Source organism: Pygocentrus nattereri, chromosome 13, assembly GCF_015220715.1.
Source record: "Pygocentrus nattereri isolate fPygNat1 chromosome 13, fPygNat1.pri, whole genome shotgun sequence".
Lineage (NCBI taxonomy): Eukaryota > Metazoa > Chordata > Actinopteri > Characiformes > Serrasalmidae > Pygocentrus > Pygocentrus nattereri.
The window spans coordinates 30961833-31033921 of NC_051223.1; the positions used below are offsets into that span (position 1 = coordinate 30961833).

The 72089-nt window shown below is 39.0% G+C and overlaps 2 protein-coding genes across 2 annotated transcripts; both read right to left on the reverse strand.

The window, feature by feature from the left end:
- Positions 1-28067: 28067 nt before the first annotated feature.
- kcnj2a (potassium inwardly rectifying channel subfamily J member 2a) lies at positions 28068-35284 on the reverse strand. Its single transcript, XM_017701831.2, has 2 exons — positions 35134-35284; positions 28068-31921 (listed from the first exon to the last, which is right to left on the reverse strand). The coding sequence occupies exon 2, from the start codon at positions 31662-31664 to the stop codon at positions 30381-30383; it is 1284 nt and encodes a 427-aa protein (XP_017557320.1). The 5' UTR covers positions 31665-31921; positions 35134-35284; the 3' UTR covers positions 28068-30380.
- A 5411-nt stretch (positions 35285-40695) lies between these two features.
- kcnj16 (potassium inwardly rectifying channel subfamily J member 16) lies at positions 40696-56406 on the reverse strand. The gene is made up of 2 exons (XM_017700815.2): positions 56333-56406; positions 40696-42868 (listed from the first exon to the last, which is right to left on the reverse strand). The coding sequence occupies exon 2, from the start codon at positions 42850-42852 to the stop codon at positions 41731-41733; it is 1122 nt and encodes a 373-aa protein (XP_017556304.1). The 5' UTR covers positions 42853-42868; positions 56333-56406; the 3' UTR covers positions 40696-41730.
- Between the last annotated feature and the right edge of the window lie 15683 nt (positions 56407-72089).

The window sequence follows — 72089 nt, forward strand, 5'->3', positions numbered from 1 at the left end:
TTATTTTAAAAACACAAGAGCTATTAAAGTCATACATTTGTTTATTTCAGGCAGTGCCCACACGTCCAGAAGCTCTGTATGAAGGCTTGCCCAATGTCTCTAATCTCTGCTATGTCCAGAAAGTGGGCAGCCAGAAGTTGTGAGATTGGTGCCGTCTGCCAGATTTCTGCCACTCACTTTTACTCTCCAAAACTTTCCCGTTCTCCTCACAGCTGTTGTTTTCTCCCTTCTCAATTTCCTCTTTCTCTTTTCATACCTAGCTTCTGTTTTTCTTTTCTTTTTTCTTTTTTCCAGTGAACCAACTTTACCATCGCCTGCCCCTCCCCCCACCCAAGACTTTATTGTGACATACCAATCCAGTGTGGCGTTGATATTCGGTGCATGCATGCGAAATATTCACACATATACACGTGTGTGTGTGCAGTGGCTCAGAAATAAACTGTTGCATGAGTGATAGCCATTGTAAAATTGGTTTAAATGATCACTTCTGCTTCTATAGTCATCTCATTTGGACAGAGAAACAATCAATGTTGTCCAATGTCTAATCTGAGCAACAATTTAAACACCCTTAAACATTAACTGACCTGAATATGGCTTTCAGTGTACATGTCATTCCCTATACAGAAAGAAAAAAAGCACATTTATAGCACTATATATTAAAGTATGGTAAGAACCTAGAACTTCAGTGACCAATCTGCAGTAATAACAGATAATGTCTGGTACATACTTATGGACTGATGGCCTAAGCGGCTTAGAAGATGGATGGATGGATGGTACATACTTTGCATGTACATACAGCCTGGTGATAAATTAACCCCCTTAAAATCCCAGGCTTATTATATACTAAGGCTTATTATTTAGCAACTACAGAAACTAAAAATTGAAACTGGCTGAGCTACTCTGAATAAACTGAGAAAAGCATAAGTGTTAATACTTCCAGTAACTAAAAATCGCTCAGTATTATCTTCTTATGTTAGTTACTATATAATTATATAGTGAACTCACACAGCATGTACCAAGTATTACTTGTAAATACCACAAAATAATATTCAATTCTAAGTAGTTTTTGCTTTATAAATGATCAGGCCTGGATTATCAAGTTATGGGCCCTTGCAGAAATGTTTGGTGGGCCCCCAACTAGGCTACCTTTTTTGATTGGTCAGTGATTTTTTATGATATCACAGCAAGTTAAAGATGTCTATGTAGCACCACCTCCATGGCAGCAAACTAATGCAGTGTTGGCACTAGGAACACAATTTTTTTTTTCCCAATTAAGATAAAATATTAGCAAGATTACACACACATTCATGAGAACACAGGTGAAAATAAACCCAGCAAACAAAAAACAAAGCATGCATCCGTTCTTATCTTGCCTAAACTTAAAGTATACTGCAGTGGCAGATGTGGAAATGTTTGGGCTTTAGTACATTTATATCTTATCTCTAATGATGAACTTCACTGCCGACAAGGACAAATCAACTTTTTAACTCAGGTGGTTGACATTTTATACTGGGCCTTGGAAACAGGCCAAAAAGAATCTTATATTTTGTAGAAATTTCAGGTCTTGCTTTTACAGATCCACAGGCACATCTTTATAATACCTGGAGCTTTATATTCAAAGTATATTCACAGAAGTGCTAACTCAAGCCTCGAAACCTGAAAGCTTAAGTGAGATCATGAAGGATAGTGTAATGGTTAGTAAGAAGTGATTGGAGGAGAAAACAAACTGATATTTGGAAAACATGTGGAGAGCATCAGGATTAATGTGCACTCTAATATAAAATTCCACCTTGTCTTGACAGCAAGTGAGTGCTCAGTTTATCACATTGCACCATGAAGCCTGCAGGATGTCTACATGGGAAAAGTAGGAAACAGCAAGTGTTGTTACAAGTCAATATGTAAACAAACCATAGACCTATCAAAAAATAAGTACTTTACTGACAGAGCTGAGCATCTGTGGTTTGGGACGTTTATTTAATAGAGTTTGTAACTGGTTTTATTGCCACATTAGTTTTCTCCCAAACATAGTAGTCTAAATATCACAGATCAAATAGCATTATATAGCCCTGGTATTGGGCAGCTGTGAGATACTAACTGTATCTATTTAGCAAACCTAACTAGCTAACTAACACAAAACCAGTGTTTTTCACCTTCAACTTCCGTCTCTCTTGTTGTTTCTCTCCAAATTGTTTACTGAAGGGGAAATCCCTCTCTTCTCCACTTCATGGAAGACATTCTTCTCATCCATTTTAAGGTGGAATTGCAGGGCAGGGCAGGGCAACAACAGAAACATCAAAAATGAGTGTTGCACCCCGTTGCATCACACTTTGCCACTCGCAACTTTTGTAAACATCCTCACTGATTATAATGGAAGTTGTTGTTGATGCTTATGTTGCTTGTGTTAGTTCAATTCTTCCCGCTGTGCCATTAGTAAACGTCCCACCATGAGTCAAAACAGCTGTTTATGTTTTATCATTACTGCTCGCATGGACCCCCTAGTGGCTCATGACCCTGGGCACGTGCCCATGAAAGTCCAGGCCTGTATATTATTCTATTGTAGTAGTTAATCGTTTTCACATATGCTGTTGTGTACTTTATTATCGTTGAAAATTACTTGGTAGATTTTGCTTGTAATTACTAAATATTTATCTGTATGAAATATTAAACCAAAAACAAGGTAATACAGAGAATGTGCTTGATTGAAATCTATGAATAATATCCATTTTAATAAAGCATGCACTAATACACAAAATGTTGTCTTTCAGTTTGCTTCCACTTGTTAATATGTATGTTATGATGCACATTTGAATGAAGTAAAATCAGCAAATCACTTTTAGACTGTAAGTATTTTCAGCGCTGTAAAATAAAGTGTTACTGGCAGGTGTAATGCAGAGACATGGCCCTTCATATGCAGTTTAATGCAAAAGTTTGGGCACCCTTGAGCAAATGACATTATTATTTATTTATGTTTAAATGAAAATAAGTTAACACTTCTACAGGGAGCACACAGTGAACAACTCAGCATAAATATAAATAGGCACTGTTGATTAACATGAGCAGAAAATACCATATTTTGGTGTGTTGCTTGTAGAAGATATGTTAACTTATTTTCACTTAGAAAATCAACATCAATTGGGCTCCCAACTGTTTGCTTATGAATGAACTCCACAAATGCTATTTACCACTATCACCTGCTTCAGCCACTAAAGCTTTTCAAACCTAACAAGTGCAGCCACCATATTCAATGCACATAATCTGCAGAAGCTGTTCATATATATCTTACATTTCTTTTATCTGTATTGACATTGTATAATGCTCAGCTGTGCACATATTTCCCTCTCGAAAGTAACACACACATTATCAGGGTTAATGGGCAGCAAAGGGGTTATTTTTATATCTGCATGCTCTTTCACACAGAACCACGACTGCTGTTGGGTCAAACAATGTACAGAAGGTGACAGAAAAATCTGCTTGTAATTTGACCCTGTTAAAATGTCTCTGATAATCAGCTCGATCAATCGAGTTGCACATTACGTGCAGGCGTTGGTTCCAGCACTGAGGCACAGCACCTGTTTCAATAATGAGCTCTAGTCCTTCACAGACAATGGAGGCCTAATTAGTGGAGTCAGGTGTTTGCAACATCACACTGAGACCATCAGGGGCTTCAGTAACTTTGTTTACAAACAGTAGATGTGATCTATAGCTTTAGACCTGGAATCAATTCTGTGGCCCTGGACTTTGTCAAATTACAGCCAAATGCAAATGTTTGGGCACTCCTGATGCTGTGTGAAATAAATATAAATATAAACAGAACACAATGATTTGCAAATCTCATAGACCCATATTTCATTTCTCAATCGAGCATAGAACACAGATCAGATGTTGAAAGTGAGACATTTTACCATTTCATGAAAAAAAGATTAACTCATTTACAATGAGGACATGCCGACATAGATAGGGCAAGATGGAGGCAGATGATCCGCTGTGGCGACCCCTAAAGGGAGCAGCCGAAAGAAGAAGAAGACGACATGCCGTCATAGTTCCGTCTGAACAACATGGAAGGAAAGTCAATAAGGGATGTTACTAGGTTCCCCATTCTTCATGATCCAAAACATAAACACAAAATTAAAAGAAGTACAGCATGCCAGAAAGTATTTGACACGGTCTGTGTTCCTAGTGAGTCAAAAGACTGCACTGAATCACAATCATGGGAGACTAATGCATACCTTTTTTGCTGGTTGCTGATGTAACCAACTAACATACAATGAGTTTTTTAAGTTTATAAGACTAGCCTACTTAAGAAGTGATATTATTCCAAATTTATTTAAAATCCACAACTGATTGACAGGTCCATTCGCATCCCGCGCACCCTTCAAGCAGCAAGGCACTGGCGAAGGAAGCCACGGCACGTACAGTGGATACATTCCATATGTAGCTAACAAGCAACGGAAACAAAATTGCTAAATTGTCACACTCTTACCTCATACTTGGATAAAGTTGTTTAGTAATCTCAAATAAACTTGCTTATGTGGGTTCTAATCCTGTGTGACACAAAAAATAAGTAAAATGATGGACTACATTGATAGTCCAAGATTAGTTTTAGCTACACAGCTGTTATGTAGTTGTAAGCTTCCATTTCTAACAGGCTGATGTGTACAGTATATACTACCATACCAAAATTTTGAAATCACAATTTTAGTATAAAACCTGGCTTATGACCGGGAAAGCTGAACTTTCAGAGATCATTTATATTTAATGTAACATCTACAATACAACATATATTTGAAAAGCAGCCATCAAATCTTGGGGTAGATAACCCTTACTGTAAAGTCAACATTGCAGTTTAGAATGTATAATATATGTCTCAATATTCCTAAAAAAATAAATATATTAGATGATAATCTACATTATATGTTTTACTGTAATAACTTTCTTTGTTTTTCCCATAGGAATGAAAGGGGTATAAACATTGGATGTCCATCTATTCGACTTTTGCTCGACCAAAATACTTTGTTTTGCAAACATTATCTCAGGGCAGGCCATGAGCATGAATTTATTGTCATTCTGTCCCACATTAATCTGTTACTCATTATTTTCTAACCACTTCACAGCTCCTTAGCACTGACCTGTGCTACCATAGCAACCATCTAGTAGCAATTTCACAACTGCCTGGGATATCACAACAACTGCTTAGCAACATCTCAGCGAAAACCTGGAATTTCACAGCAACTACCTAACAACACCCTAGCAACCTTATAAAATACCAAAGCAATTGTCTGGCAACACCTTAGCAACCGTTCTCAAATCACTTAACGTGTGCAATAACTCTGCATTTTCTTCAGGAAACACACTATTCTAGTTATATTCCATTCTAGTATTCTGTCGAGTATATTATCACTGTCAGAAAAAGCAAAGTATCTTCAGATGGTTGTACATCTTCATATCTTCAGATTTTCATAGTTATGCATCATTTGAACACAGCAGCTGAACTTTAAATATTCTGGAGATATGAGTTTTGTTCTGACAGTAATGATATTAATTAACACAACTTATTAACCCAAGAAGTCATTCCAAACTCTTGAACAGCAGGATAGTCTTGACAAGTAATCATCTAGACCTGGTATAACTCCATTATGGATCTGATGGAGTAGATGTAGCATTAAAGACCTTCATCACATCTGAATCACTAAAAGGATGGGGGCAGTCATGGGCTGGAGGTTAGGGAACCAGCCTTGTGACTGGAAGGTCGCCGGTTTGATCTCCACAGCCAACAGTACGTGACTGAAGTATCCTAACCCCTAACTGCTCCCCAGGCACTGCAGATAGGGCTGCTCGCCACTCAGTGCAAGTGTGCTCACCGCTCCTAGTGTGTGTGTGCTCACGAGTGTGTGGTGTTTCACTTCATGGATGGTTAAATGCGGAGGTGAAATTTCCCCATTGTGGGACTAATAAGGGTCTCTTAATCTTCATAAAATTCTCTTCCCCAATCATATCTATCCAGATGGTATGGTCACCTGGAAATCAAGATTGTATAACGTCCCCTCTTGAAGCTCAGTGTAGAGAGCGCACCATGAACAAAACTTGCCCACTGTTGTAGTGTTATCTACACTGGGCAGCACTGAAATATTACACCGGATGAGGGTTACCCCATGTCCATTGTTGACGAGGCACTCTTCCAGCAGCCTGATCATCAGACCTTTCCCTGTTGTCAGTGGAGAGGGTCATTCAGTCAGCTATTATCAGCTTTAGACTGCATTGGAAGGACAAGTGCATTTCCCGAAGTCCTTCCAGAACGGCGTCATTTACGTAGAGAGGAACCTGCACGTCCCTGACCTTATTTGAGCCACGCTTTTAGCCCAGATCCCACCTGTTGGGGCCTAAGTGACCGTTGTCACCAGACCCATGGATGTATCAGATGTAGTGAGGGTAATCCTGTTTTATATCAAAGCCATGCAGAGGTCTGTTATTAGAGAAAGTGCTGAAAGGTGCTCAGGGCTTTGTGAGTGTACGATAGACTTGATAAACACGCTCGTTGACTGATGCACACACACAAGCATGCGTGCATGCGCATACGCACATAAAACACACAGAGGTGTGTCATGTGGCAACGGGTCACCTGCATGAAGTCAGGGCACTTATGGCAATTTTGCAGAGTCATACTTACAGAACTTGTGGATTTTCTTTTAACAGGCAAATATAAGAGAGTCTCCATGCAGTTAGATAATGAACGGTTTTCTTTAAATAATGTATTGTAGTGTCCCACTACTGCCTGCCATGGGATGGTGAGAGGCACGGCCATGCAGAGGGGCCGTGCGTGAAGGCTGTTGGGAGGCGTGCCATTGCGATAGCTGAGATACTCCCTATAAATAAGGTGTTGTTAGCTTAATGATGTGCGCATGAGTTGTTTGTGCTATTCTAAGCTAGGTTATGGTTTAGTTGATGCAGATTCAGTGCTTACCTTAAAGTGTAAGAGTATAACTAGAAGTGTGACTCTTTATACCACTGTGCTTTAAGATTCATTACTGGTGACCCCGACAGTTCCCATCACTCTGATGAGGCTGGCTGGGCATCAGGAGACACACTATCTTACCAGCCATAGGCCATCATACATCACAAAAATGCTCAGTTTTTTTAGATAATGCATTTTATTAGACTCATTCCAGTGACGATGACCCGTCACATTCTGAGAGCTTTAACTAAACTAGAAAAATCTGGACTTTATTACAGGAGGCTCTAAAACTCTGCTGGTATTATATGAACATTTAAAAATTTTAGTCTCTAACCTCTACTCAACCTGGAACTGCGCTATTTGATTTTAGTCAACTTTTAAATTGATTGTCATATGTTTTGGTATGGTTTTATATTTATTATACATTCTTTTTTACCATTATCGACTTTTATGCTTTAGTTGCTGCTTTTACATTTTCTGTTCTTGTATTTATTTGATTAATTATGTCTTTTACTATTGTATGTATTGTATGACCTGTCATTTATGTTCAGGAGACTCGGGTGTAGAAGTGGTGCTACTCTCTTGGTGGAGCCAAGAAAGAGCGTCTGCCTTTGAGTTACGTGAACCGGGTCCATAGGTAATACTAAATTGGAAGTGTGAAAATAAAAGGGACCATCTGGCTTGTTGGGCATGAAGTCTCTTAGCAGTTCTAAGATATTCTAGGTTCTTGTGATCGGTAAGTACTGTGAACGGATGCTGAGCTCCTTCTAACCAGTGTCTCCAGTCTTCTAAAGCCAACTTGACAGATAGTAGTTCTCTATCACCTACTCCATAATTTCTTACCACAGGAGCTAACTTATGAGAATAGAATGCCACTGGGTACATTTTAGGCAGGGACCCTATTCTTTCTGAGATGACTGCCCCAATCCTGGGTAGTGAACTGTGAAATGTAGTGAACGCCACGTGCTATCCAGGGGTTGGCGCCTTGTACTGTTGTGGTCTGGCTTGACATGGGTGTACTTGATGTCCAGCCTTGGCACAATACAAACAGAGATGGTTCCTCAGATGACGCTGTCTCTCTTCGGAAGTCAGCCTTGAGGAATCACATTGCATGGTTTCAACAGTTTCAGGTGAATCAGTGGAGAGTCTTAACCGAGGAATAGGTCTTCTATTGCCTTTAGGTTTGTTTCAGTTATACGTAAGATGGTCTAACTTTATGGCTAAAGTAATCAACTGATCCAGTGTCAAGTCATCATTCTTACTAGCAAGTTCACTCATTATGACATGACAGATACTGGAAAAAGTAAATAACTTTTTAAAGTAATCTAAAATGGACATAATCTAACAGGGCAGCATATAATCTCTTCCATGACATGTTTATAGCACTGTTATATCAGTGTTTTATGGCAGGATTCAAGTAAAGTGTTATCAAAATACTTTTTACAGTGGCTCTGGATGTCTGCCAAACCCAACTGGCCTAGACAGTGATTCTGTTGTCTGGAAACTAGCATTTATTAAAAAAAAAAACAAAAAAAAAACAAAATAAGACAGGCATTTTTAGCACTAAATCCAAATGCTTTGTCTGCTAGACTGAAATCTGAAAGTGATGTTAGAAAACTGGGGCAGTAGAGTGTGAGAGGATGATTGATGCCAGTCCCTCATTGTTAATCAGTCTGTTTGCATTTTGATCATTTAGTCTGCGTGCAACGAGCCATGTGAAGCAAAGGAACAACACTTCTCACATGCAGCCGACTTCAATCGCTGCACTGCGTCTCTTGGAGATGAGGTCTGCCACGCGAATAAGCTGTTAAACATAGTAAAACAGATGATGCAGGTTTGCCGTCATTAGTGCTCTTTTCACGCGCCTGAAATACAAACTGAGTGGAGAAGAATTTACATGTTTATTTAGCTATTGCTGTCAACACAGGACTATCTCTCTTTTTCTTCTCTCTGTCTCTTTCTCACTTTCTCTTTTTTGAAAAAAGTTGATTATATAACCAGGGGATAATTGTAGGCAGGCCAAATAAGCTTTGGCAGCTACCAGTGCAACCAAACAACTGTTGCACTAAACACATCCTCATTTTATCTTTCAATCAAAAGCATGCTGAGCCGGAGCAGACAGAAAAAGCTCTTCCTATTGTTCCTAACATTCCTGACCTTCACAGCTCCTCTCACTGACGCGGCACACACGCCCACACTGCTGGACCGTGGCTTACAGCTGTCGAGGGCCTAGCCACTGGTTTACACACTGGAGATTGGGGAAAAAAAAAGATTGGGTGCCACTTTACTGCTCATCACTGGGGCACTGTAACAACTCTTTACAGATTATTAATAGACTGCTTTACTAGTTACTGTTTTAGTGGCTACTGCAATGTGGTCAGATCCAATTAGCTTTGTGTTTCAGTACCCCAAGCCACGAGATGGCTGATGGTTTTCACATTTACTTCTACAGCTTATTTGTTTCACCTTGTACCAAATTAATGCAAGCAGGAAATCAGTGCATGCATGTTTGTTTGGTTTAAGTTTAAGAGAATTGAAACTGTATTATAATATATTCTATTTACATTATCAGAGGTGGATGTTTGAGTGAAAGCATTGCTACTTTGATAACACTCGCTACATAATTGTACTTTACTGCAATTCACCATGCACATTTCTGTCTATATACCTGATACACTTGAATATCTGACTATGCACTAACTGTCTATACGTCCAATACACCTGCTATAAACTTGCCTATGCACATTTTGTCTATGTTCGACACTTGTACCTACTGACTATGCACATTTTGTCTTGTCTTTTACTGTCTTTTGTCTTTGCACTGTCTACTATGCACCTTATATTACTGCACTGGAAAAGTAGCCCGATAAGGTTTCGTTATACTGTACTACCCTGTATTGTATAATGACAAAGTTGAAATGAATTAAATTGAATAATTCTGTTACATAACCATGAGAAAACTGCATTTACTGCGAATGGGAACATGAGAATGTTCTGAACAAAATCAGTAATGACACCTGCCATGATGTTTAGTGCCTGGTTCATTCAATGTTAGGGTCAAAGTGAAGTGTTACTATATAAGAGTTATACTTTACTGAAGGGAAACATTCGTTAGATTTAACAATACCTGCACAGGCCTTTCATGACTTTTACAAGAATATCAATGTGTTATATAACTGAGTAACTACTTATTTGTTAAATAACTCTTCTGTGCAATATATAGACAACAAATTTCATCTTCATATGGTTAACAGTGGCTGTGAGAGTTGCTCTAGTCCAACTTAGTCAGTTACAATCAAAGTGAACATGTACTGAAACTTGGACTTTAATGCTTAATTTTTTTTTCCAGTGGAAAAAACAACGAGCTGTAGGCTGTGTGCAGCGGGATATATGTAATGATAAGACCTTCAAACCAATTCATATGGGAACCTCAGACTGATTGTCTTCGCTCGGATAAGACAGAGTGGAACAGGTTCATGGAAGGAATTTCTGTCATTGTCATTCTGATTGACAGAGTTACATTAACCTGTAATTGAGGAGCTACTCAAGCATTGCATAATGTTTTTACTATGTCCAAAGGTGTGTGGAGGGGTTCTGAGTTACGACTGTAGCTAGATTAGTGAAACAGTCATACAGAAGTTTGAAAATCCTCAGTCCAATTATGTTTTCTTGATTTTCTAAATGACAGGTTAAATACAAACTTAAAACTTAATGACAGGTTTAAACAAATTTAAATATGGAGTTTGTCTGCAAAATTGCCATAATTTTTACACAGGCCGCAAATGGCATTTATATGGTATGTTTTGTTCAGCAAATAAACAGTAATTATGTTTTACAACCATTATCTGTCATTAAAGGGCCTATAGGGCCATTTTTCTTTTCTTTTTTTGGCCCATCTACAATTTTAGTGTGTGTTTACTAAAGCAGCAATAGTTCAGTTGGAATTCATTTTCCAACCTGTTATTCCTTAGAATTACAACTGGTTTTGTTACTGTGCCTTAAGACTGATATGTGTAAATTAGCTCTGTTCTGACTGGCTGTCCTGTATTGTGCTTCATTCAAAAAACAGCCTAGGCTAAAACACTCCTTATAACTTCAGTGTGAATGTGCAGAGCTAAACTGCTATAGGCTGGTTTTGTGACATCATAAAAACCAAAACCATAAAAGATGGGTTGGTTTTGCAGTTTACTTTTTTCAAACTTTAATAACATTTACATATTGCATCTTTTAAAGTGAGCAAAATTAGTTTTCCATTATATAGGCCTGTTAATTTACAGGACAATAAGGATGAATTACAATAAATTCTGATTTTTTATTTCCTGAGGGAAATTTCAAAGCTACTTTGTTAGCTTGAGATATGTTCGCAGCACATTGTGTGTTGTAACACATGACATTTCCATTGTGCAATCCTCCTTAGTCACTGTGGCAGGTTTGCCAGGCATAGCAGTGCCCACCACATGCAAACACATTCCGAGCACTACACTAACCACATGTTATTGTTGTGGGAATATTGTTGTCATTGTTTTTGTTTGGTTTTATTTTATATAACCTACAAAAGGAACAAAAAAGGGAAAAATGGCTCACATACACATACACACACTTACATGAGTAAGATTCAGTTTGAAACAGTGCAGCAGTGGGCAGTGGGACGTGTTCTGGGCTAAAAAAAGGCCTGGAGGTGGCCAGATCAAATTAACACAATGATCTACTGCCATGATGATGATGGCGCTGCTACGGATGATGATGGCCTTTATTTAATGGCCCCTCAACATGTTGGGTGGTGTGCGTTAACGGAGGCTCGAAAAAACGTCGCTCCAGACCACTAGGCTAAAGCCCAAACCACAGGCTTGTCATGGCTTGGGTGAGTCAGTACCATGCTGTTGAAGGCTCAGGCTGCGGCAGCACAGAACAGCCATAATAATTTCCTTTTCCAGCACTAATTCTATCAATATTGGATCTAAATGAAGAAGAATGGCGGAAATGCTCATATAATTTGCTGTGCTTTTTTTGGAATTTTCCAGCCTACATTTGGCTTCACTGCACAGCGGGATATTTCATCTGGACATCAGCCTCAGACAGAATTGCATTTACTTTTAGCATGATTTGGCATTTCTGTAAACTTAATGACATTAGTTGCACTGCAAGAGTTTACCAACAGTTTACTTCACACACACACACACACACACACACACACACACACACACACACACACACACACACACACACACACACACACACACACACACACACACATACTGCAATTGATGTGAATGGAGGGATTTCTGTACAATTAAAAGGATTCAATAAATAAAATAAAACCATTCAGAATGTTTTAATGCAAAATGCTCCATTCTAAAGAAAGGGTTACCTCACAGAAAGCTATTACATCATGAGACCATAGCCAGATACCCAAGACGTTGTTCTTAGTTAGTTTTTAAAGGTACGATTTGGCCTAAAACCATTTTTAAAAACACATTCACAGCAGACAAACACACGTAGGGCACAATAAGACAATATTTTCTCTTTCTCTGTTTCTGGAAGCAGTATGTTAAAAATTTGACTTACTGTTTCAAAATACTACCTACTATGTAGAAAATAGTGATTTATTTTCCTAAAACATTGACTTCCTTTCACATAATAATGACCTTTCTCAAAATATTGATATAATATCTCAAAGTATTAAAATTTTATCTACATATTATTTTAATTTATTAACTTATTTTCTAAAAAAAATTGCTATTTGAAAATAATGTCGTACTTTCTGGAAATAGTGATTTATTTTCTTAAAACTTTGACTTGCTCAGTCAATATTTTGAAATACTACTGCTAAAAAACAGAGCATGTGCTTCAATACCTTACAGTTTCACTTTGCAGGCCACTCATCAAAACTCTGCCATTGGGAATGAGGCTGCAAAACACTATGGCCATTCACATCAATACTGGCAGCTACTTATATTGCCAGTGCCACACACTGTGCCTGAGCAGGTGGATCCATTCTATTGCTTTGCTTAAGCAGAAATGCTTTAGCATTTCTTAATTTAGCATCATCTCCTGTCTTTCCCTCTTTATCAGATAGCTCTAACATGTTGGATTAACTTATCACCTCTAATATCACAGCTGCTGCATGCAGACTATATTCTCTCTATAGCACGTGAGGCTATTTCAAACAGCAGTATTCCAGCAGGCCAGATGGATGGAAAAATACCTCTTTATCCCATATTTACTGTTGCCACCTCGTTGACCTTAGGAAGAGATGACTCGACGTCTAATTAAGAAACAGCATGCTGCCATTTGTTTCTCAAGGTTTGGCACTTTGTACATCAGGCATTGTTGCTTTTTACACACTATATGTCCAAAAGTTTGTGGACAGCTGCTCATCCAGCGTTTCCTCTGAAATAAAGTGTATTAATAGGAAGTTTTTCCTCCTTTGCTGCAGTCATAGTCTCTACTCTTCCAGGAAGCCTTTACACTAGATTTTATTAAATTAGATTTGATTGCCTTCAGCCACTAGATCAGTAGTGAGCTCGGGTTCTGATGTTGGATGATCAGTTCTGGATCACAAACTCCACTTTCCAAAAGTGGGGCTCCATCATTCCAGAGAACACAGTTCCACTGCTCCACTCACTTACTTTGTTTGTTTTATAATGACAGTAGACATTAGCTAACATCTTTTCATCATGTAAATGTGCCAGATATGGCATCATTATCTCTAGCTAATTCTTGAAATTAGGTGTGGTGACCTTAGACTCATGTGCAGCTGCTCCAGAGTGTCCCATTCTAATAGCAATCTATTTATATGGAGATTATTCAAGCTGTGCAAACTATATTTATGTGTATATATATATGTGTGAGCAATAGGTGCCCCTTCAAGGGGTGTTAACAAAAAACTACAGTGTTATGTGTCCTGTTATGAAACCTTCTGCTCTCCCACTATTTTACCCAGTATGCATCTTGCATATACATCAATCAACATTTGGGAATCATTGTGGTGTCAACCAATTCTGATATTAGCTGATCTGTAGACTAATCAAACAAACAGGCTTGCCCAAGTGCTTTTACATTAGTTGTCAAACAAAATCAGTGAACAGTGAGTCTTTACTAAAAATGTATGCTAGATACTGATAGCTGGAGAACAGAAGACACAGAGCAGCTACCTTGCTATTTTTGATCTTTATCTTGTTGTACTCCCCATCTGAATAAGCATTTCTGCAATAAGATTTTCAGTTTCCTTGCAGTGACATTAGGAATCTGGCTTCCTTCTGCAAAAAAAAATTAAATCATCACACCTCTAAAACTTTACCCAAAAGGCCTTGTAGCTATTCATTCCACACCTTCAAGGTACATCATCAGAAGAGGTTTAAACCATAAAATCTCACTCCAGAGACAATACAAATATATCATATACAGCAATTAGGAAACCCTTTGGTGTCAACCAGACTGGCTTAACCACTGATCAACAGGCCAAACAGCCAAACTAACATAAATGTAGCTTTTACATCACCACAACATTTCAATTCATCAGACAAAATCTCATAATCTCAGAGAAAAGAATGATTCTAACCTCATTATCAGCATAGGAGCTTATTGTTTACTATCTGGTGTTGACCAGAGAAGGATGGGTTCCCTTTTTGAGTCTTGGCTCCTCTCAAGGTTTCTTCCTCTTATGGAGTTTTTCCCTTGCCACTGTTGCCATTGGTGATGCTCATGGGGGCTCGGACTCTGATCAATGATGAATAAAGTTTGACTTGACTTGACTTTATTCAATGCAAAATGAATGCTAGAATACCAGAGAACCTCTCAGCAAAGTAAGGTATCTAGACAGCCAAGTAGCTACCTTGCTAACTTTAATCTTTAGCTTGTTGTCCTTCTCATCTTACAAGGCATTTCTGCACAGCTGCAGTGAGATATCCAGCTTCCTAGGAGTAACATTAGTCATCTGGTTTCCTTCTGCAAAAAAAAAACCCACCCCAAAAATAGTTGTAATTTTTCAAATGTTCCTCACGCCTTTAAAGTACATCTTCAAAAGGGGATTTTCCTGGTCTTTAAACTAGTAAATCTCCCACTACTGAGGCACCACTGTATATATTCTTTAAAGGTTCTTTAGTAAAGAAAATGTTTCAATATAGAACCATAAATACTCAAAGAACCTGTGGCATGATTAAAAGGTTATTTGCATCATGACAGGGTTCTTCAGAATGTGCTCTATATGGTTCCATATAAAGCCTTATTGAAAAAGGTTCTATATAGCACCCAAAAGGGTTCTTCTTGCTACAAATGGTAAGCTTGGTAGGTCAGCAAATTTATAACAGTGGTAGCAATGGTTGTATTTGCATCATTTTTACTGGAGTATCCCTTTGAAATGACTGAATTCACCAATTAGACAGAAATATATGGATGCATTAGGTTTATATATGAACTTTAGATTACCATTTTTATATTACCAGTGTTTTAATGCAAATTGAATTGCTTTTGATGTCAGAAGACTACAATAAAATGGTTTTACTTGTCCATGAAGTTCACAGGGCACTACTGTCTGCCTGAATTCTTCTACCAATTTTCTCTGGGCCAAGAAATGATAAATTATTGTCATATGAATGAATGTCACATACGGTTCCTCTTGCTCTCTTGCATGTGTCAGTGCAGAAGCCAAGCCCTTCTTCTCAAAGCTGCCTGTTATAAATGTGAATGGCTGGGGGGAACATTTGTCAGGGTTTTAACCCCTGTGCAGAGCTCAGGTTGCCTGCCAGAGAGAGACCAGCTGCCCAAGGCCTCCGATACACTCCTGTACACTCCTCTGCTTTCTGCCTGCTTGTCAGTATGGTCAGGTCAAGGTCATGTGCCAGGTCCAGCTCCTGTCAATCACAGCTAATTCTGGCCATTGGGTGCTTTGTTTGGAGGAATATCTAGACAAACAGGAAAAGCAAGACAGAATGCTTACAACACCCAGAAAGCTACAGTAATTGTAGTGGGTCATTAGGGAGCTCCTGTTGCAGATACTTTGGGATCTTCATTATTATCAGTTAGAACCGCATGATATGGACAAGACACACACCATATTGCGATATTATTGCTACATATTGTAATGTGCTGCATAATACACTAAAAAGACTTTGGTGAACCCTCGAAAGTATGCCAAGGTCATATTTAGCACTTAGCCAAGATCGGTCAGGATGATTTCCATGCTCCATGTTGCTTCATAGATTCCAACCAATTTCTGTTAAACATACAATATGGGGCCAAAAGTATGTGAACACCTGACCATCAACTTTACATGAGCTTGGTGGTCATCCCATTCCAAAACCTTGTGCATTAATATAGTGTCAACCGCTCCGCCTACACCCCCCTCCAGTTGTAACTAGAACAGCCTGCATTCTTCTGGGAAAGCTTTCCACAAGATTTTCAAGCGCATCTGTGGGAATTTGTGCCCATTCAGTCAAAAAGCATGTGTGGGGTCAGGCACTTCTGTTGGACAAGAAGACCTGGCTCAGCATCCTTTACACCCCTCCAGCTGGCGCTTGGCATTGTGCATAATGAATAGTGTACAGCGGCTCAGCCATGGAAACCCATTTCATGTGCAGTTCTTCAGTCATTCTACTCATTTTACTGCCAGTGTTTTTATATGGACATTGCATGGCTATGTGCTTGATTTTTTACACTTGATAGCAATCAAGTGTGGCTGAAACACCTCAACTTAGTAATTAGGGGTGTCCACATACTTTTGGCCTTATAATGCATGTCTGGGCTGTCCTTTATAGGTCCAAAGACTTCAATGACCTCCATGCTTCTTTATGAGCTTGTAATTCGGACTGTCAAGTGTAAAAATTGTCCAGGAACCATCTGGCTTCGTAAGTGATTTACTGGTTTATCATACTTCTGTGCTAGAGCTAAATATTTAGGTTAACCACTTTTAACAGGAAGCAGTGAAACTGTGCAGATAGGACACAGGGCTAAAAAGATGTTGGCGAGGTCATATTCTCTGCTTAGGAAGCTTTCAAAGTGAAAAAGGAGGATCTTTGCTTTTGCCAGAAATGACATTACATTTGCTAAGTAGCTCCTTTTCATTACTTATTTCCTCCTTGATATCAGATCAGTCTTCATGGCTTCCTGCCTTCCAAATTATTTTTTTTAACTCCTTTGCTGTGAAAACACAAACACTGAAACATTGTCTCCAAACATGCCTATACCTTTAACTAAAGTCGGACAAGTTGTACATTTTGGGACTGGTCATTAATAGTACTCTTCTAAAGACAGTTATGCTGCTGCCAAGAAGCCAAATCTTGTCACTACTGTATCATGATAGCAAATGTTTCCAAATCCTCATTACAATGGAGAGAATAGATCACTCAAATGAAAGAAATGAGACAAGAAATTTAGCAAGGTACCTGGCTGTCTAGTTCAGTTTGGCCTCTTTTTTCTGACTTAAAGGGTAAATGTATTCATTTGGTGCTGGATTAAGATGGAATTTCTGTTTTCTTTACAATGTTGCTCAACAACTGAGGTAAGAGTTACAGTAATGCTATCTGCATTGTTTTTAACCTGTATATCAATGGTTAGACTAGATATCGGGATTACTTGATGCCACAGGGATTTACAATGCTTGTATGATGTTTTTGCATAATGCTTATTGAGTTTTTTGAGTTGAGCTTATTGAGTTGTCTGCAGTGACATATTTGTTTCTAGCAGTATCTGAGCTCAGGACTGTCTCTTTCTCTAAGCTATTAGTAACTAGCAAAGATACTTTCGCTAGATAGACAAAGCACTTCTTGTAAGTCGCTCTGGATAAGAACGTCTGCTAAATGCTGTAAATGTTTTATTGTGAAAGATCACTGATGAATGAAAATGTAATATGACAAATGACATAAAAACTTGAGTTTGAGGCCAAACTGTGTCTGGTTTTTCTCTCTCTCTCTCTCTCTCTGTGTGATTGAGTGTTTTCAGGATGGTGGTCCTGCATGACTGACGTCATGTTTTTCCGGTATGTGATTGGCTGTTCCTGTTGGTGTCAGCTGTGAAAGGCCTGTGGTATTAGTCAACGTGGAGTGGTCTTTTTATTCAGCCTCGCACTACTTCGCTCCCCTGGCTGCCCGCCAGCTTAGAGACTAGTTTTTTTAGCCGTGATTTGCTAGCCTACAGGTGGGTCAAGTTTTATTATTTTATTTATTTTTTTTAAAAAAGGAAATATTGGGGTGACCTGCCCTTTTTGTTTGACCTGTTGGACTTGGTTTACGGTGGTGTAGTGCAGTGTTTTCTTTTTTTTGGTAGCTTAGCTAGTTAATGTTTTTTCAAGGATCATTTGTTTGTTATTTTGGGCCTCCCTGAAGTTTCCTTTTAGTTTTCTTCATTTTAGTCGCATGTTTAAATTAATTTGGATGGTTGGTTGAATGTGCAGAGCAACAGAATAAACTGTTAAATTTGACACTTGAAAACTCTTAAAGATTGACATGTTTATTATTATTAGTTCTTAAGCAGAAATTACTCTTTGTTCTGGTCTGGCATCTGAGAGGGCCTCTTTGTTGTGTCTTACCCCTAGGAGACTTAACAGTCAAATGAATGTGCAGATTATTTATAGTGTGTTTTTTTGCCACTATGTATTGTAGTATTTGTCACTAATTGTCATTTCATCATGCCAACAGATGCTGAAAATTGAAATTTTTGTAATGCGGAGCGAGGAGGCGGACGCATACGCTGAGATAAGCGAAATTTATTAAGGGCAAATCCAAGGTCATAGTCAAGACAGTCCAGGATCATAGAGCCAACACGGATAGATCGGGGGGCAGACATGACATAAACCAGAATAAACACAGCAAACAGAGAATCAAACAACAAACAGAGACCGAGACATCAAACAAAGACCGGCAAACACAAGAGCCAAACACAGGGCTTAAATGCACAGTGATAACGAGGGTCAGGTGAAAACAATCAGGGGCGGAGTTACAAAATGAGGGGCAGGGCTACAGATACCAAAACAAAGGAGCACATGGAGTAGTGGGAGGAGCCAACCGTGACAATTTAGATATTTTAGGTAGTCTGAAGTGCAAGATATGCCACTATGCCATGCCTAAGCATTTTGGGAATCATCTTTCATGAATATTGCTAAATTTTCATGTTGCATTGATGAATATAAAGCTGCCAGACTGGAATTTGCTATTTTGCCACAGACTGTATAATTTATGTTACTGCCCAGTTTCCAAGCTTTATGATTACCGAATGTACTCTTTTTCCCTGCTATTTTGAGGCTTGCCTTACATGCATGGTACCCTGTTCTGATGTAAATATGTACAGCATGTTACTTTTAATGCAATAAAGCCAAAGAGAGAAACATAAGGTACATTAAAAAATTAGAGGCAACCACCATTTCTAATGTAGGCCACCTTAAAGATCACAGAATCTTCGGGTAACTTGAACTGCTGCTTCAGTCTGATTAAAGCAAATGAAGCTCTGTTGTAATAGTAAGAGGATTTTGGATGACATTTTCCAATGGAACATTCTATGTTCTGCCCATTGTCAAATAATTTGACCAGTGCAAATGCCTGGTGGAACAGGCTTTAGTGAAATTATACAGTTGCCATCCAGAGTGGAGCGAAGGACTGAAACTACATCAGAGAAACGTGTGCTGCTTAGTGACAGACCTGCTCTCTTTTTTCTGTTCTGGTGACAGTATCTGACCAGACATCAAAGTAAAGTGGCCAGGGTTTGGCTGTGTTTCTGCTGTTTACCTCCAACTTTGAAGTCGTCTTGACAGAACATGTAAATGTTCAGCATCATCGTTCCTTACCCGGTTACTGTGTGTTCCTGCTGTAATAATGCTCCTTCTGCTTCTTGCAAAGTCATAAGCTGCAAAATTGTTTAGTATAAAAAAGAAACAGTTTTTCTTGAACTCGTAGTCTTGGATTGCACACTTCTCCCAGCTTTAATGCACCTTTTCACTGTGAAGAGATTATTCATTTCCTACTGAATGGAATTAAATGTGTCAGAACAAGATAAATGCTTGACTGCGCACATGCAGAGATGCTTCACGACCTGAACTGGGAAAAGCTGCTGTGAGGTATAATTTGAATGTGTCGGTAAAGAAATGCTCTATTTCTCTTTTGTCATGTCTTTTCCTTTCTTACTCAATTCAACTTTCATGATTGGGTAAAAAAAAACTCCCCTCTCTTGATCTTGTTTCTAAAACTGGAAGGTTCTTTACTACAACAGCAGGAGGATTTGTGCAGGGCAACCACTCGCAGTGCCCCTTACAACATACAATGAACAGATGTAGAGGAAGGAAGTTGCAATTGGAGTCTCTCCTCCAGTTTCTAGACACATTTCTTGAGAGGAGAGTTTTGCACAATAGTCTTGGACTGACTTGCACTGTTGGTGATTTTCCATTCAAACTGGGTCCAGGGTAAGACTTAGTCAGCATCTAAAAGAGTGTTCTCTTAAGCTCAATATCTGAATGATGCACATATCTTTCATCACGTTCTTTGTGGTATTATTGGTTATTGTTGAATCTTCTTTCACTTCAGCTCAAATGTCTCATATCCAGCAATTTACATGCATTTTAAATGACTGAGAATAAGAGAGTAATGCATTTTACAGCACATCCAGTTCTAACATCTAGTACAAAGCTTATCTAGAACAGTAGTGGCTGTTACAGCAACTCCTTAATACCCTTGATTATTCCAATACACCTGAAAGAGCAGGAGTCTACAAACTTTTGGACATACAGTCATATGCAAAAGTTTGGGCACCCCTGGTTATTTTGTTGGTCATGTTTAATGTATCCTGCCTTCCGCCCAATGACTGCTGGGATAGGCTCCAGCATCCCCTGCGACCCTGAGGGAGAAGCGGCTTCACAATTATTCACAATTCACAATTACTGTTTATTTACACCATATCCACCATATAGGAAAAAAAAAAACAACCACAAAATATGGTCTGTGCAAAAATTAAGTGCACATTTTATATTTTATGCATTATTATTTTCCAATATGTTAAAATCAGCTATGCGCTAAATTTGGCAGGAAAATGCCATATTTAAGTTTAATCATTTAGAGGTTATGTTAGCTTCATCATACTGTTTTCTATGAAATCAGACACTTGGTGGAACATAACCCTGCCCCCCTCAATTGCAAGGGGGAAACTGTGTAAATTAAATTTTGCAGAAGTATTCATATAAAGGGCCTTCATCTTACTTTTTTGACATTTGGATATGTTTATGTGCCAAAAACACTCACTCGTTTTTATCTATTACAATTAATCTGACTGTGTTTGTTACTGTGCCTTTAAGACTGATATATGTAAATGACCTCTATTCCAAATGGTTGGACTACATTCACAAAGCAGTCCAGACTCAAAAACTCCCTACAACTTCAGTGTGAGTAGGGCTCAACAGCTAAGCTGAAAATATGAGTATACATAAATGAATGAATTCAAACTCAAGACTTCTTTGCAGCCTAGTCTCCAAACATGGACTGTATGGAGTGGGTAATACATTTTGGAACTTTATCAGTGTTTATATACTACATCATACTCTTTAAGATTTTGGAAGTGTCATGTATGACACAGAGCTGGTGTAAAGTGGGGCTTCTTTGAGCAGGCCTGCCATGTGGAAGGGCCTGGCAGGGTCCGTGTGAAGCAGGAAACCGCCCGACACAGACAGACACAACAGTATGAAGATCACAGGTCTGCGGCAGGTTTCTGAGTGTGTGAGAGAGCTGTTCCCAGACATGGATTTCTTAGAAGGGTGTTCCGCTGATAGTTCGGAGGATGGATTGTTTCGTGCTTGTTTTTGCATAGGAGGCCCCCCTTAGGCCTGCATTGTTTACCCTCGCTTCTGATCACAGCTGGCCAGAGAAGTTTAAAGGTGCAGAGGGGGCATTTTTATGTTCTAAAACATTAAAAGGTCACAGAGGTCACATTAGTTACACTACTGTTCCTCCCTGTCACATTTCATCCTGGCACTTCTCAAAATGAACTTCCTCAAAAGCAGAATTTTGGTATGAATGATGAATAATTGAAAAGTCTAAAATCTAAACTCTTAAAAATAAAGGGCTCCTCATGCCATCTTTTGGAGGAACCACTTTTGGTTCAATGGATGGCTTTTGAGAGAACCGTTTTTGTGTGAGTGTTAAAAACTTTTTGAAACATTAAAGACTCTTCTAACAATGTAAAAGTTGTACAAAGAACCCATAAAAGGGCACAGGATCTTTAACATGTAGGTTCTTCAGGTTCTCACAAATCTCTTTAAAAACCCTTCTTTAGGGAACCAAAAGAGATTCTTCTGTAGCATCGCTCAAATGAACCACCTGAAGATCACACCACCTTTTCATATCCATTTATACACCTCTTTTATTTGATTCCAACTGAAGCAAACAAAAGCCTTTTTCGGAACTACGTTTGATTGTTATTCTTTTCTTTGGCACATTTACAGTTGGATGTAAAAGTCTGAACACCCCTGCTCAAATTTCACTGATTGCTTTTCTAAGTGAAAATCAGTTAACAACACAACAGGTAACAAAGGGAAACATGGCATTGTTGTGCTAATTTTAGTGCACAATTTCTGCTTATTTGCTGAGTTTAACATTTCTGGAACATACAATTGAATCCCCTAAGTTTAAGTTTCCAGACTTATTATACTCTAAGGCTCATTATTCAGTAATTACAGAGACTTCAATGCAAACTGTTTGTTTAGTAAAGACAATTATTTTATGTAAAACCATGAACTCTCATTAAAGGGTTTGTTGTAGTGTGAAAGAGTTCTTCAGCTTGATGGTGAATTTGTTGTATATGGTTCTATAAAGCACCAAAAGGGTTAATCTACTGTTATGATATCAAGCTTGTAACAATAGCAGAACCCTGTTTGGTGCCATTTAGAACCCTTTTCAAAAAGTTAACAAGAACCCTTTCATCATATTGAAGAACTTTTTAAAGAGTGTATTTTTAGGTTATAGAGGTGTGTAGGTAAAGTTTGGGCCCGCCAGTGGGCCGTGACTATTTAAGGGGTTACATGTTCCTTAACTTTTGCACAGGCCACATTTTAAGCCCCCCATTTCCCCCGATATTTTAAATTCATCAGATTAACAATAATTGTGCATTAACATGTACCAATAGAACCAAAAGTGTTTTTTCCCATGACATCATCTCAAAAAGATCCCTCTTCTGCACTGTTACTTTTGTATTTCCATTACAGGCTACATAGTGAAGTCACTTAGAAAATCTATTAAAGTGAATCTGAATCTTTGAACCACTGGTCCGTTTCCTGTGTGAACCCTCTTTCCCAAATGAGCGGAAAAAAAGTGGGAAATGTTAGCAGCATTGCTGTCTTCATTACAAAGCTGCTCCATGCTTGTAAGTTTGGCTCACATAAAACAGTATTAAATCCATGGGTGGGGTAATTTTAGCACAGTAGCACATAAACTCACCTACTAATCTCTGCACGGCGCTTAACAATGTGAACTGCTCTTCCTTTCCGGCCAGGAAGTACAGCCTCAGCGTGCCTTTCCTGGTCACCACGTTAAATTAATAATTCAATAAATAAATGGAATATTAAATGGTGTGACCGGAAAGGGGTAACTCCTGCCTCCGTATTTTCCCACCAGCACAGTGAACAGGACATGTTTTATTTGTCAACTCCCAAACCTGCTATTGCGTGCTTACATTTTCAGCCTTTCATTTCACCTGCTGTGCATGCAAAAGCATGAAATATGATGCAAAAGGCTTAGTAAGCTTTGTAAGATACGTATATATGTCCAATTGGTGACTTTACAGGAGAGCAGAAGCAAAATGATCCAAACCTTTACGGAAAAAAAGATTTTATTGGACTGTTTCTAATGTTCCAGTCGTTATGAATTTTCAAAAAACGACAAGGACAACTGCTGAGCTCAAATGATATAGAAAAATTAAATACAAAAGACATATATATACAGTAATTCAGACTCATTTATTGTGATCTGAACTGCTTCGTTGTAGACAAACTTGGTGGTGGTGATAGGAAGCAGGGGTTCTGCAAATATTGACATTTCATTTACTATCTCAAACCACCCATGAACCTATATGTGTTTTCTAAGTTTTGAATGTAATGTTGATGATGGTAAAATAATGGGAAATCTGAAAAAAAACTTAACATTTGAAAAAACACACAAGATAAAACAGTTTTAGACAAAAAAAAAACTCCCAAAACTATGATGACACAATAACTCAGACATTATGCAGCATATTCATAATCATTTCATGCAACAGAATTCTGTGAGGGAGCTTTTAAACGAGGAGTATTAAACTCTTTAGACGTCTGGTTCCTATCACCACCACAAACAATTCTGATCTGGTAAGTTTCTATAGAACGGAACATTTCCCATCAAACCATTCTAAATGACTTTTTTTTACATCTTAACTACTGATTTATTTTTTAAAAATGGTGCGTCCTTGCAAAGCCCTAATTAAGGTTTGTCAAGGCTGATAGCTTACAATCAACAGGTTGTCCATAACTAAGCTAAATTAAGCATTTTCTAGAACGCTTTTGTTGTACACCACCTTTACCTGAGCTTTGTCAATATGGAGTATAGTTTGGAATGTACTTATTTTCTGTTGTTTTCAAATCAACTGCTCATTAAATCACCAATCAATTTCAATATCTTACTAAATTACCAGTCAACAATAAATGCAGCTCTGAGACAAACTGATCTCCTCTAAAGTAACGATTTCTAGTTAACATTTCCACAGTACAGGAGGCATGAGGCCCTTATTTGGCAAAGGGGTCTACATAAACATGCACTGTTATTAACAGCGTCCAGTCTTCTTTTTAATTTGAGTCTCATCAGACTGTAAAGTACTGTTGTAATCTTATTATTCAGTCTGATGAGTATGATGCATAGGTAACACTTGGCTTTTAGAACTTAGACTTAATAAAAGCACTATTATAGAGAGTTAACATGATTTGTTAATGTTAATGAGATGGTGGTGGAGGGTGCACTGCTGACGCTAACCTGTGACAAAAATAATTCAGGACAAATATAGTTCCTAAAGTATGATTAAAGTTTGCCCTTAAAGCTAATCAGGGTTTCTCCACTGGGGCTTCTGAATGTTTAATCCCTCTTAAAGCTAATAACCCCTCAGAGACAAAGACTCTCAAAAGTTTAGAATCACTTTTGCTACAGAGAGGTAACATTCATAGACTCAAAAAAGATAAATCTTTGCATGGATGTAAATCAGTCATGCCACACATTTCCATTCAGCCAATTAGTGCAAAATCAGAATATTTTGTTACCATAACATAAAGTTCATTTGCTAATTGATTTGGTGTAGTTTATTTAACTGTGGTTTAATGTAAACAGTTTTCATTCACTGAAAAGACCATGATTTTTTTTTTGTCCACTTTATGTAAAGCAGCTACTTGGAGACAACATAATTCATTGATTTAATGTTAACATATTCTAAGTTGGTTCATTTTTTGAATGTAGATTTCAACTTAAGTTTAGATTTAAAAATGTGTTAAACATTAAGAAACTTTAGATCTAGAATAATAGACAAAGCTGTACATGCTTAAAAAATATGGCTCATCAAGGGTTCTTTGGTAAAAAAAATGGTTCTATGTAGAACCATGAACACTCAAAGAACCCTCGGAATTATTAAACAGTTCTTTACATCATATAGCGTTCTTCAGACTGATGGAGAATATGCAGCAAATTGTTCTTTTTTAAAATGGTTCTATATAGCACACCAACAGGGTTCTTCTATTGTTAGGATGTCAAGCGTTTTTGGGTGCCATATAGAAGACTTTTCAAAAAGGTTCTATATATATATATATATATATATATATATATATATATATATATATATAGATCTTTAGCACATTCATGCACATTTTTCATCAATCTGAAGAACCTTTAATGATGCAAAGAGCCATTTAATCATGAAAAGGGTTCTTCGAGTGCTCATGGTTCTAAATACAACTATTTTGTTTTCTAACAAATTAATTCAAAGAAAGAACCGTGAAACAAAGGCTTCTATACTCCAAAAAGGGTTCTTCTATTGTTACACCAAGCTTGTCACAATGGAAGAACCCATTTTGGTGCTATATTGAGCCAAAAAGAACCATCCATATTACATTCTCTGCCAATCTAAAGAACCATTTCATGATGCAAAGAACCCTTTAGTCATACAAAGGGTTCTTTGAGTGCTCGTGGTTCAATACAGAACCATATTCTTTCTGAAAGAACCGTCTTTTTTAAGTGTGATAGAATAAAACATCTAAAAATACCTGACTTCCTACATATATTGTTGAAATCTATACTGTGTAAGTTACTAATAGTATTAATAAACTAATAGTATTTCTTAATACAAATACAAAGAAAGCAGTTTTGAGTATTATATATATATATATATATATATATATATACACTGCCACTTTTCCAATGTCTGATTGCAGATATTAAAATATAAATAATATCCTGTACACTGTCATTTACAGTCAATGTAAAATGAGAATTGCAGCATAAAATGATGAGTTATGCAACATATGCTTTTAGCTGATGCAATCAAAGAGATTTAATATTGAATGAAAAGTTAAAAGGCTGTTTTTTCGCTCACTCCATCTCATCCATCCCTTTTGATTTTCCTGTCCATCTTTCTTATTAATGGATCTTGTAATGACCATTAGCAAATAGAGCAGATCTCTCTCTCTCTCTCTCTCTCTCTCTCTCTCTCTCTCCAACTCTCTCTCTCTGCACACATACACGCAGTTTGTTCACCCCTTTCCACAGTTTCAGAAGTCCAGACTTCCTTAAGTTGACATTAGTGTCAGTCTCGCTGTCCCACAGATGGGGATTTTTTCCATCCAGATAGACCTGAGCACAGTGTCTCCATCACTTCTCTGAAACATAAATCATACCCTGTCTGTATTGAAGCAAAGGCCAGAGCCACTGTCAGCCCGTATTATTCAAAATGAAGCCTGTTTCCTCTTATTAACAACCTGGGACTTCTCACCTTGTCATAATGACGGTGGATTAAGCTCAGAAGCACAACATCAGGGCCTTTTTACGTTGAATCAGAGCCACTTTGGAATGAATAGACCCGGCTGGGATTAGATAATAATTACACAATAGCAGGTGGACAGTGTGAATACAGCCTACGACAGCCTGACTGGCACCTCAGAGCATGACATGGCACTTTTCTTTTGGCCTGGGTTTCCAAACATGTGACATCTGCATCTGCAGTTGAGTAATCTTTTTAATGAAAGGACGATGAGAAAAACGAATGGAGCCCGCCCCTCCGTCCGTCTTTCTCATCGTCTGACTGAGGCGTGCAAAACCTCTCTAAGAACTTCTTGGTGTTGCTTAATGTCCAAGAAGATGGCCACTGCTTTATAAATGCTTTATGTAAGGGCTGTTTAAAACATAGCTGACCTCTTATGCCTTATGAACCGTATCCATGAGAGGAACGTTGATATTTCCAAGATGGATATGACAAAAGTAGAGAGTTAAAATTACATTTATGGTCAAAATAAGTATTATTTGCCTTTTGTCTCTTTTACATGCATGTTTTCATTGTGAAGATGCTTTGCAATGATACTGTGACTGTGTAAACATACCTCATTTTAGTGCATATTCTGTACTTAGTTATCTGTTTTGATTTACAAATATCATACAGGACTGTGCAAAAGTCAGATATCACCCTTTGTTTATTTCACACTTTTTTTTATTATAAAAACTGGTCAAAACTCCAGTATCTATTAAAAATTTATTTATTTTTCAGGTTCCTGTGAGGGGTGGTGCTGGTGCAGAACAGGTATTTGAAATCATACAGAAGCCTCAGCATCTAAAAGTAATAGGGTTTTTTATTCCATTTATATTGCTTTCCCCTTTTTATGCGAGTGGACTGTCTTCTATCGGATGTCCTCAGAAATATCCCCTGAAAAATTCTTAACTTGTACATAATGGCTGGAAATTAAATAAATAAAAAGTGGATTTTTTTTCCACAAAAGCACAACCACAACAACCTTTTGATCATTCATTCATATTTTATTGAAAAATGGAAATAAAATAGCATATACAATAATAATTACAATAATAATAACTTCAATAATATTAATCATAATATAAAAATCTGTACATTCCATTGTTTTTTGTTTTTTTTTTTGTTTAGTTTTGTTTTGCAGTACAAGGAAGACTGATACAAAAAGACTGCAAAAGGTAGTGGGATATTTACAAACCAAGGAGAAACGCTCCATGTAGGGCATCAGTCGTTTAAAGGGGGTCTTTCTGTTTGTGGTAGAACCAGCTGTAGGTCAGTACTCATCAGGCCCACTGATCATGGCTACTAACCTAGTGTTTCGCGAATAAATGCAACAGAAATGAAACGGCTTAAACAACATCAACACAACATAACCAACATGTTGATTCAAACGCTTCACACAGTCAATATGCCATGTGTGTTGTTTGTTTTTGAAAACAACAAAGATATTTCTTTAAAAAAAAAAAAAAAAAAGCATTTGTTGGTCTGATTTTATTATCTCCTTTTTAGAGAGCGTTGGAGAGAATTTGCTCTGGTAGACACTTCATAACAGGTATTAGTAAAGTACAGACACTGGTGCAGAGTGTTTTGATGGCATGATATCATCTGATATCATTAAATCAGGGACTATATCATAGCTTGGGCACACTTCTAATGTATGGTCCTGAGCGCAATGCTGGTGACGCGGTCGTGCTATTGGATCATGGCATGTGATCTCAGTCTAATTATTCAGTCCTACATGGCTTCCAGTGTCCTGGTACACATCCTGAATGAGCCATTAGGGTTGTATTGCAGTTTGTCAGGCAATGTTAGAGGTTAGTGTTGATTGAGAAGTCGTGAAACATTAGACGAGCTAAACTCTGTAAGGGTAAAGTGTAGGATAGTCGTGTTTTCTATCCAATGCTACAAAAGATTAGCTACCTTCAATCTCCAGGTCTTAATACAGTGCAGTTTTACACATTGCACATATATGTTTTTCTTGTAAAAGAATATATGTTCACTTCATACAGGTTGTTTTAAGTCTACAGATTTTTAGCAACAGTTTCATAACCTCAAAACACTAAAAATATTAGTAACACTGACACTTGTTGTGGGGACTACTAAAAAAAAAAAAAAGACAAAACAATTAGGCTAACCTGTAGCCATTTTATATCTAATGGGTTTCCTTATACATTATTTCATCTTTGTCTTACAAACATTTGGCTTTGAATATGAAAATAGCTGATAAAATAAATGTATTGAAAAACAAGCGAACAAACAAAAAATCTCTCCATTTGCAAAATGTTCTTGATTATTTTTTTCTTCTCTCTCCAATATACCTACTTCTAGCATCTGTATAAGAATCTGATGCATCCTTTATCACAGATTGTTGTAGAATACTCTTTGGTTTCTCCAAAACCCTATTATAATATGCAACATAGCAGCATGTATAGAAAAAAAAACATTCATTAGCACATTCTCACCCTCTCTGTCCCAGTGGACGGGATGACTGCTGTGTCTGGCTGTGACACCATTCTGACCCTGTGGGAGTTAGCGCTGTAAACAGGCATGTTCCTTGCATTTCCCCCAAGCTCCTATACCACTGCGAGGCCTGCAGTTAAGCTCTGCTCTTCTTACATTAACTATGAGTGAATTATTGTGTATTGTGGCCACAGGTCACACGCACATAAGTCATAAGTCCCCAAAAGGACTATTTCAAGGGTACCTCTGATCCAACTAAGGCCCTAAGACTCATACTGAAAATAGAAAAATATGTGGTGGTACATATGCTAATAAATATACTGGATAATAGAATAGCTGGCGTATTTATATATTTGAAAAATGGGGTTACATCAATTGTGACAGTTATCTGACGTGAAATAAGAAAAAACATTAAGGTAACTTTACCTTTAGGTAAGTAAGCATTGTTTGGCTAGCAAAGTTGTTTTGTAACCATCTTCTACTGTGGAAACAACATCAAGTTTATAACTGGGAAAAGTTATAAACTTGACATCAGAACTTGATTCAAGCATTGAGTTTTATCAAATAAAAACCTGGCCACCACAACAGATTTAAAAGAATTAATGCAAGTGTGGACAAATGCACAGGAGGACATGCCTGATATTTTCAAGTTTTGCATAGCAGTTACATCCTCTCCACTTTGTGACATACAGAATCAACGGTCTGAAAGGTAGTGTTGCATAATTGAATAACCCCCTCCTTCCTCTTTACGTGCACTCCTCTTACAGTGCAATGCCACTAGTCTGTGATTTTTTTTGTCTTATTCTGTATTTTTAAACCATGCATATTCGTAAGAACACTCTTGTTCAGTTCGTCTATTAACCCCTTTTCACAGCTGTACCGTCAGCTTAAGTCTGCATCCCCTACAGGCCTCAGTTCAAGTCTACATGCCTATTCGACCGAGATGCATCTGCTAGACCTTCCCGTGAGGTCGGTGCAGTCATATTTCCGATTCTCGCCTCAGCGGCCGTGGCTCTAGGGGGACGCTGGCCTGATTGTGGTCAGACTCCGAGCCAGTGTCAGTGTGTGTGTTCACGGGCCCCAGTCCACCCCCGTCTCCTTCCTCCTTGTCCTCTTTGTTCGGAAGCACCACCTCATTCTCGTAACAGAAGGAGTTGGGGTTGGAAAGGATATATTTTTTCTCTGCAAGTTCCCTCGCGCTGCACAGGGGAGTGCTGGGCACTTCATACGTCTTGTGAAAGCGAGAATAGTCTACTTTGTAGTAGTTCTTCTCCTCAAACAGAACAGGCTCAAAGCGGTGGCCCCAGAGGATCTCGCTGGCCAGGTATGAGCTACGACACTGGGTGGTCATTGCCGTGGCTTCCACCATGCCTTCCAGGATCACTACAATTTCAAACTCTGAGCTGTCCAGGTCTTGCTTGCTCATGTCATAGAAGGGACTGTCCTCATCAATCTCATGGACAATGGTGATGGGAGAAACCAGGAAGATTCGGTCGATGCCACTGTCGAAGCCCACATCAATGTCCATTTGGTCGAGAGGGATGAATTCTCCCTCTGCAGTGGTACGAGATTTCAGAAGCTGCGCCCGAACGTGGGCCTCCACAAGGTGGCTCTTGCGTAGGTTCCCTACCCTCCACATCAGACACAGCTTATTGTCCCTCATAGCCACAGTAGCATTGTGGCTGAACACCAGTGTTTCATTACGCTTCTTGGGCTTAGCCATCTTAGCCATGACTGCACCAATGATGAAAGCATCAATAATGCAGCCCACAATGCTCTGGAATACCACCATGAAGACGGCAATGGGACACTCATCCGTCACATAGCGGTAGCCATAGCCAATGGTGGTCTGAGTCTCAATAGAGAAGAGAAAAGCTGCGGTGAAGGTGCTCACATTCGAAACGCATTTTGGACTCTTGTTTTCAAGGTCTCCGTGGAAGATGGCCACCAGCCAGAAGATACATCCGAAGAACAACCATGAGAGCAGGAAAGCCAAGCAGAAGATGACAAACATCCAGCGCCAGCGAATGTCCACGCATGTGGTAAATATGTCGGCCAAGTACCGCTGACCCTTCTCACTGACGTTGATGAACTGCACGTTGCAGTGTCCGTCCTTCTTGACGAACCTGCTCTGCGGCTGATGCCGAGTGTGCACCTTACTCTTCCCATTCCCATAGCCGTTTGGTACTGCCATAGTGGCCAACTTCATTCCGTCCTCCTCTGATGACACAATGCTGTAGCGGTTGGCCCGCACACTTCCCATCACCTCAGTCTGGGAGGCCTGTGCTGCTTCTGCTTTGGAAAACAGTCTGAGTTTCTGGAAAAAGCGTTGGAGAAACAGTTTTGAAACGCTACGGGAACCAACACAAGCAGGAAATGGTGGGACTGTGGAGAGCCGGACGCAGCGGACGTCGCTCTGCTCCAGCTGGATCTTTTGATTGATGGAAAGGTCGGCAGGGCCAAGAGTGTGCCGATCACTCCACTCTCATCTACGCCCTCGTACTCATCAATGAGGTTGTCCTACCCGAAAGAAGAGACAGGGAAACAGTTAGTCTTAATTGGTAGAAACCTGAGAAATACCTCTTTGTGGTTCAAAGTTTAAGACTTGCCTCTAGGTTTCAGGCAACAATGACTGCACTAAACATTCAGGCTGAAATACATTGTAAACTGGTGTAAACTGGACCATGAGATCTTAATTTCGTTCCACCTCATGTACCATGTGATGCGAATGACAATAAAATCTCCTTGAATCCTTGAATCCTTGAATTTCCCTCAGAATGCATTTGTCCCTCATGTTCTAGGCTGACAAAGTTGACATTTTGCAAAATTAAGCTCCTGATACCTAAATTTAACACTCTGTTTAGTGTCTGTTGGGACTAATACAAATGTTAGCCTAATAAATGTTGATACATAATGCACATGAGAGCCAACAGCTCCTACTATGAAGCCAAAAATAATTCATTTGGTTTTGAATAAAAAAAACCCTAGTTTGCTATTTCCCATTCCATGAGGGCTGAGAGATTAGAGAGTAAATGGTTGAGGGTCCTTTTTGATTGTCAGACGCTTTTGTTGGCAGCAGTGCAATGATATGATAACTTCAATGTTTGACTCCAGGTCACAACATCTCCATCAGATCCCATGGAAACTCAAGCTTATGTCACGTTAACACCATCAGGCTTTGCCAACAATGCTTGTCCGATCTGTTTTTGTACAGTTCCACCTATGGAACAAACAATAAATGTGCTGCTGCAATTAGGGCTCAGCAGCACAACAGACAGGAATTTCTAATTGCCTCAAGCACAATTCTGCTCTCCAGCAGTCGCTAGCAGCACTAGTTAATGCCACACCAGCATATTTGTCACACTGCTAACTCTGCGCTCCACCAGCCTTATTGCTCACCGGTGCATTATTAATGCTTATTTTCACATACTTTGCTAATCACAGTCAGGGAGGATGGAAAATGTTTTGCATGACTATGTCCTTTACCAGTGCACTGGTACACAATGGCTAGATTTCTCTAACCAGCTGCAGAGTCCTGGAAACTTTTCCAACCACTCTCTGAAACATGGAGTATTTAGAATGCTTTTCACTATGATCCATGACTGTGACTGTGGCTATTCATAGATATTTCATATGTATGCTAACGGTTGCAAATGTGAAACTGAAAATGCAGACAGCCACTCTGAAAACAGAACTATGTTTATAGTTCTGAGGAACATGAGCTTTCTTTTTCAATATTTCTGACCCCATTCAAATACTCAAACTAAGTTTTTTGTTTTTGTTGTTCTTTGTTTTTTTTCATGTTTTATTTGGGAAAAAATGTTGAGCTGGCAGGAAACCATTAACTCTACTGAGTTGTGTTCTGATGCATAACATATTAGAAATAACAGAACATATACTGAACGAAACTAGAGGACAAACTATTGCTTAAGCACGAACAGAGGGATAAAACAACAAGCTGAGGCCTTTTTTCTGCAGGGTGCACTGCGCAGAGATAGAGGGGACTCGAGAGCCCATCCCCTGAGACTTCATCTCCTCTCAGCTGTATAACGGCAGGCCTAAGAGATCTGCTCGGCAGAACTAAAGCATCACTCATTAAGGCCCTTAGTCTGCACTACATGTTTTTGAGCCACTGTCTTCACAACCTGCCCTCAGAAATGAGTGCACTTCCTAATTCTCTACTTACAAAGAATGTTAAAGGACTTCAAAGAGGTTATAAAGTGATTTTGAGAAGGAATAAAAGAGTCTTAGTTGTGAGATATGCTAATGCAATAAAAGTTCACAGTCTTTTTGTGCTTGCATCTTGTAAACCATTTAAGGTGGCGGATTAAGTGGGCTCGCCTTTTAATGGAGGACATTCTCTTCTGTTGTTCAACTAAATGTGATTCAGAACGATTTGGAATGAAGATTTAAAGCATGCTGCCTTTGAGTTCTGCTGGCAAAACCTATTCTGTCATCTTAACAATGGAGCACCTGGCAACGCATACAGGCAGATTAAGGTTAGCATGAGAGATTATTTTCTTTTTAAGCAAATGAAATGCAAAATGACAATGTTTATGTCTCATGAGAAGTGTTTATTTTAATAGTGTGGAACTGGGAAACCCAGTGGAAAATGTTACATAAAAAATCCTGCTTTTTTATCTAATGCAATCTGATGCTTGTTCAACATATTTCTGGGGTTGGATATTTTGGGCAAATTCCTTCCTCAGAGCAATTACTACTCCTCCGATAGGGTTCTCTGAGAGTGGCCAACCTCTTATCAATCAGTCAAACATGCATCAAACAGCACTGAAGTGACAGTCCCCCCCTGAATTCCACATGAAATAAAACCAGGACAATGACCATGAGGTGGCGATTCGCCCAAGAAATGACCAACTGACCACAAACTGAAGGGCACCGGTAGGTGGTATCCCCGTGTAGCCTACAACGTATTGCCTTTTTTGCTGACTGTAATCCAACAGGAATGCATCTCTAGAAAGGCACGAACGAGCTACAACAGGTGCAGGACATGCAGTCCCTATGTGCAATTATTGCACAGGCCATTTCTAAGTCATTTGTCCATTTGTTTAAACACAGTTAAGCAGTAACACTTTCTATAATACATGCTGCATGCCTTCAATTATGCTATGCTGAGTATTTTTTTAATGCTTTGGCATGATAAAGTAGTTTTTGCCTTCTCAAAGCTTGTGGAATAGTTGTAAAGCATATTCAATTTTAACCTAAAACTTTTCCACCACATTCAGCTTTTACTGAGGAAATGCACACTAAGGTGAATGAAAAGTTTTTTGTGACCTATAATGCCAATGTCATATAGGCTTTAATATACGCACAACACATAACCAGTAGCTTAGACACATGAATTAAACTCCCAACCCAACATCATCCTTTTTGAAAAATATGCATATAGATATACATATATATACATACACACACACACACACACACACATACACATATATATATATATATATATATATATACACACACACTGTATACATTACACACACACACACGTATATATATATATATATATATATATATATATATATATATATATATATATATATATATATATAGTATACGTGTATATGTAGTGCCATTCATATTTTAGATGTAGTATATTCACGTATACTCTTTACATACGTGCATATACTATGAATGACACTCGAGAGCGTGCTGTCGGCGACGTGTCCCCTAACGTTTCTCTAGTAACCGCTTTATTACTGTCTTACCTGTAGGTCATCGGTATCTTGAGTAAAACATTGAGCTGCTTCCTTCAGTACATCCACCGAGAACGTTTACACCATCCACACGCGCGAGAGACTTCTCTCTCCTTCTCCACGCTCACTCCGTCCTCCGCTTCCACGTGCCGAGCCCAAAAGAGTTCTGAATTTTCCCTCACGCGCGCGGCCAAACCCGTTTAAATAGAACGCGCCGGCTGGCTCCGCCCCCAGCTCCGCCACCGGCCAATCTGGCGGCAGAAGGTTCGATTTGGACCGCAGATAAATGGAGAGCGGAGCGGAGACGAGGGGCAGCAGATAGATAGTAAAGCAGAGGGACTGAAATACTCTCAGACACCGCTGTTTGAATGAAAGAGTGAGTCGAGAAGAAGCGAAAGAAGCCACATAAAACAGTTTGACTAGGTGGAGGAAATATTAGACACAAAGACTCCTCCAGTAACGAGTGCGCTGGATCGTCTTAGTGCTCTCAGCAGCTGTCAGGACTGAAGTTTACTCGGTTACTTACCTTTTTGCTCTAAAATGACATGCTAAAGAAGAAGCTGTCAAGTTACTGTTTGAATGTACGTTTAACATGAGAAGTCTGAGAGATGATGCAATGCCAGGTCCTTATTTCAGTCTTCTCAACACAAAATAAACAAACAGTGAACCAGTGAGGACAGTAAGGAAACATGAGCACGGTCTTCAGGGTTTAATGATGAGGGTACAGAGGAGCAAACACATTCTTTAGACGTGAGGCATAAACTTTCAACATCATTTATAAATTCATAATCACTGACTTAAGAACTGCAGCCAATACACTACATTCCTTTATATGGAGTATTTAAGCCCGTATAGGTAGATCATTGTCTCTTCATGTGTTGTCATTCGTTGTGATATGCTAATTAGGGACACACTGGTAGGCTAACAGTGACCCATGTAAAGTTTTCACCTGTTGGCTTGATTCGTGTCACCACTAGTTCGGACGAATCAAGTAGTTTAGTTTGGATGTGAATGAGGGGATATACTGAACCCCCCCCCCCCCCCCCCCCCCCAACACACACACACACACACACACACAGACTCACAGCTGCATCCCACATCTTCAGCATGAGTTTCTCGCACTAACTTGAGTCCCCCCCCCCAAGACAGGTCCATCCATCAATCCTGTCCGGTACCAGCTCGCCTTCTCTTGCCCCCTTTCTCTTTCCCGGCCGCTGCGTGCTTCCACAGGACTCCGTGTCACACACCGCTTACTGATCACAGCCAATGAGCCGTGCTCTGGACTTTGTTTGTGAAGCTGTTTTCGAGGCGCTCGTTTTAGTTCCTTTCTCGTCCGTTCTATAAATAATTCAGACTATTTATAGCCCGACACGGCCGTCTGAGCGTAGCTACTGTTTACCTTTCAGCTCCGTTTGAGGCGCTGCGCTCGGACGCAGCTGTTTCTGACCACAAGGTGGAGGACTGGAGGCGTTGTTTTGCTTCACTTTCCCACCCGTATTCCGTGAAACCCCGCCCGCTCCGCTGGGATTGGCTAGTGGAATGTCCCGTCCTGCGCTGCGATTGGCTTACAGTTCATCCACGTAATCAGCCCCGGCAAATCGAACGGTTGCGTGGGCGGCAACGTTACCGTAGCAACCTTAGAAAACGTTGGAACTTCAGAAGCATCGGAGGCCTTAAAGGGGCAGTCCACCCACTCTTCAGCATTTCTCTATGATTAAATGTCTAAGATGAGCACAGTCATTCAGAGCGGTTTGGTGTGAAATGCTCAATTTTAGAGAATCTTACCGAATAGGTAATAGAATAGGCAGAATAGTTTGCAGTGGAAGTGATAGGAACCAGGTGTATGAAGCGTTTTTTTTTTTTTTTTTTTTGTGTATGAAGCGTTTAATAACTCTAAAAGCTACATTACAGAAAGTCATTTCTACACTGAAATGGCTATGAATATGCTGACTGATGCCTGGAACATTGTTTTGTGATATTTTTGCCATGTCTTGTGGAGTCCCTCAAGGTTCAGTCTTAGGGCCTTTGCTTTTCTCTTTGTACATCCTACCTCTAGGTGATGTCATTAGGAAAGTGACGACACCCAGCTATACATTTCTATTCCTTCTGAAGATCAAGACTCTGTAGACAGACTAACCAGCTGTGTGTCAGATATCTCTTAGTGGATGTCGCAAAATTTTCTACAATTAAATCATGAAAAAACTGTTGAAACTCATGAAGTTACTGATCATTGGTACAAAAACTCAGAGGAAAATGATTGTTGAGAAACTTCGTTCTTTCGCTTCATATACCAAACCTGAAGTACCTGGGTGTGATCTAAGACTCTGAGCTCTGTTTTACCCCACATGTGAACACAGTCACTAAAGTAGCTTTTAATCATTTAAGAAATATTGCTAAAGTTCGGCCTTTTCTATCTCGGAGCGATGCAGAGAAACTTGTTTATGTGTTTGTTCCAAGCATACCTGACTACTGTAATGCTCTTCTTACTGGACTTCCTGAGAAAACTACACATCCATTTACAACTCGTATAAAATGCACATTCTAACAAAAACAACACAGAGAGATCACATCACTCCCATTTTGAAGGAACTGCATTGGCTGCCTGTATCATTCAGGCTTGATTTCAAGGTTCTGCTACTAGTCTTTAAAGCTCAGAGCAACCCTGCACCTGCTTACATCACACAGTGTCTGACTGTTTATGTTCCGGGATGTAATCTAAGATCTGCAGATAGTGGTCTTCTACAGAGACACTCTGTGAAATACAGAAAACATTGAGAGACCTCTTTCAGTTATTACGCATCTAAACTGTGGAACTCAGGTCCACCTTTTATTAGCTCACTTTTAAGAAGCACCTAAAAACGGATCTCTTTAAACTAGCATTTAATTAAAACTGTATGTCTTGTGGTGTTTATCTTATAATTTAATCTTTTTTTCCATTTTCTACTGATTCTAATGAAATACTAATGATCTTTTCTATAACTATGTTTTATCACCTGTGTGTAAAGTGCTTTGAGCTGCTACAGTGCTACATGAATAAATTTTGTATTATTCAGTATTTTTATCATTATTATTTTTAATAAATAAAACAGAGTGACTTTGATTACATCTCTGTGACTGATTTATGCAAAAAACAATGAAAAACTGATGAATTTAATGCTGTTCTTGCAGTTATTCTAATAAACTCTGCCATCCATGGCTTGGACAAGTCATAAATCTGAAAGAATATGTTTTTTGGGGGACTTTTTTGCCTTACAAAACCCTGTGTGTACCTCTCTGCCAAGAATGGATTAAAGTGAATGGATTCAAGCACATTTTAAACAAAAATTGTATCAGAAAATCTATCATAAAACAATGTGTCAGACATCAAGCAGCATATGTCTAACATGTTCATGTAATAAGTTTCTGTGAAGGAGCTTTTACAGGTGGATGTCTGGTGCCTGTCATCACCATTATGAATAATTCTGACTCAGTACTTTTCTCTAGAAAAGAGCATTTCAAACCAAAGCACTCTGAATGGCTTTATTTACATCTCAGCCACTTAATTATGTTGAATGTTTCTGGAAAATCAGCAGAGTCTCTCTTTAAGTAGGTCACATTGAGGGGCCTGCACTTTTTCAGATGATACTAAACGAAAAATGGGGTCGCAGGTGTAAACATGGTCAGGTTAACATCACTGTGATCAGAACTGACCCACATCCTTTCAAGGTTTTAAGTCATAACTAAAAACCTAAATAAAAGGAAAGATAGGAGTATAGGATATGTGTACAGCATGGAATATAGCCTACAGCTACCCATAATAACGTAACTGAGTAAGTTGAGTATAATCCATATCTTGCTAAGATGATCATCTTCTTCTTCTTCTTTCGGCTGCTCACAGCCACAGCGGATCATCTGTCTCCATCTTGCCCTATCTACTGCCTCCCCTACTTTTACACCAACCATCTCCATGTCCACCTTCACTACATCCATAAACCTTCTCTGAGGTCTACCTCTTCTCCTTCTACCCAGCAGCTCCATCTCCAACATTCTTTGACCAATATATCCACTATTCCTCCTCAACATATGTCCAAACCATCTCAACCTGACCTCTCTGGCTTTACCTCCAAACTGCTCCACCTTCACTGTCCCTCTGATCTGCTCATTTCTAATCTTGTCCATCCTTGTCACTCCCAATGAAAATCTCAGCATCTTCATCTCCGCCACCTCCAGCTCAGCCTCCTGTCTTTTAGACAGAGCCACAGTCTCCAAACCATACATCATAGCAGGATGCACTACTGTCTTGTAAACCTTCCCTTTCACTCTTGCTGCTATCCTTCTGTCACACATCAGCCCTGACACCCGTCTCCACCCACTCCATCCTGCCTGCACCCTCTTCTTCACCTCTTTTCTACACTATCCATTGCTCTGGATGGTTGACCCAAGACATTTGAAGTCATCCACCTTTACGACCTCTACTCCTTGCATCTTCACCTTTCCACCTGCCTCCCTCTCATTCACACACATGTATTCCGTCTTATCTCTACTGACCTTCATTCCTCTCCTCTCCAGTGCAAACCTCCAACTTTCCAGATTCTCTTCCACCTGCTCTCTACTCTCACCACAGATTACAATGTCATCTGCAAACATCATGGTCCATGGAGCCTCCTGCCTGACCTCATCTGTCAACCTGTCCATCACCACTGCAAACAAGAAGGGGCTCAAAGCTGATCCCTGATGTAACCCTACCTTCACCTTGAAGCCATTTGTCACTCCAACTGCACACCTCACCACTGTCTCACTATCCTCATACATGTCCTGCACCACCCTAACATACTTTTCAGCTACACCTGACTTCCTCATACAGTACCACAGTTCCTGTCTTGGCACCCTATCATATGCCTTCTCTAGATCCACAAAGACACAATGTAGCTCCTTCTGACCTTCTCTGTACTTCTCTACCAACACTCTCAACGCAAAAATTTCATCTGTGGTGCTCTTTCTGGGCATGAAACCAAACTGCTGCTCACTGATCTGAACCTCTCGCCTTAGCATTGCTTCAACAACTCTTTCCCATACCTTCATGATGTGGCTCATCAACTTTATTCCTCTGTAGTTACTGCAGCTCTGCACATCACCCTTGTTCTTAAAAATGGGGACCAGTACACTGCTTCTCCACTCATCAGGCATCCTCTCACTCTCCAGGATTTTGTTAAACAACCTGGTTAAAAAGTCCACTGCCTTCTCTCCTAAACATCTCCATACCTCCACAGGTATGTCATCTGCACCAACTGCCTTTCCATTCTTCATCCCTTTAAAAGCTGCCCTCACTTCCACCTTACTAATCCTCTGCACTTCCTGATCCACTATCTCTCCTCCTGTTGTCCTCCTCTCTCTCTCGTTTTCCTCATTCATTAGTTCTTCAAAGTACTCCTTCCATCTACTCAACACTCTCTGTTCACTCACTAGTACATTTCCTTCTCTATCCTTTATCAGACTAACCTGCTGTACATCCTCTATCTCTCTGTTTAGGATGATCATAATTTGACATAAACAAACCTTGAATAGAAAATTAAAAAGCCACTGACAAAATAGGAGTTTATATTCCATATTATAATATAATATAGAGAAAAAGACATGGAGTCTCAAAGTCTAAGATATATACAACAGTATATCATTACCGTTTTATAAGAATATTTACAAAACAACAACAAAACAACAACAACAATAATAATAATAAACACAGCACACCAACTGAAACAATGTAGAGACTTTAACTGGATGTCCTGAGTTTGCCCTGCCGCATTAGGCTACATATTCAATGTACAAATAAGGCTGAAATCATGAGGTTAACATTTATTTCAATTATAAATAATGTACAGAAAATGCAATTAGCCCTGTGGTGGATAAAACAGGCACATTTGTTGCATGTTTATTATATTAGATTGTTGTGTCCAGCTCTTCAGGGTCAGTTTTCCTAGACACAAGGTTGATCTTCATTTTCTAGACATTTTGGTCTTGGTCATTTTTCAAAGCTCACATGTTTAGAAGGCTCCAGTGTGGGCACTGGTCAGAAACATCTCATACATTTACAAGTCACTCACACACACACACACACACACACACACACACACACACACACACACCCACACGCACACACACACACACACACACACACACACAAATACCAGTATAGTCCTATATATTATATATGCCATATAATATGAATTCTAATATCTGTAGGATCAGAAGCCTACCACTACATGTGGGAAACTCCCACTTACATTCATATGTGCTTTTCTAATTAGAATGTGCTTATATAAAGTTAGATGTTTTTGCTTAATAGCATCCATGTAATGCATTTACATTATTTGTGCTGGAGCATAATATTCTAAATATTTTATATATCTTACATTTACATGTAATGCACAAAGCTACAGGCCTGTTTGAAGTGATTCAGTTTGATTTTTGAGGGTGAATACTACTGAACAAGAGTGCCTTACATGATCTTTGTTTCATATACCCTACGTTACACTGCTATACACATACACACATTATCTAAGCCATTTATCCTCATGTGTTGCAGAATATGCTGCTATAATGTAGTGTTTTAAATAATGCTTTAATAATGTTTTAAAACAACTCCTGAGACACCTCAGAAGGACTGACATTTTGGAGCTCATGTTGAGGACAAGCTGAATGCTTCTTTAGTTCGTACTCCTCTGCGCTAATTTCCGGCAGTGGGACTTTAATGGTCTGGTGAAACAGGGCATAGTCCACTCTGTAGTGTTTTCGGTTAACTCTCAGCATCTCCTGAAACTGCTGGCCCCACAGGATTTCGTTGGGGGTGTAGGAGGTGCGTGTTTGGTGGAGAATCCCGGTGCAGTCATCTGTGTAGGTGAATGACACCACTAGCTCAAAGCTGTCCCTCCGCAGATCTTGCAAGCCTATCTTGTACATAGGGCTGCTGGGACCAATTATATGGACAATGGTGGCTGGTGTGGCCAAAATGATGTGGCTATTTTGGATTTGTAGGTCATGGTAGGATATGTCAACTTTGCCAGTCATGTGCGCTGTCTGTTGAACCAGCTGGGCATGTGCAGTCCCCTCTACGATGTGGTTTCGACGGAAGTCGCCCACTCGCCATGACAGGCACAGATGTGCATTGCGCAGGTTAATCACGGCAGTGTTGCTGAATCCCACCGTCTGCGCTCTCTTCCGGGCTGATGCCATTTTGGCTATGACAATCCCGATTATGAAAGTGTCGATGAAGACGCTTATGATGTCCTGGATGGTCACAATGATTATGGCCAGCATGCAGTTCTCAGACATGCCTCGTGCACCATAGCCAATGGTTGTCTGTGTCTCGAGAGAGAAGAGAAATGCTGCCGTGAAGCTTCGCACCTCATAGATGCACGGCTCGTTCATGGGATCCTTTACGTCACCATTGGCCAGTGCGATGATCCAGAAGAGGATCCCAAAAAACAGCCAGGACAGGATATAGGAAAGGGCAAACGTGAGAAACATGACCCTCCAGCGGATCTCTACCAGGGTGGTGAAAATGTCTGTCACATACAGGAGCCATTCTCCAGGAACATGCCGGAAGACCATGTTGCAGCTGCCGTCCTTGCGCACATAACGTCTCTTCTTGGAGTAGCAGCCATCATCAGTGCAAATGCTGAGGTCATTGTTACAGTGCTGGATGTTGGAATACTTGTGCTGGATTGTGCTGGATTGTGCCGTGCTTGAGTTCATGCTGCTGTCCTCAGATCTGGAAACAAAAACATACTAATGAGTGTTTCCTATCAGAATCAAGGCCTTAGCATCGACAGGATAAGATGGTCTTGAGTGACTGGCCCTGCTCATGGAAATCTGTTGGCCTGTATTTTTGAGTTCAGTCTAAAACACCTGGCTTTAATATTCAGATGATCTTGAAGACCTTGATTTGTCAGTTTTTCACAAAAACGTTGGAACTACTGCTTTAAATGATTCTCAAGTAACATTCGTGGGGCGCCTGAGATTTGTCTGTTTATCTAGCAAAGCCATGTAGTGCTTCTCAAAGAGCATTACATTTGCAGAGGATGTTGGTTTTTAACCATGATTAACAACAGATCCATTGATTGTAACCATCCGGAGGAAGGTAATCAGAAACCTCATAAGCAGCACAATAGACCTGGTATTGCTGTTAATAAGTCAAACATTTGATTGCAATAAAAATATGTGCGACAAAGAACATGTACAATCATGACTTCCCATTACAGATATTGCAATAGTTCTCCACTATTTGCTTCATTAGTGATGGTTCTTATGCGTTAATAACATCCGTTGACCACCAAAATCATAAATTATTTGGAAGGCATTCTGTTTATAGAAGAAAGGGAAATCCTGTTTGAAAGGAAAAAACATGTTCAATGTGTTGTGAACATGTTGTAAAGCTTATTTCAATAAGATGGATGAAGAGTTTAAATGATCAGTTTTGAATTTCTAAGAAACTGTAATATATATATATATATATATATATTATACAGTAATATTATAGTTATAATAACAATATAGTAATACAAATAATATTAGTGTTATATACTATTACCATGTAAGTACTAAACACTGAATTTTATTATAATATATTAGTAGTTCATTAGTATTCTTTCATGATTTGATAACCTTCCTGGATGTTCTCTAGAGTGAGTCTTTAACACAGTTCTGGTGTTCTCGTACTTTAATGAGCACTGCCTATATATGGCAACAGTAAAATCTAAGCTATTTAGAAAAACAGAGGCATGCTTTGTGTGTTGGTCATCAGTGTTGCGGAGAGTGATGGTGGCGTGGGCAGAGCTGCTTGGGTGGAGGTGGAAGAAGGGTTGTGGTCAGGGAGGCTTGTTGTTCCAGGGTGGTGTTTTAACACCAGGGCAGCTGGAAACAGACTTTCAGCAGGCCACCAATGAAAGTGGGTAGAATGAGCAATGGCTCAGGGACTTCCCCCAACATTGTCCAAAAAAGACACTGTGACCTTCATGCTGAGTGGAAGTGGCTACTTCATACTAATGCACTTCCCAATTTGAAATAATTTATGATTGGTGAACAACCATGTGCAAATCCCTGAACACCCATAGTCAAATTACATGTTTGGTTTGTTTTGCTGGGTAGAATTAACAATGATACGCATATAGGCTGTGTAGTCTTATGTCTTGTTTCATTTTTCTTCTTTTCTTTCTCTGTTCTCACAATGAATTGCCGTTTTACAAATATGTACACATGTGCTGCATTGCACCTGTAGTGGTATATATATATATATATATATATATATATATATATATATATATATATATATATAAAATAGGTATATATACAATTTGAATTAAAAACGGATGTTTTTTTGGGGGGTGGTTGTTGTTTGAAAATGCAATTTCTGTTTTTTCTTTCTTTTTTTATCTGCTGGGTTAAAACGTAAAACACGGGAAAACATAAAACATAATAACAATAACATTGTAATGTTTTCATAGCTCACATTTTATGTTTTATTGTTTTACAATATGTTAAATTCAGCAAATAGACGTGTTCTGTAGAGGATGTTTCAACTTATTTTTTACTTAATTGATAAAACAAGTCATTTGAAAATTATGCGTTTGAATGTAGGTGCATTGTTCATCAGCAAATATGAGCCAAAGAACACTGAAGGAGAAATATTGTACAAGAGTCTGTAATTTTATCATTTTGTTTAGAGGCCCAAGGGTGGTTGTTGGCTGAATGACATTGGAGTTGCGTTGTCCACTCCCAGTGAAGGAGTAGTGATGAAGTGCCCAGATTTCATTCTTAGACATGGCCACACTCTGATTCAGCTCACAAAGAGCTTGGTAGTTACCACAAGAAGTGAATCAATGGCTCTCAGGCCAGCTAGAGTGTGTCCTAGACCAGGGAAAATCCTAAACTGTGTGGGGGTGCTCCAAGACTGGCACTGGGAGACGCGTTGAAGGATATCAGAAGGGAATGCAGAAGATTCAAGATAAGAGCTTGTGATGGATCATAAGTCTACTATTTAGGCAACTAATGTGTTAAACCAATGCTAAATACCTTTTTCTATAGTACTTGTAATCCAGAATTTCTCATGAGCCCAGTTAGGATGGGATTAAACATGGGGTCCTGGGGTAATTTCCTCATTTACAGGTGCTTATTTCCAATTAATTCCACCATATCGGCCTTTTTTAATTCACTGAAGTCAGCAGTGGTTTGATCTTTTTAGTTCTGTCTGGACATACATCTCTGTGATTTCTCAGGCAGATGTTGCCTTGTGTTGAGTAAAAAAGCTCATAGTCACTAAAAAGTGTTTTTTTTACTATTGCTGCACACATTTAGTCTCCTCTATTAATCTCCTCCTGAATCAGAAAACATCTCAATGATGTTGTCTGAGTGGCAGATCTTTCTCCTTCCTAGCTATGCTGTCAATCAAATCATACAAGCTGATTAAAAGGGAGATTACCATGGTAGCTACGGGTTGTAAAGCAGTCCTATACGCTCACAATATCCTTGTCTTTTCGTTTGATCATATCACCATAATGACACAAATATTTGGACTCATGAAGTTTTATCAAAGAGGAGATGTTTGAAAGCTTCAGATGCCCCCCTGGCAAAGTAGTCAATTCTAAATGGGACTAATCTAGTTTTGGGTCCTACAGAAACAGAAGAATTCATGCAAGAAGTCGGCCACAAGATTGAAGTCACTCAAACGTGGACCAGCCTCTGTGTTCTGGCAGAGCTTTAGCAATGTTGACAACCAGTCATTGATAACTCTGTACTGTAAACGAACACGTTTTGTGTTCTGAAGTTACAGCATATGATATAATTGACATCTACCTGTATTATTGTGCAGTTGCAGCGTCACTAGCAGTGCAATTACTTTGTAATGTGGACTTTCCCCCCTGGAACAGAGTGTTGTTCATGCTTCATTTCATCCATGGACACGCACATCTATGCAACCACATGTACACACACTCACACACGTACACACTCATTCACATGCACAAGTGAGAACCACAGAGTCACGTTTTTAAAGGTTATGATGAAGCGGTTTAGAGTTTGTTCAGGGTTTACACAAATAAGAGCACACATACTTGCACATGTTCTCAGCCACAAACAGAAACAGATGCTAATTTTTGTCATTGTCACATCTACCGGTTCATCACCTACCAGTTCATCACCTGATCACCGGTAGGGGTGACCTACAGTGATCAGAGAATGGATTCATAACATACATACATGCATACAGACATTCATATATACATGTTTTCCATATTGATTTTTACTGGGGCTTCGTGAACTCAAGCACTCTTACTGCTAGAGCCTCAATCGGGCCTGAAATTTTGGTCCGAACCCCAATACAGCCAAAGAACTTTCTCTTTGATCCCAACTAGATCGAAATTGACCACAAAAAGATCCATCCTGACCCACATCATGTACATACATGTACATCACTCACTTACTTCTGTACTGTAGTTTGAATTATGGGCAACCGTTCTTGCGAGTGCATTTACAGCTGGCCTTGACGCAGGACCCATCGCGCTGTTCAATGAATGAAACCAAGCCACAACCCCAAAAACACTACGCCCGCACAGATAAAGTTTTATTTCCATTTCCTCTCCCAAAGCAGTGCCTGTAAGTGACAGATAAATGAGCGGCCCTAGCTCACTGCTGGCCAGCGCTGTAACTCTGCGGCTGTGTTGAGATGCAGGCATGCTCCCTCTGAGTGTATTGTTGTCAGTGGACCACATGGCCTTTCACTCACCCGGCCCTGGCTTGCCCATTTTCCGCCTGCTTTTCCTACTTTTACCGTTAAAGGAAATAATTAAGCGAAATCGTCTGCTACGTATCAAACAGCGGACTGGCCGATCAGTGGAATTCTCCAGTTTGTGTTCTCTGCCTCTTCTCTCTCTCTCTGTGTCTCTCTCTCTCTCTCCATGGCAACATTGTCTGTAAATGGACAGGCATTGTGTCTTTTCTTCTCTTTTGGTTGACCATGAAAAGCTTGGATACTTTGAAAAGTAGACAAATGAAGCAGAGAGAAAGAGTGTGTATCCTTGTGTATGCGTGTGTGTCTGGTCTGTGGTGTGCGTGTGTGTTGGTGGCGGTGGTTTGGGGTTGGGGATGGGGGGGTATTGATGGAGAGAATTCATTCCATAGTTTTTCCACAGTGGGTTTTGTCATAATTTTATTCACGTGTTCTTTCATATTCCTGTCTGTCATTTGCTCGACTGGTAATCTTTGCTCACTTCCTCGGTCTATTTTGGGATATCAATCTGGGAATGTTTACCGTTTGTGATTCTCTTTTTTTCCATACTTTCCTCTTTGCTTAGTGTCAATACAGTTTATCATAATAGATTAGTTGCCTGGAGATTTTGTTGCAATAAGATGGATCTTGCCAGTTTACAGCATTCTCAGCAACTACATGGCATCGGATGGTGGTCCTCCTCAGAGGAATGTAGCATCTTTTGTTTTGTTTACTTAATTTTTGTATACAGTTAAGAATTTCTAGGTCATCTGCGCTCTTCTATGCTATTTCACCAGGAATGTTCATCACTTCACATTTCTTTGCTGTGTCTTGTTCATATTAACAATGTGCATTTGGACTAATTTTGATATCTGAGTATCCATAAAACTTAAGCAAAACATATTGTTAATGTCAGGGAAGGAAAAAGCAACAACAAAATGGTGAAAGATCAAATTTTGCCAAAAATTTGGCTTAGTTTTTAAACAATAGCGCTGGAGGTCAACATTTGAAACTTATTTAGTAATAGCAGAGAGAAATGGGAAGTCCTGTATCTGATTAAAGACAGAAGCTGCCTATTCAGATAGGTTAACCTTTAGAAACCTAGAATTTTGGGGAATGTTTTTGGTATTTTGGGTCAATTACAATTGCAAAACAAAGTACTTACATGTGACAGTCACACATGCTATGTTGTTATTTTCAGGAGACCCTGGACTGCTCAGATTATTATCCATTATTTGACATGTAAATGTTAACAGAAATTTGATACCTCAGATACCTTTTCAGAAAATGTTAGCCTGGAGTGCCTGTGAGCTGAAAGTGTAATAATTTTGATTGTGATTAACTTTATTTGTTATTATGAGCAAAAATAAACAAATGGCCTATAATGGACATGTTTTTCATTGATTTTCTGTCCTCTTGGGTTCATGCTAAGTACTAAAACTCTGATACATAGCAAGACACGCCTTGTTTTTAATTACAAATTGAACCATTCCACTTTGTCAGTGAAATGTGTTTGCTTCTGGATCTATCTAACATTAGCTAGAGTAGTTAGCCTAGCTAGCAAAAAAGCCACACCAGAGCACCAGCTGCACTCTCTGAGCGTCTCTGCCTTCTCAGTCATGTCCTTAACAGCACATCCTTGGTATCACGTTCAGGCACTCCCATTTTTTAGTAGCAAAGCATAATTTATGCAGAATATATTTGCTAAACTTTCACATTGTATTGTCCTCTTAAACATAAAACTTGTGTTTCCCTGAATCTCATGATAAATTATTAAAAAGGATCAATCAATCATCAATCAATCAATCAGTCATGGCACTACCAACAACAAAGGACTTTTATTCTGACATGCTTTTAGAAATGGTGTGTAGGGTATTGCATCATAAACCCTTGAATGCTTTGCAATGGCAATACACCCACACGCACACACACACACACACACACACCCACACGCACACACACACACACACAGTATATTCAGGCAGATATATTATATATATGGAACAGATGGACTGCAGTCTGTAATTGTACAACTACAAAGTGCACCTATATACTTAGTGGAGCTGATAAAATGGACAATGAGCGTAGAAACAAAGAGGTCAAAATGTTATGCCTGATCAGTGTATCAGTGTATAACCCTTTTTACACCATTGTACCTTTCATGTAACAGCCTTTGAAAGCATCATCTTTAGAGCAACTTATTGATTTCCAATGTAAAACATCTAATCTAATGAAACATTTGCTCTGCTGAGGCAGGCACATTCATGCTTGGCTGTTGTGACCTCCTGCTACCCATTTTCTTTGCACTCTGATGGCTTAGTGCTCCTGGGTGAGACCTGAATGGGCTTCGGCCAGCCGTGCGAAGTGACTGTTGTCTGGGTGGAGTGCAGAGCTCTGTCCCTCAGCCAGCTGAGGAAGCGCTGGTGCACTCCAGACACCCGGGGTGAGAGAAGGGGAGAGAAAAGAAAAGATGGAAACTGGAAGCATCTCACCGTGCAATCCACAGGCAAGAGACAGATCAGTCACGGCCAAACCACTACTAGCGTCCTCAGTGCTAAACGCTAACCCCACCCTGCTGGGCTACAGGCTCCACTTGCTGAAGGGCTGAACTGCGTGAACTGAACATGTGGTCAGATTAAGAGTGCTGATTTAGGAATAGCTCTTGCCTTTTAATATCCTCATGATTATGAAGATGAGGACAAGGCATGGCCCGTCCTACTCTAGGACTCGATAAATACAAACCTCAGCTTTTTTTTTTCCTGGACACAGGCATAGCTGTGGTTGCCAGATTCTGTGAAGTCTCATGAGACAGGCAGAATGTCATCCTTGCTGAAAGTCATGTGCCTTGGGTGACAGGTTTCCAAAGTACACAATTGAGGTTGTAATACTGGATCTTTCATGTTGTTGCTTTCTTATCACAAACTCCACAACTTAGCTCTTTGAGGTTGTGTGTCATTCTGCAGTTGACTTTATGCCCATATTAGGAGCTCTGAGTCTAAGCTGGGTTTCTCTATGAGAATGATGGTATTTTCGAAAATAACAAAACAAAATGCTTCAAAGCTGATACGAGTTTGTTAGTTTTGCAAGAACTGCTATCAGAGATTGCTATTAGTATTAAATATTAAAATACAGAAATGGGGAGAAGCAGGTGAAGCAGGCTATAATGGTTATAAATAAATAAATAATACATAGACATGTGGAATATGTAAGATATTCAAGTGACATTCTTTAGACTTTTATACTGCCGTTTTAAAATGAATAATACTGTAAGTACTTTAATTCAAACCTGTAATATTAATGATGAAGATATTTAGCCTGTTGGCTATCTTTTAGCTTGTTAGCTAGCTGACCAGCCTAGTTTCAGTTAAGAAAATAAGTTGTCAGCCACACAGTTTAATTATAAAAGGGTTTTTACTTCATCAGTACACTCAGTGGTCTATGCAAGCAGCATTAGAGTCAAAGATTGTTCCGTTAGTAGCACAAAGATGTTTAATGATATAGTGCAGCAATACAGAGTTCAGTTGTGAGGTGGTCGTGAATGTGTGTATATCATGTATTTTGCAACGGTTTTGAATGCAGGTCAGTCAACCTGATTTTACCTGAACTATCTATTATATAAGGTCAATTTAAGGTGAGGCAGTGTTAGCTGGTCTGCAGCAACATTCATGTTTCAGCTCCATACAGAGAGTGAAATTCAGATGTTCTGGCAAAATTTGGAGGACGAAAGTCTGTACAGCAAAAATTCATCATGTTTGGAACCTTTTAGATTACCACAGAGTGCTACAGCTACACTTTTTGAAAACAGTATTCATTGTTCCTGTAGAGAAAACCAGCTTTCACTAAGAGCTCCTGATATGAGCTTAACGCCAACTGGAGAGCAACAACACAACTTAAGATGTCGACTCTAATCAAAATTTGAACAGGATTTCTTTAGTGGGCCTAATCTGTTTTAGGGGAAGTTTAGCCCTGAAATTGACTCTAATTAATAAAAGGATCAAAAGAAAGCAATATAATTCTGCTTTTTTCACACATTTTGCTGATCTGTAACACATCGTCTTTCTGCAAGGGAAATATAACACACTTCCTGATGCCACCTTCCACTGCAACCAACTTTCAGTCCATTTTCTTTCATTTCTTTGAATAACAGATAAATACATGACTGAACTTTCAGCTAAGTTCATTGTGCATTTGTTGTAAATCTTATTTTATTACTGTGGATCAATTTTCTTTCTTTCTTTCTTTCTTTTCATCTGACCAGCACCCACAGCAGACTAGATTTACGATTTGAAATTATGGATTTGTAAAACAGATTTAGGGAACTGTGCATATTCCTACTAGAAGGAACCATAAAACCGACAAACCAATTTATTTTCATTGCACTGCCTGATTTAAAGGCTAAAGAATGTAAAATGTATGGCTACAGAGCTTCTACTCTTGCTGTCCTATAGGTGCCCCCCTGTTCCCAGTGCTCTGGAGCAGGTCGCCTCATTGCTTCGTTCGCAAACATATCATGAATACTCTCACTCCTGCCAAGTCGCAACTAATAGAAGCTAATAAAGATGCACATCTCTCTGCACAAAGCCTTTTCTGTTACTTACAAGGAAAGTTTATGAAGACATTGACAACGAGCCCTTCACATGGCTTAATCAGAGCCGACTCTCTGGTAATTCTTCCACTTAAAACGCATTAAGTCCTAACATGGTTAAATATGTGGGTCTCATGAGCTCATCAACAAAGTCTCGTTGGTCCCAAATTTCCCTTCTAGTTCATACACATTGTCCATCAGGATACGAAAAGGTTTGAATCAATTTGTTCACTATTTTTAAAACTGCAAAACCACGTTAGACAAAACTGGAAGATGGTAAAATGCAAGCAGTTTGCCGTTCGGACTGTGAGATGAACAATGCTAGCACTTACAGTGAGTCACACAGGGTACTCACTCCAACCCTTCCTTGCTTTGCTACCAAGTAGTTACATGAGTAAGAGATCGTATGGATAAAACCGGAGAAATGCAGGAAGCCCAAAGGTCAAAAGGAATAGTCATTTTGAAAAACACCATGTCCTGCTGATGACCTCTGCATGCTTTGAATACACACCGTTCAGCCTTCTGTTTCTTCAAATCACTGAGAAGACTTAGGCCTCCGAAAGAGAAAGTGGAGACCTGCTTCTGCATAGTCCACACTTCACATAACACAAGAGGGCACAGTTTATACTTAACAACCTCTCCAACTGTGCATGTTTGTTCTGCTCAGAGAATCACTGTATTAACACCCAAGTATTTGTTGCAAGTGTGTATATATGCAGAAAGATAAGGCTAAGAGCAGCAATTTTCAATATTTTATATGTGAATACTGTTGATGACAAGTGAACATGTAGCCAGTCAATTAATTTTCAAAATTTTACCCAAGAGTAAAGAACCGTGGGCAGATTTACTAAAAGAGGTGCTCTTTACCCACACTGTGCTGGTGGGGTGGCCAATTTAGCAGGTTATCTTCTAAAATTTTCCATGCAAATGAACAAAGACACAACATTGAAATTAGCATATGACCAGCACAACATACCCTCCTGACTCTCTAGGCCAAAAAAATTATTTCTTTTCTCAAGATTTTGATTTTGTAAGTCGAATGCTGGAAAAAAAAGAATTATTTTGAGTCTCTGTTAATTTTTTTAGCTGAACTGCTATGGAATATTGTAAAATCCCTCTTTAATTTCACTGTGTATATGCTAGTTGTTTGGGAACTATATGATTTTGAACTTGTGGCGAGTTATGTGCATTTCATCAAAGGCTGTGAAATGAGGAGCTTTAGCAATGCAGAAATAATATAATCAAAAGGGTTTTAATATGTGATTTTAATGATAATTTAGAAAAAGAAAACTGCTTAATCTTTATTCAGATAAAACCTGCTTTTAACTGTAATGAGTGTTGCAAAACACAGCCAGAGTGTAACAAAACAGCGATTTAAATTTAGTGTGGGTGCTTTATTATAATAATATCTTCCCAGTGTTTTGCACTTTGAGAAGGAACGTCCTTTAGTTGCATATGTAATAAGACAAAAGTGCAAAAGAGCTGTGATAGCTCCTTTGATCTAGGCCACTAGTGAGCCTTTGCACCTAGTACATCATTACAGTGGCCAAAATAGGCTTTGTAATGAAAAAAAGTCTGCCATATGGTACAGTTGTATAAAGTCAAAATTAGCATACCATCACCAAGAGCTACTCAAGAGTCCATTATGATTCAAAATGAGTTATTTTACCATAAAATTCAAGCTTCATAAAATAATGTATATGTAGCTTACATAAAAGATCCTGGATGTTCCAAATGAAGCAAGGATCAATATAGAGACATGCATATTTTAGTATCTAGAAAGGAAAACAAAAATGGACTTCAGCTGTCGGGCTGTAGGTTTTCTTTAGATGATAGCACTGGAAGTTAAAATTTGAAAACATTTTATTATAAAAAAATAGCTGACGTTAAATCAGTAAATTTTCGTGATAAGAACTTATCATGTCACTGCTGTCAAAACAAAAACTTGTATCTCCAAAATGATAACTTTATAGGAGAAGGAATAAGCATACTTTATTTTTAATGTAAGTCAATGTAACAAGACTTTTTCCAAGTTATTTTGGGCCATTTCTTTTTGGTTCATTCATCATGAAATCTACACACGATGTAAACAGTCTTTCTTCTCAGTGGATGATGTGATAGGAGTATTTTTGGAATATTTCACTATTTTTGGAGTTAGCAAAAAAGGTTGGACCAAAGCCGACCAAACTATTTTTCTCAGTCGCTTCCTAAATAATGTGTTATTGGCAGTGTGCCCATGGTAAGGTTTTGTAGTAGCAAACTATAAGAAACTTACTTGCAAAACTGTCACATAGTACAGTCAAGTTAAAACGTAAAATCATGTTTCCCTGAAGCTCTGTAAAATTTTTGGTGTCTTTCCATGATGAAATGTAACGGATACTCAAAGAGTGATTTCAGTATTTGAATACTAGCGCTAATGGTTGCAAATGATTGGCTGAGTACTCAAGTAGCTGTGTGCATCTCTAGTCTGTAAACCAATTAATGATCTCTATGCTCTTGAAAACATTTTAATTTCTAACACCTGACAGTGGATCCATACTGTTTGATGTGTACTAGACCAAAACAGCAACTGTGTAATGTTGTGTGTTTTATCAGTTAGAACTCACTGTGTACAAAACAGCATATTAGTGCGAGTATCAGCACAGCCGTCAACACTGTCACAAGAGCAAGTGTCACATATAGACACGGTCAAAGAGTATAACAACGCATACTCTGTCTGCCTTTCTTTTCTTTCCATCTTTCTCTTGTTGTCTTTCCAGCACAAATTACCCATGCTACACGGTGTCATGTAAGGATAGTATTTCAGGAAGATAACTTCTTAGCCATAACCACATGATCCACCCACTCCTTTCATCATATAGTAGTTTTCAGTTTCAGGGCTCGTTGGTGGTTCTACACTCAGAAAAAAGGTACGAAACTCACTGGGGCAGAGCCCCTCTTGTCACTGGGGTGGTACCCTCAAGGGTACATCTCAGTAGTATTAGTCAGGGAACATAATTGTACTGTAATCCATTGAAATTATATTCTCTAAAACTCCACAAATCCCGTCACGTCTCCAGTCTTTTTATTTTATTCTGTTTTAAAACATTAGGTTATAAAAAGCTACAAATATTTTCCAGCTTTTCACCTGGAAAAATGTACTTAAGGTACACAATTGCACCTTAAAACCACTGTTATGCCTTTGAGGGAATATTTACATTGTCACCTTGATGAACAAAATTCATACCTGTACAGATCCTTTATTTCTACCAGTGTACACCCTGCTGCTAATGGGGAACTGGACGGGGACATGGCCTTTAGCTTCTTGTCATCCAGGTCATGTGGCAGTGTTCTGACCTCCATTGGCAATGTTATGTTTCCTGTACTGCTCCAGGCCCTTACAAGTCCATTACATGCCCACTTTAAGCAAATAACATTCTTCCAGCCATTCAGGGTTCACTGGGACGAGACCATCCCGTGTGGAGATCAGGTCGTTTTTTTTTTTTTTTTTCTGTTTTGCCCTAGGACTTAATTCACCCATTCTGACCTTCACTGTTTCTGGCAATAGAAGTCAAGTGTATATTATTTAGCTAAAGTTTCACCAACTCCATTAAGGGATCCTACGGACTGGAACGGAAGAGCTAAGTTTAGCAAAGTTAAAGGTTGTGTAACCATGGCTTGGACGAGAGTGTAAGGGACTGAGTTGTGCGTGAGGTAAAGCGCACATACCTCTTGGAGGCTAAAATGCTGATGTCCATTAAGGGTCCCTCTACAATTACCAACATACTTGATGTTGGCAGTGAAAAAAGGGCATTAGGAATAAAAGAGATTGTGTTTGACACCTGCTCTCACACAGTATTTGTTGGAAATATGAAAATCTCATGAATGGCACTAGAAAGAATGTTTGAAATGCAAATAATTATGAATGCCAACCCCACCCCTGCTTTTACTGTAACAGTTCGGAACTTATTGGGTTTTTTTGCGAGCTCGTTTGTGGCATTTTTAGGAATTTGAAATCGTGAGATTTTATGAAACAATGAACTTTCATGGTCTGTCAAAATGAGGGGTTTGAATGACAAAAAAAGAAATGTTTACCAAAAGACTCTTTACCTCCTTAAACTGCAGACCGATTATTCAGATATGTAGTTGTAAATGAGGGACCATCTGGTGTCAGTTAAATTTATAGTTTTACATAGTTTTCAGTGTCATTTCCTCCATCTATGTTAATAGTAATTGTAATCCAGCCTTTGATCTTCAGAGTTTCCTGTTCATCTTAAGTTTATCAGACTCAGTGGGCCTCACCCCAAAACTCTCACATTTTAAGAATCTAATCTTGATCCGGTATCCATGACGGCCATCTGTTGTCAGCAGATTGCACTTGTCGGGCTGTATGATTTGGTTCCTGTGATCACATGCCTCAGATTACAGCCTATTCCGATGTCATTCACATTCAAGGGGCTCTTGCATAAAGCATCTCCTCCCTCACTGGCTCAAGTGTCCCTCTTACCCGGTTCCAGCCCTTCCTTCTGTTGGCCCTCCGACCCACCCAGCGGGCGCTTTATCTCCACACACTCACACACCACACTTGATCCCTGCCTGACTCCAACAGGAAAAGGGGGAACCGCAGGCTCACAGAATGGAGAAAGGGTGTCGGAAGCCAGCCCTGAGAGTCCTAACCACACCTTGCATTTTCTGCCCTAATGCCACACACCCACAATCCACAGCTTAATATGGTCATGATTCTAGATTGTTTGGCCAAATTTGACACTTGGGGCAGTTTGCTTGCTCGATTTGTCTCAATTCATGTCCTCACAATATCCTTTGAATAAATAGACCTAAAGTGCAAAGTGTTGCTAGACTTGTGAGATACCTGAGATCCTAATCAGCTAAGAGGAGTAGAAGTGTCTTACCTGCTCTGTCCCTCTTCCCTGCTGAGTTTGTGTGGAGTGAGGACGTAAAAGCACGACACTCTATCTTAACTGGCAGCAGAGGCCGGATTGGGCAAGAGTGTGCGAGAGTACCAACCCACCTGTACCTTTACTGAGAAACACACTCGCATATTCCTAGGGGGTGAAAGTTGTGTGTGTGCATGAGGGTGGGTGTGATCTTAGTTTTAATCTCTTTGTTGGGACAAATAATGCTATTCCTACACTTAATCACAATGATGCAAACATGTGATTCTAATATTGTGATATTAGGATATATTCCTATCCACTCTAATAAAGAAACGTGCAATATTTACATTCAGTGATAGAGGTTGCAGTAAGGTGAAGCAGTGTTCACCACTATACAGTTTACAGCACCCCCATAAGGACAGTAATACAAATGTGTTTGTATTAATGCTAGCTTCACTGAGTTAGAGTTCAAACCCTGTGCTTAGAAACCAGAACAAAACACAACATGTACATGTGACTACATGCACCTGCACATTCATTTCTAGGATTACACTTCACCCTCCATGAGACAATGGTTTATTCTTACATAAGAACCCAGGCTACTGAAAGTTTTTAGCTAGAAAACAATGAAATGTGTATGTGACATTCACCAAAACACAGTAATAATCATGCAGTCAGTTGACTGTAGAATGTAAAATGTAAGCATTACCCATAAATAAGATTAAAAGGCCAGCTGATTGTATAGCTAGTAAGGTTCAACAACCATTTCACACCCTCTGTGTTTATGTCCCACATAAAACACACAAACATAACTTGGTAAAGTGAACAAATCTCCCATTTTGCACTTGAAAGCAGCATTATCTAAATCAGTTTGGCAATGTTCCTCAAAGGCTTTGGACATGGAAAACAAAATAAGAAAAGCTGACAGGACGTCCAAGAAGACAGGACGTCCAGTTTAATTTACAAAGCTGCAAAACAGAGCTTCACAATGAAGACTGTGTTTGAGCTGACAACAAAGTCTGGAATCTCTATTCTTTAAGTTCCAGGTTCAGAGCTACCTGAGAGCTTGTATCTGCCCCTCTCATCTGGACCAGTTCGTCCATTCTTTGTATGAAACAGGCCCTCACTCAGATTTCAGACGGTAGAGCATGTTGTTTCCTTATCTGACTGAAAACAAGGTTAGCTTTACTCATAAACAGTAGTGGGATGGATTGTTTCTGCTTTTCTGCTTGGAAGAAAAAGGAGATACTTGGCTACTGGACCTGGTGCATCCTGATCCAAATGAAAATGACCCATGAATGTCAGTGCATTTTCTAGTAGTGGTAGGTGTAACATGCTCGGGTAATAGTTGCCTGGTAGCAAATGTCCATTACTGATTACTGATAGCAAATGTTGATTATTGAATACCCAAAGATCACAATTACATCAGTATATTGTGAAAGTGCTTAGAGGACAAAGTTCTACAATCTGGATTTGTTCTTGTTGTGAATCCATCAACTAAGAGAAAGAAACATTGACCTTGACCAGGGCCAGTCTTTGCCTTTGGCAAAGGTAGGCAGCCACCTAGGGCCTCATGAACCATAGGCCCCATGAAAATACAAATGAGATGCTATATGGGTTAATGATAAATAACCTATACATTTTAAAAACGGCTGTTCTGCGTGATTCTAGCAATTTCAATGCACCTCTCAGTCATGGTTATAACAGACTATTCCATGTTGTTATGTAATGGCTCAACTGCATAAAGACAAGCTGGTGTGAAGCAGAAAATTAAGAAATAATCTACATCTTGAGAGAAGGTTGTTTGGTGTGATTTTCCAGGTGTTGAGACAGTCAATGAAATAAGTTATCCATGCAAAGAACTAAAAAAATGCAGAGGAAAACAAAAAGTTTGTCACTTTAGTCTCAAAGCTAATTATGTTTTTTTCAGTCAGCACAGAGTCTGCACAGGCTCAGTAGACTATACATAACGCTAGTGTTAATGTCAGTATAGACAGCTCACTTTGTTGGGGTAATTACTTCAAAAAATATTTCACAAGTTACTAATTACTTCTGTCAAGCTGTAATGGGATTATGTTACTTATTACCTTATAAAAAACATAATCTCACTAATCCTAACTTTATTTTTACATTGCTCTGTATCAAATTATCTCACTATACTGGTAGATAATTTTGCTTGTTTCAAGCATATGTCTTAAAATAAGCCAAATTATGTGCCAGTATAGTGACATAATTTCATTAATAAAATTAGCTAGGTAACATTGTCTAGAAAATGTTAAATTATTTAATAATATGCTTACAACAATCTTAAAATAAAAATGATTGGATATATTGACTAGATTAGCTAGACATTTTGCAGTGTAGATGGGCTGCGTCACTCAGGAGCATTTAAATGTAAAGAATTTAAAAATGTATACCTGCTGCATTTCTCAATAACATTAAACAGCTAAAAACATGACACAAAACATTTACAATAAGTTAACATAGTGGAAATGAGAATCTGCTAGCAAAGTAGCTAACTAAAATAGCTAACTACAATCATTAGCTAGAAGAACAAAACCAGTGGCTTAGCAAGTTAGCTATCAGTAAATGTAATTACTTAAACATTGATTTACATTTAATTTATATCACAAAGAAAATAGCAAAAAGTGAATGCATAATTTACTTAAAAATGATATGCCAAGTGGTTAAACAAAACGGCTTTGCAGCAAAGTTGAGTAGCTTCGTAGATGCTTCAGTGAGTAATATGTGCACAACAAAATCACACAAAAGTGATTTGAGTGAAAAGTCGTTATTCATTTGTATCATTGAATGTTTTAATTTTTAAACATTCCTTTGAAATATATATATAATCTTGAATTTTTCAGTATACTATAAGGACAAGCAAAGCTCAAAATAGGTTTCACTTTAATGCTTAAATGAAAAAATATTTATTATTTGTAGTTGTAGTTTATAGTATTATATTGTAGTTATTAGTATTATTGTTGGTCTTGTCTACATCTCTAATAAATAGTTATTGTATTATTGCATGACTGACAAATTTAATAGGAAAAAAACACCAACCTACATGAAAAAAGGCTAACCATAAATTGTTGTTTATGCATGATATGCAGGCAGATTATCTTGCTCTGTTTAGATGTGCTGCTACTGCTTTCCCTATCAGAAAGTTAAAAGTTTTCATTGAATATTTATTGCGGCCCTAGAACTAATAAGTTCACAGTTCTATTTAAGTTAGATACATCGTGGAGTTGTTACTGTGATGTCTAGCTGGTATTTAACTCTGCTGAGCAGCAGGGCACATGGTCTTCTACGGCCTACAATACTAAGCAGTTAACCAATGATCAGGAAAGAATGCCTACACAAGGTAATGTATGCTGGGTGGAAGCAGTCAGTGTACAATGAGGAAGAAAGACATATTCAATATATAAATGCATTGTATTGTATTGTAGTATGTAGTTGTTTTTTTAAGATTGTGTTTACCAAACTCTGGTCAAGTGAACCTAAAATACATTTTATTAAAACGACACTACTGACTCTCAGTACTCACTCATTTACATGCATTTGTTGAGTAACATTAATGAGAAACAGAAAACGGATTAAAACTAATAACAAATAAAAGTGTGATTTCAGTAATTCAAAATTTGAGTGTACTGAAATGAACTTTTATTGAGGTATAAAATAGATGAGATTAACCTTAGTGATCATCTTTTTTTCTACTTTGTTTTCTTTTAATCTGAAACCAACTTCTAAACTTTGAAGAAAAATGTTTTCTTGTGGACTGACCTGGGGCAAAAAAGTAAATTGTTGATTCTCACTAAAACACTGTTATTGTTGCCAAGTTTTGGCTATAGACATAAAAGTACATGATGGTCATTTTGAAACAGCAACAAAGTAATGGAGCTTGCTCACCTTATTTCATTATATGCTCTGAAGGTTAGAATTCTAATTATAGGTGGACTGGTGCACATGCTTTCAATGAGGCCATAATGGATTTGGTTTAAGTGAAATGTCTTGGGCTTTGTTTTGCCTTGGCACTCCAGGGCTCACCATCCCTCTGTTGGTGCAGCAGCATCTTTCAGGATCACAGAGTACCGCGTCCCATGCTGTAATCCAATCATGCCCTTTAATGTGGTTTGGTAATTAGAAAATGTGGCCTGTGTGCCAAAGCTCTCACCCTTTTAACTGTGCTTCACTTAAAATCATTTAGGCCCATTACCTGAGGCCATGTGTCCACTTCACTTCCGGTTCTCTGATCTCTCAGTACAGTGATCTCAGAAGATTTCCCTGAGGCTTTTATGTGGCATCAGATGTGAATATGTAGTTAATCTTTAGCTTACTGACATCTTTTATGTCCACACTGGTATTTGTTCCATTTCGATTTGTCCATGATCTTGGCCTCGTACATGTGTGAGTGTGCGTGTTAACAGGTTCTGGGTATTTAGTGTCTAATTGTTCCAAAAGACTCCCTGCTTTAAGTTTATCTCTTCGAGGAAACACACAAACAAACAAACGAATCAGCAAGGACACAGGATTATTTCTGCATGGACCTTGCCGGCCCACCCTGTCTACATTATATACACTGCATGAGCACTGCTTAAAGGTGGGTCATTAGCTGTTCTCACATGTAAACCATTAAGGGAAGAAAAGACTTGAGCCAGGTTTATTTGTGCTGTGGACTCCCGAAGAGCACCAAAGAGTTCCTAATAACAGTTGATTAATAACAGTTGATCGGGCTGTGAATGTGCTCTACAAGTGGAGAAGCTTCTGAAATGTTCAACACCAGTCAAATGCCTTTTGTGTACTTTTATTACAGCAGACCACATCAGAATTTTTGTCCAAAGGCAAACCCAATAAACTAATATTTTTCTATCCAGAATGGATGGATATGTAATTGTATTTAAAACATGTTCTGCTGATTTAAGTAAAATTAGCACATTCTCACACTCAAATATGGCATGTTTTCTAATTTATGTGCACAATTTCAACTTTTTTACTGGGTATAACATACATACAATATATATATAACTATATATATTTATATATATAGTTTATATATATTATATAACTCAAATAAAACATCCTAGATCTGAATGAATGAAATATTCTCATTGAATACTTTGTTATGTACAAAGTTGAATGTGCTGACAACAAAATCACACAAAAATCAATGGAAATCAAATTTATTAACCAATGGAGGCCTGGATTTGGAGTCACACACAAAAGTGGAAAAACACACTACAGGCTGATCCGACTTTGATGTAATGTCCTTAAAACAAGTCAAAATGAGGCTCAGTATTGTGTGTGGCCTCCACGTGCCTGTATGACCTCCCTACAACACCTGGGCATGCTCCTGATGAGGTGGCGGATGGTCTCCTGAGGGATCTCCTCCCAGACCTGGACTAAAGCATCCGCCAAATCCTGGGCAGTCTGTGGTGCAATGTGGCGTTGGTGGATGGAGCGAGACATGATGTCCCAGATGTGCTCAATCGGATTCAGTTCTGGGGAACGGGCGGGCCAGTCCATAGCTTCAATGCCTTCATCTTGCAGGAACTGCTGACACACTCCAGCCACATGAGGTCTAGCATTGTCCTGCATTAGGAGGAACCCAGGGCCAACCGCACCAGCATATGGTCTCACAAGGGGTCTGAGGATCTCATCTCGGTACCTAATGGCAGTCAGGCTACCTCTGGCGAGCACATGGAGGGCTGTGCGACCCTCCAAAGAAATGCCACCCCACACCATTACTGACCCACTGCCAAACCGGTCATGCTGAAGGATGTTGCAGGCAGCAGATCGCTCTCCACGGCATCTCCAGACTCTGTCACGTCTGTCACATGTGTTCAGTGTGAACCTGCTTTCATCTGTGAAGAGCACAGGGCGCCAGTGGCGAATTTGCCAATCCTGGTGTTCTCTGGCAAATGCCAAGCGTCCTGCACGGTGTTGGGCTGTGAGCACAACCCCCATCTGTGGATGTCGGCCCCTCATACCATCCTCATGGAGTCGGTTTCTAACCGCTTGTGCAGACACATGCACATTTCTGGCCTGCTGGAGGTCATTTTGAGGGCTCTGGCAGTGCTCCTCCTGTTCCTCCTTGCACAAAGGCGGAGGTAGCGGTCCTGCTGCTGGGTTGTTGCCCTTCTACGGCCTCCTCCACGTCTCCTGGTGTACTGGCCTGTCTCCTGGTAGAGCCTCCAGCCTCTGGACACTACGCTGACAGACACAGCAAAACCTTCTTGCCACAGCTCGCATTGATGTGCCATCCTGGATGAGCTGCACTACCTGAACCACTTGTGTGGGTTGTAGAGTCCGTCTCCAGCTACCACGAGTGTGAAAGCACCACCAACATTCAAAAGTGACCAAAACATCAGCCAGAAATCATAGGTACTGAGAAGTGGTCTGTGGTCCCCACCTGCAGAACCACTCCTTTATTGAGTGTGTCTTGCTAATTGCCAATACTTTCCACTTGTTGTCTATTCCATTTGCACAACAGCTGTGAAATTGATTGTCCATCAGTGTTGCTTCCTAAGTGGACAGTTTGATTTCACAGAAGTTTGATTTACTTGGAGTTATATTGTGTTGTTTAAGTGTTCCCTTTATTTTTTTGAGCAGTGTATAGTATATATATATATATATATATATATATATATATATATATATATATATATATATATATACATACATACACACACACACACACACACACACACACACAACCTTACAGGAGAAGGAGAAAACCTACTTTACGTTTAATATAAGTCAATGGAACCAGAATTTTTTATCAGACATTTTGGGTAATTTATTTTGGTCCAATTGTCATGTAAATTAATAGCAATGTAAAGGAAAATAGGCATTTTCAAATTATGTCAGAAGCTGAAAGTGAAGAGACAGGAGTTACAAGGTTTTGTTTTGTCAACAGCAATATATATATATAAAGACACATGTATGCATGAATGTAAGTCAGTATAACCAGACTTTTTCATTCTACTCATCATTAAAATTTACACAGTGTAAAAGTCCACAAGTATTTTCAAATTGTCAAATACTAAAAAAAAAACAAAACAAAAATGGAGATAGGAGGTTTTATTCCAGCAGCAATGATATGCATATGATGTGCCGTAACTTTTGCACAGATCATATTTTATGCCTCCCAGTAAGTTAAATTCAGTAAATAAACACGAACTAAATTGCATAAGATTGTTTGTTGTAATGAACATATTTACTTATTTTCACTTAGAATAAAATATGTTTTTGGATCAGGGGTGCCCAAACTTTTGCACCCAACAGCTAGTGTAAACATTTGCTTCCATACATGTAAACCTACTGGGTAAAATTTGCTGTTTTGAACAATGAAAATTCTGTGCACATGAATCATGTAGACTTTTTCATTTTGGTAATATTTAATCTGGACATATTTTTTCTACATCTGATAAGTTGGAACGGACATAAAGCCCCATTAGTGCCACATTTAACAAATGCTATAAAAAAAAAAAAAAAAACTATGAATAGAATTTTCATTCTCTGGATACAAAATTATGCTTTTTTTATAATGAAACATGCAGTTGGTCTGTGTTCTTTAAGTACTGACAACATCCACGAAAAGCATATTGTGACATAATTTCACAATTATCACAATAACAATAAATAGCGTCAGACCGTCCATCCTACCTACACACAATGCCAATTTTAGATCCTGTTATACTTCAGAAAATGTAGAACACTTGTGGGAAAGACTGTTTAAAGTGAGTCTGCCTCAGCCATCATGAAAATATTTGTGCTTTGGTGGTTTTGGGAAACCAGGCAGTGATTAGCAGTGAGTTGATTAATAGTAGTTTACATACCTTTTCTCACTTGGGGTTTTTATATGACGTCTTTTCTCATTCTTATGTAGGCTGAGCTTACATTTCACTGAATCTGCTTAATCTGATGAATCATTCAGAAATAAATAGATTTTGAATCCAAAGCAAAAACTGGGAAGCTATCTGCAAAGGGTTTCATAATGTGGACTAAAATTGAAGTTCATGGTCAGAATGTGTAGTTGTCAGTGGTCTATCTGGTTATTAAGTCAAGAATTCACATCTCTTCCACACTGTTCCCTGCTCGGTCATTTAGTTCAGCTAAATTCTTTGTTGGCATTCCTGTAGATGAAGACGTCACTGATGAAGACAGGCTAAACAGGCGGCAAACTGAAATAGGAGAACACAATTTTGAGGCTTTTTCCAGGCCCGTACTTTATGCAGCTAACCTTATAGGTCAACATGTTTGGGGCATGTTGTAATTGAACATTTGTATTCATAACAGTGCCATTTCATGTGTGTTAGAGTGCATTGGGTTCACAATAAAGGTTTGCTTTACTCTGTCCCATCTTTGACTGTGGCTAAATTTCCATTTTCACAGTGATTCCCTGCTGTGCCTTTGGGCAAAAACAAGCGATGTGTTGGTAGGTATAACTGTAAGGGTAATCTAAAATAATAAAATAGTAAAATAGTAAGGGTGTGGTTTAGCATGTAATTCTAAGGCTAGGTGTAGATGTTTAGCGTCCTCTAGAGGAAAACGATCACCCAAACTGGCCACTCACTGTAAAGGCCATTCATCACAACATTAAATACATAGTCAGGGCAGTTATACCTACCAACACATCGACGAAAACGCTTGTTTTTTGCCTTTTGTGAATACATCTCCCTAATGTAGTGTAGTGTTACAACTAAGAGTTATCTAGCGCTGCTGTATGATAATGAGTATGCGTGCATTTGTGTGAATGCTCATGTATTGGGGCCCTCCGGTGCTGTTCAGAAGCTCTGGCACATTTGTGTCTCAGTTTCATAAGCATTCTCATGTCAGCGCTGATGAGGCGGTGTGTTGACACTAATCTGATGGAACAGCATAAGGGGAAGCAAGCAGCCACTTTCCTCCAGCCCTGCAGCAGCCCAGCCCAAACGAGCCTTGGACTGACCCAAGCGCCTGGCTCCCCCCACCACTTTCCATCTCAAACCCTCTTTTTCCATGTTGCATTCTGCATCCAGACCCTTTCTTTCCCCCCTCAATTGGGTCTATCTTACATTGTCCTTACTCTGTCTTTCCTCCACTCAAATTCACATTGATTATGTTTCCGCTCTTGGACACCACTGGCATTGGCTCCTTAGATGTTTGCTTGCTTTAGCTTAGTGCTTTTCAAGGTCAGTCCCACAGACCCCATGCAATGTACAACATTGTGCTTTTCTTGCTTAATTTAGCTTATAAAGAGAGGGTATTGTTGTATTGTAGCAGCGACGCAGAAGAACCAGAGGATGCCATTTTTCAGCTCAAGGGAAATGCTCTTTTACTGAACGAAGCCAAAAAGGCCACTGCCTCATGGTCAAAATAGTAGTGAATGTCACCAACGGCCATGCAATTCCCAGTGATGGTGAATGCTAAAATCACACTAATTGACCCACAGCAGATCACCATAAACACAACCAACACGTAAAAACCCATTTCAACTATTAAAATAACAACGCTCACAGCCACAAATGGCCTTTTTGACATGAGGAGTTGACGCGTACAGGTGCAACTTTATATGCCATTTCCTTGATCCTCCTTTGAAACGTAGGGTACGGCCTGTTGTGGCTGCCACCATATCATGAACTGAATCAGGTGTGGTAGAGAAAGGAAGACTCAATGTTCTAGGCTGAACACCTGAAACCCATTAAGTTTTACTTTTTTGTTTGTAGATTTTTTAATCATTAACCCTTTTGTTGCCATATGAAGGCTAAAGCAGACAGCCAATAGCAGGTTTTAGTGATCTGGCTGTGTGTTTGTGCTGTATTTCTGGGTTGTGAGCTAGTGATGGCGGATTGTTCTGGTTTGTGAATCTTGTCATTATTTTTAACCCTTTGTTCATGATATGAAGACTAAAAGCAGAGATGTAATATAACATCAGCAAGAGGGATTTGGGTGATTTTGAAGCTGGCTTGCTGGCTGATGGATGGTCACAGGAGAATGAAATCACTCTGGATTGTGAGGGCAGTCTGCTGAGTGATCTGATGTGTGTATCATGTCATGTTTTAACTCTTTGTTGGCATATAAAGGCTAAAAGTTAAGCAATAAATGTAGAATTTCGAGTAATTTTCCAGGCCAAATTGTTCACTGATGCTGACCCCATAGCTCGATGCTAGCTACTTAGGGCCAGGTCTGATGAATGTTCTGATATGTGGTTCATGTCTGTAGCTTAAACTGTTCTGAAGTTATGAAGCCTAGAAGTCAACTATGCATTTTGCTTTGGGTTCTAAGGCTTAAGCACTGGAAAACTGGTGAACTGCAACTTTTAGAACTAGGCTTTCAGTTTCGGCAAAAGCAATGTCTACAAACTTAAAAATGAAAGGAAATCCTTCCTCAAGGATTCGAGTAAAGAAAATGGTTCTATATATAACTATAAACATTCAAAGAATTCAAAGAATTTAATTTCTATTAAAGTAAATGGCTCTTTGCATCGTGCTGTATGGTTCTGTATAGAATTTTTTTAAAAGAGTTCTGTATAGCATCAAAAGGCTTCTTCTATTTTTTCAATGTTGGGCTTGTTACAAAATAAGAACCCTTTTTGGTTCTATTTAGAACCATTCTCAGCACATTCTCCATGAATCTGAAGAGCCCTTTCATGATGCAAAGAATCCTTTTATCATGCAAAGGGTTCTTTGAGTGTTTATGGTTCTGTGTGGAACCATTTCTTTACTAAAGAACGAGCATTTTTTGTCTGTTTTAGACTGAACACAGACTTGATGTTCCATGTTTTGTTTCAAGCTTGTAGCAGATATGAACATGTCTTTTACCTTATATGCAGCAGTTTTACAGTAAAAAACCCTGGCACTGAGCTGCTGCTCTAATGGCTACAGACATGTATTTTGTATTTCACAGAAACCGTCAGGCCTGTTTTTGACCTGTGTTTCTTCCAGAGATCTTGAACTTGATCCACTGTCGAGGAGAGATTCAAATTGTAAATCTCTGTATCATTGGTTTCAATCAGTGTCATATTTTAAGTGTTCTATTTGGCCAAGATAGTAGTTGAATTTGCCTCTCAACCATGTTGTTGACTTTAAGCACTAACCATTATTGTTTTTTTCCTCTATTCTTTTTTTTTCATGAATTGATCCAGCGCCCTTGGGCCGAGTGGTTTAACAAGTTTTCTCTTTTGGAAATAATTGAATGTAAATGATCTGTCTCCAGCTGCACTAAAAATACCATTTGTTTTTAGTCTCTGAGTAGCAGAAAGTTTACTAGCTTTGGACAGAACTCCTCTGGATGCCTGAATCGAGCTTCAGGTCCCTTGCAGTTTGAAAGAATTTTGTCAGAATGCGTTATATTAGAATTTTGCATGACTATTTTGACAGGAAGTTTTTTTTCTCTCGTTCTCCTCTCACTCTTTTCCCTCTCCTGTTTCGAGTTGGAAAATGATTTCCATGAAGAATGTCTGACAGGCTTGTTTTCATTTGCACTGTGGAGGGCCTGAGTACACTGATTAACATGAGTGCGAGCAGCCGGCAGTGCTAAGCGTCGCAGTGTTTGGTCTATCTGATGAGCCGTGAAGCTCACACCAGCCCTCTACCCAAACAATGACTATAGAACAGAGAGAATGGAGCAAACCAACACAAAACACTGAGTGAAGTTTTGGCTGCACCGTGCTGTTTGCAGGGTTGTGCCAGTGTCAGAGTTTCTCTGACCTCCTTTTCTGTAATGTGAAGTTGCTGCAGTGGTAAAAAGGAGGCTGTTACCTAATTGCCTCACTGTTAAAATAAAAGACAAACTAAAAAAGGAAAAAGAGCAAAGTTGATACTTTTCGGAAAAAAGGAGAGAATAAAGCACAGTCACGGAATAGTCTGTGGTCTGTCAGTGATGGAACTAAATATGCCCTGTCAACACTTCAGTTTAATATATTATAATATAACTGAACGCTTAGGTGACTAACTGACTGATGGGGTGGTTGATTGAAATCTAAAGTCTGACCTCATTTTTAACCCCAGCAGAAATATACAGCCTCAGTTAGCACCAGCCAATGGTGATAATTACCTTTACTTATTACGTGGAATTTGAGTGTGCTGGCACTTGCTGCATTAACCCCTTAAACTGCTGGTTTATCATTTGGTTATTATAATAGTAACTCAAATTAGACCATCTTTTCATTTATTTAATTTCCAGTCAAAACTGCCATTAACTTGAAGTTTCCCATTTCTTTCTTGTGTGCTTCTGAAATGGTTAACTGAGATATTTATGAAGAGGTTAGATATAAAATTATTAATTTGAATAAAAGTCAAAGGAAAACAAGTAAAAAAAACAAAACAAAACAAAAACCAAATAAACAAGTTAAAAAAGTTATAGAGAAAATAGGACTCCTAACAACCATGTCTGGTAGACTAGTCACCATCAGATAAACAGCACTTAAAACTTTTGTCTTTGATAGAGAGAGGAGAACATCAAGCTGCACTCTTGCTTCAGATCATACAAAATCTACAGGTGGTTCTGTTCATCCTTTCATTCTGTCCATTTGCACTAGAACACCCAGCCTGGACATTGGAGATGTGGAGTAAGGTTCTATAGAGTCCAAATTAGCAAATGAAATTACTCCTATGACCGAACGGACATGTGGAAAAATATCCCTGCAGATTTCTTCAAAAACTTGCAAGCAAATATATTGAAAAGAATAGAAGCTGTATTGAATGCAAAGGGTGGACACACTGAATACTGAAATATTTGATATTTTAAGTTGCTGAGGTTTCTGTGACATTGTCTGTTAAACATATATGTTCTGCTTCCCTTTATGATGCTCAAAAGTGTATAACTTGTATGTAATTGTTATTTTGATTCAAAACTTAGGCTCTCCGACTTTTGCTCACTACTGTAGATGAGCTTACTGTATGACGCATCTACTGATCAAAGTCCTTGTGTGTGAACCTCTGTGTGTGTTTGGCATTTCATTAGCGAATAAATTACTATTACAACAGGTCAAAGGCTGGAATGGGAGTTTAATTATTTGCAGGAAGCTACACACATGTCTGTGACCTGCTGCTATTGGTCATATTCATGATGATACTTCTTCTTAACCTTAAACTTGCAACTAATCTTAAACTCCAGACTTGTAATGAGACAGATGTAGTCAGATGCTTGTGGTTAAAAGGTGAAAAAGGGGTTTTACTTGTTTGTCCACAATCCTTAATCAAATAAAAAAAAAAAACAGGTGAGGGGCAGATCCAGAAGGAGCAAACATTATACAAACATTATATAAACATGAGTCCAGGCAACTGAAATCCAAAAAGGGAACTGGCACAAGACCAACTCTATGAAAACAAACAAAGGTTCAGATATATAAAGAATAAATCAGAACACAGACAAGAACCTCAGTAGCTCTATAGAACAATCAATACTTTGCAACTAACTAAGCCTAAAGCTCAGGCTTATAAGCTTAGTGGATATAATCACAATAAAATACACAAGTGAAAAACATCTATAGCCAGGTGAAGCTGATCTCTGATAGGTGGAATTGGGAGGCCTAGATGCCATATGATCACTGAGGGGGTTCTGGGAATTGGAGTCCTAAGAGTCATGGCTGGAGGGATGTGTGACAAGACTTATTGGTCATGTTTTTTATAACCCAGTATAGATTATCTACAAGTGTTAGCAAGCTATCTGGTGAAACTCAGGATTAGGGTTAATGTTTTTTTTTTATATTCATTGTGTCAACACTTTACCTTTATTATAGCGTTCATTCTTTATAGGACACTTGTGGTCAATGTTTCAAAGAAATCTCCAAAGTTCAGAAGTTGACCGGATTTCTGATTCTTATGATCCAATTAATGTAACACATTCAATGATGCTGAGGCCTTATTATTTGATTTACAAATTTCTATCTAGAAGATGGATTCTCCTCTCTCTCAAAGATGAAAGCTATATATAAAATCTAATATAATATATAATATAATATATAAAATATAATATAAAACCTGTTTAAAGAAAGCAGAAAATACAGTGTCTCTTTCTGACACTCACACTATCTTTCTGCCAATCACTTCTCGCCTGGAGCTAAATCTGACTGAGTCAACTCATATGGCACATGTCCAAAAATTTCCTAAATACAATGCATAGCAAATTACAGCGGCGGGGTGCGGACTTGGCAGGGGTATTCATGGCGGCAGCCTGACCATGCATCAAAAGTACTGATTCAGCATGGTCATTTGACTATATTTTGAAGGGAATAATCCTGGACATAGCTCCATTAATACCTCTTTGCAGAGCAGAGGGATTGTTATAATAGCGTCCTAAAATAATGAATCTTTCATGTATCGATGAACTCGCTGAGCAGCTGGGCAGTGCTGAACAGTAATCTCTGTTCTTCTAATGTGAATGCATCATGGGTCTCCTCAGTGAGTAAGGCCTTGTGGTTGTTGACCTCTATGACCTTTTACCTATGGGTCAGACTCTGCTGGAATTTAGTAAATATGTTAGTATTGGCTGAGAAAATGCAGAGCCTCTTGGTTTCTATTGAGGACCAGGGCACTGTGGCATCACCTGAAGGAGTGAGAAATGCCTATTGTTTGCACACAGCATAGGCCACAACAAGAAGTTGCAGGGTTGGGCAAAATACTTTGAAAAAGTAGTGATGGCCAAATACTGAATGCAGTGTCCAAAACGTATTCAGTAATGTATTCCATTACACTACATAAAAAAGTAGCATTCAGAATGTTGATATTGATAAGACACATGGAAGGAACAACTGCTGTAATTGTTACTTTCACACTGTTCCTCACTGTTACTGTTTAGCCGTTTTCTTCATGTAATTTTTCTGTTAATATGTTTCATGGAAATTTAGATTTTTATTTAAATGAACTTCTGAAAGTCTTCACTTTTTTCTGTTTCTCTGTCATCATCTGCTTCACTGCTGCTCCCACAATCCCTTGAGCATATCACTCACAAGGTGAATAGAGAAGATTATTAGTTTGGTCAACCTTCAAAGGACTTTAGTAAAACTGAGATTGAGAACTGATTCATCTCATTGGTTTATCAGTCTACTCAGGCTTTAGCAGTGTTTGCAAAGAAGCTGTTAGTTGAGGTCCTATTTGGAGTTCATCTAGAGAGCATGTTTGCTACATACCATGTGCCTTTTCATTCATTTAAAATGGTTTATAAACAAGAATTTATGGTGTTTCTTTCAAAAGATTATTTTTATTTAGTGGGTGAATGCCCTAAATGTGTTAAAGTACCAGTTTTCTGAATACTACCTTTACAAAATGTAACTCTAAACCCTGCAAGATTGTCATGCGTATCTTTTGCTCTGATTTGATACATAGTGTCTTAAAACTGACCCTTTGAATTGTCTCACCTTGATGGCAAATTACTGTTTTTCCTTCCTGACAAATGCATTTAATAGCAAATTCTTCACAGTTAATAAATGGATTTTATTCCTTGAAGATCCCCTGATACAAACTACATGACTTTTCAGAAAGTGCTTTGGAAACATTCTTCAAAAGGTGCTAGTCCTAAAGATAACACTTAAGCTGACACTGGATTAATCAAAGAAACATGCTGAGCATCAATACACAAATAGGCTGTGGCGTTCAAGCAATGAATGATTGGTATTAATGGGCCCAAAGTGTGCCAAGAAAATATTCCCCACACCATTACAACACCTCCACCAGTCTGGATTGTTGACACAAGGCGGGTTGTGTCCTCTCCAATTTTGGTGAGCCTGCTGAGGTAAGCAACAATTATTAAGGGCAAATCCAGGGTCATAGTCACAACGGTCCAGGGTCAA

What these genes read in the sequence shown, in the direction of transcription:
- kcnj2a (XM_017701831.2), bottom strand. Translation starts at nt 31,664, where the DNA reads ATGGGAAGTGTGCGGGCCAACCGCTACAGCATTGTGTCATCAGAGGAG.
- kcnj16 (XM_017700815.2), bottom strand. Translation starts at nt 42,852, where the DNA reads ATGAACTCAAGCACGGCACAATCCAGCACAATCCAGCACAAGTATTCC.